The 72,089-nt window shown below is 36.1% G+C and overlaps 1 long non-coding RNA gene across 2 annotated transcripts; it reads right to left on the bottom strand.

Moving 5' to 3' along the window:
• Positions 1-34,628: 34,628 nt before the first annotated feature.
• Positions 34,629-61,075, bottom strand: LOC141556963 (uncharacterized). 2 transcript variants are annotated; one of them, XR_012486669.1, is made up of 5 exons: positions 60,842-61,075; positions 49,594-49,794; positions 46,603-48,878; positions 39,640-39,700; positions 34,629-35,181 (listed from the first exon to the last, which is right to left on the bottom strand). It is a non-coding gene; the product is annotated as an uncharacterized LOC141556963 (long non-coding RNA). The 2 variants fall into 2 exon arrangements; XR_012486668.1 differs by lacking the exon at positions 46,603-48,878.
• Between the last annotated feature and the right edge of the window lie 11,014 nt (positions 61,076-72,089).

The raw sequence follows: 72,089 nt of genomic DNA, 5'->3' as shown, positions 1-72,089 counted from the left end.
ACAATTTGCCTTGGAAATGATGTACTGAAGCCTCTGGCAGTGACATGCAGACACTGTTAGGGCCCATATGAAATGCTGACCTCAGAAATGCCCAAGTTACAACATTCTCCTGATTTACTATACCAGTGTAGAAACTTTATCAAAAAGAGAAATAAGATTAATCCATCATGCAATGTTTTTTATGCTATGTCTATGAATAATTTTCCTTTCTACAAAGCCACCACTTTCATTTTTGTTGCTTCTGTCCTTCAGTTTCTTCACATTCTGGCTATAAACATTATCACTTAATTATACATGTGAAATCATTCAAAACATTCTTATGTGAAATATTGCCCCCCAAAAAACAATATATATTAATTTGTTTTCAGTTCATCAGTTTTCTCTCAGGAGGTGGGTAGCATTTTTCACCATGAATCATTCGGAATTGTCTTAAATTGTTATATTGGTCAGAGTAACCAAGTTTTTCACAGTTGATCATCATTACAACATTACACAATGATCTCCCCATTCTTCTCATTTCATTTTATATCAGTTCATATAGGTCTTTCCATGGGCTTTTTTTTTTTAACCACCCAATTCCACCCATCATTTTTATAGCACAATGGTACTCCATCACAATCACATGCCACAACTTGTTTAACCATTCCCCAATCGATAAGCATCCCCTCCAATTCCAATTCTTTGCCACTACCAACACACACACACACACACACACACACACACACACACAGCCATAAAGATTTTTGTACATATCATCCACCTAACTTATTTTTTATCTCTTAGAAGTGGTATTTCTGGGTCAAAGGGTATGCACAGTTTTGTAGTCTTTTGGGCAATTGTTCTCCAGAATGGCTGAATTATTACCTCACCAACATCCTCTTATTTTTAAGCCAATTAGGAAAGATCAACATGATTACCACATTAATTCACCTGAAGCATAATAGATACTGCTTTCTTTTAACTGCTTCTTTCTATTTCAAGTCTGTCCTTTGTAAACAACATATTGTGGATTTCTAGTTTTGAATCCATTCTGCTATTAGCTTTCATTTTATGAGTTCATCACATTCACATTTATAGTTATGATTAAAGAATTGTGTATTTCTCTGTTATATTTTCTTCTATTTATCCTCATCTTTTTATCATCATCCTTCAAATGTGTTTTGTTTCTGACCACTGCCTCCTTCAGTCTACCCTCTCTTTTATCATCCCTCATCCTATATCTCTTATCCTCTTCTTTTCTTATTTCCCTATTAGGTAAGATAGATTTCTATGTACACTGTGTATGAATGAATGGATGGTGTATATATGTGTATACATACGTGTGTGTATTCTTCCCTCTGATGAGAGTGATTTTTAAGTATTGTCCACCACCCCCACCTTTTTTCACTGGATTATAAAAAGCTCTTCCAAGCCTATCTCTTATGTCATTTATATTTCTCCCTTCCCTCTTGTCCCAATACATTTCTCTTTCTCACTCTCCCTTTTTTTTGGAAATCATCCCATCATAATTGAGTCATATCCATGCCCTCTGCCTATGTAGACTTCTCTAACTGCCCTAAAAATGACAAAAGTTCTTAGGAGTTACATGTATCATCTTCCTATATATGAATGTAAACAGTTTAATCTGATTGCATATCTTATGATTACTCTTTCAAATTCACCATTTTATGTTTGAGACTTTTATTTGAATGTCAAATTTTCTATTCAGCTCTCATCTTTTCTACTAGATATGCTTTAAAGTATTCTGTTTCATTATGTATCTCTTCTTTCCTCTGAAAGATTATACTCAGCTTTGCTTGCTAGGTTATTTTTGATTGTAATATTAGTTTTTTGCCTTCTGGAATATATTTTAAGCCCTCCACTCCTTTAAGATGGAAAGCTGCTAAATAATGTATAAATCTGATTGTGGCTCCATGATATTTGAAATGTTTGTTTCTGATTTCTTGCCATATTTCCTCATTGACATGGGAGCTCTGAAATTTGGCTATAATATAACATTCCTGAAAGTTTTCATTTTGGGATCTCTTTCAGGAGGAAATTGGTGATCAATTTCTATTTTACTCTCTAAATCTAAAATATTGGGGCAGGTTTTCCTTTGTAATTTCTTGAAAATTTTCTAAGTTCTTCTTTTGATCCCAGCCTTCAGGTAGCCTAATAATTCTTAAATTATCCTTCTGTAATCTATTTTCCAGGTGAGTAATTTTTGAAATTATATATTTCACATTTTCTTCTATCTTTTTCATTTCTTTTGAGTTAGCCCATTTATTTTTTATGTCTATCCAATTCTAAATTTTTAAGTAATTATTTTCTTTAGTGAGCTTTTGAACTGTTCCATCAATTCTATCTTTTCAGGAGTTATTTTTTTTCAGTGAATTTTTGTACTTCATTTTTCCATTTGGCTAAGTCTGTCTTTTAAATTCATTTCTTCAATCAAAAACTTTGTGCCTCTTATCATTTGGCCGATTCTGGTTTTTAAGGTATAATTTTCCTCAGTATTATTTTGTGCCTCTTTCACCAAGTTGCTAATAGTTTTTATAATTTTCTTTAATTACCCTCATTTTTTCCTCTACTATTTTTATCCCTTTCTTTACAACTCTTCTTACTACTTCACCTTGGTAAATATATACTTCTAAAATCTTTCAAGTTTGGCTCATTAAATAATTCTCAACTGATAAAGGATATCAATAGGAGCTCAAAACAATGGCAATAAAGAATTATCCTCAAATCCTCAGATGTACTCTTAGAACTCTAAAGGAGAAATGTTTCCTTCCTCTGGAATCCAAGACTCATCAGTAAGAGGTGGAGTTGAGATAAGGATTCTCAAAGTTTGTAAAAGCTATGGAATATTTACAGAAGGACATAAACAAGAATGGCATGAGAAAACAGAAATGGATTTCTATTCCCACTTATGGAGAGAGTTCTTTCATTCATGAGATGATAGTTACACTGAATTTTATGTTATACTTCAATCTCACATTAGCCTTGCTCTTCACTAACCTTAAGCTATGAGTCTTTTTCAGATGAACTATTGATTAGTATACTCTCTCCCAAATGGATCTTATTCATTCTGTCTGTAAAGGACACTTCTCTTAGTTCATTACAAAGAACCTAGGCCAGGACTATATAAGCAAAAATTAATGAAGTAGCAAACAAAAGAACACTAAAAGCAAGAATACTAGAATGTGGAGGAAGAGATCATAAGCCTATATTGGTAGAACTTTCTAATGAGCCTGGCCTCTTTTATCTGAGAAATTTCTCATATGAAATGGAAGGATATACATAATATGCAGAGTGTGATTTTCTTCTTCAGAGTTCACTGTTTCTCTTCATTTAATGTTTACCTCATAAATTCATTGACTAAATATTAAGCCCCTATAAGCTACAAGAAACATGGCAAAAGAGGAAAATTGGATTCATATTTAGAAGAGTTAAATTCAAGTTATAAGTCATTGTGACCCAGCTATATCAATTGGGTAAATCATGTAACTTCTGTGTGCCTCAGCTCCCTAATCTATAAAACGATTACCTCACAGAATGGATGAAAGGAAAATGCATTGAAAATTATAAAGTACTACATAATTTTCTGCCATTGATCAATAATCAGCAAGCATTTATTAGGCACTTAGCATGTGCCAGATAATATGCCAAACATGATAATCCAAGGAAAGGTAAAAAGTATAAATCACTGCTCTCAAAGAGCTCACATTCTAATGGAGGAAATTATTGTTTCTATATGTGCAAAGCTCTGAAAGAAAAATAAAGCATTTTAAGATGAGTCACTGCCTTCACAAAGCTTATAAACTAGTAAAGGAAAAGTGAGACAAAAATATTCAATGTGATAAAATGATTAAAATAACTATGTAATATTTATACAATAACAACAGTATGCAGAATAGATTACATTTTATTTCACTACAATAGATCAGCAATAGACAAATTTCAGGCCAGATGAAAATTAGCCATTAAGGACAAATGTCCTGACAAGGATTCTATGACACAAGCAATTACACAAAGCAAAGATAGAAAATTGCTTCCCAAATGCAGTTGCTTTAATGTGACTATTCTCTAGTCAGGCCTTCTCTAAGCAAAAGAGCCTTTTTCAGATGTTTCATTGCTTTCTTCCCCTGCGTGTTCCCTTAAATTGGAAAAGTAACCAGTTGATTCAATAATTGGTATGTTTTTTTTTCAGATCCCTTTGCACATATACTATGAAAAAAGGAAAATAGAAGAAGAAATATATGTAATCATTCTGACCTGGTATTGGGTGAATTCATATTTGATGCTCTTTTGTCAGATTGATTTTTGCAAAACACCCTGGGGGTTGGTGTTGCAAATAGAAAAGTCCTTGTAACCAGGCTGTTTGTTAGCATATAGAGGGAAAGGAAATTGAAAAATATTTTACTTTTTCTACAAACTACTTTCTCTTCTCTTCCCTCCTTTCCTCAAAGCTTACAAGGAAGACATATTCTGAGTTTGGTAAGAGGGAGAGGAATCTAAAGATAGCTAAACAAGAGAAGCTGGTATGAAATGGTTCTGTACAAAGAAAGGACTGCTTGCTCTGGGCATGGCTGGCATCTATATGGTATAAGACAAATAATGACAACTCACTGTCAACATATTCTTTATTTTCAAGAAATTTTCAAGATATATTCCCAATATGTATATATGTAGGTCTATATATGTGTGTATATAGACAAATTAATATGCATTTATTTATATACGTGTATGTATATGTATTTAAATTGTAGCTTGCTTGGGAGAGGTGGAGGGATGAAAGGGGGGAAAAGAATAAAGTAAAAAGTGCTCAGCAAAGAATAAAAGTCTCACCTATAAGGAAGCAAAGAAAAGATACATTCATGAATACAATTTCTTCTATTATTATATGTTTTCTTGAAATGTAAATTGATTGTTACATATTTTGAATCCTTCCTGATGTTCTGCTAGGTATATGATAATGTTTTGTTTTGTTTTCCTGTTTTGTCTTTTTTCTATTTTTTTTCTTATTTTGTATTTAATTCAATATTTTTTAAGTATAAAAAAAGATACATTCCCAACCTGCATATGATAGTCATGACCTTGACAATTAATCCAACTCATGACAATCAAGGCTTCTATTCTGGGCCAGTCTTCCAACAGAAAGATTAAGCTTACACATCTCAAATTAAAGAATATGCAAGCAACTTCTTATTCCAGGAACTTCCCTACTTGCTTGCTATAGTACTAAAAAATTCATCATTATTGTCTACTTTGAAAATGCAAATATTATTTGAGAGGGAGTAACACATTAGGATGCTGTCAGACTGACAAATAGGATGTTAATGAATAACATGTTTCCTTCAGTCACCTATTTAATAGAAACAAAATAAAATCCAAATTCTTCATCATAACATCCAAGGCCTTCTATGATATAGTGCTAACCTACTTTTCTAGCTAAATGTGCTACTAAAAATGAAAATGGATATAAAGACATGTTTTAATTACAAATTATATATAAATTATAAATTAAGTAAATTTAATTATGTAAAATTAGTCTCCATATAAACCATCCACTAGAACCAAAACAGCATAACATAGTTGCCATTTCTTAAATAAGCGAATTAATTGCTGAAAGGGGGGAAAATGGACTTTTGAGGCAGAAAGCAAACTTCTATGCAAATATAAAGTAGTAAGTCAATTTCTGAAGGATGTAATATACTGCCTTTTCCTGGATAAACAGATTCATTGTGAAAATGGGCAGGAAAAAAATTTTATGTATGAAAAACTGGTAAAATTTCAGTTTAAAGAAAGGCTTTGGGGGTAATATAAGAGAGATGTAGACTGTAGAAGAATTTAGAACACCTGTTTGAAGACAAATAACTGAAGTTGTAAGGCATTATGGTCTTTAGCTCATTTTCATATTACTATTCTTAGAGTTGCAATGTTAAAACTCATGGTAAATCAAATAGCTGATTTGAGACCATAGGATGATTATATGTTGGTTTCATAACTACCAGAAAGGTAGATTTAATGGTTTTCTCTCTTAAGGAAAAGATGAGTCATTGAGCAACAAGAAGCTCTAATGTAAGCCGCTGGGAGTTTAAAAAGTCAGAAAGGAAAAGCCTAGAACAATCAACTGCAACAAGAGATCAGTTGAAAAATCAACAGGGTCGGTTAAGAATATAGTAAGAGAGCATTTGAAGGGTACACTTCAGATATATGGCTATACTGAGAAATGGTAATTGGCCAAAAAAGGCTAAAGCTCATTGAAAGATAATTGAGTTTAGTTTATTGCTCTCTAGTGCTATGTACAACTAGAGAAATGAAAGCTCTCTGAAACTCTGATTGCTCAGTGCTTCTTCCTCACATTCAGGAGGGGAAAGATAGGCTTTGCAACTGGTTTATTGAAGGTAGAATCAAAACTGATTATACTATACAGCATCCTGTTGAATGAAGCTAGGTTTGTTTGTAATGTCCAGAGAGCTGCAATTCTCAGGCTCAAAAGAATTGCCTTTCATCACAATAGAGAAAACTATTTCCATAGAACTCTAAAAATGAATAATCAGTTTTAAAAGTTTGTCATTATTTTATCAATGCCAGAGAAGAAAAGTAGATTTGCCCAGGAAACAAGTGAGGACCACCTGAAGGAGTGTAATTAACAAAAATTCATCATTGTGTTGGGCAAATTATTCCTGAAGAGATCAAGAATATCAAGATCTATGGCTGTGAACTGCTCTGAGAGCATAGCTATTTTTACTCATATATCACCCTGTAGGGTTTTTGTAGATATATTCCGTCTCTCCTTAAAGGATATTAAATATAGTAATGGGAGAGCGTGACTCAAAATTTTGTGTGGATTGAGACATATTATTTCAGTATTTGTGTTTTATTGAGTAACTGTGACAAATTGATTGTCTTTACTTTTGCCTTAATATTAAGTAAATGTTTTATGTTTAAAAGCTAAGAGTAACATTATTGTAAATTAATACTTACATATAGAAGGAAAGTAAACTAGGGGAACTCAGAAACCAAATAGATGAGAAATGGGAGTGCATTTTAAATATGCTTATCCCTACTACTCTGATTTTAAGATATAGCCATTTCCTCCTCTGATCCTTCTCTGAGAACTTTGACCTATTAGTGTGGTCCACTTCAATCACTTCACAATTGGCTACACAAATCTACTCCTTGCCTCTCAAAAATATTGTCCTGACTCTAACTTTTTAGTTATTCTATTCCCTTTTGCCTAGAGTATCTCTATAAGTAATCAACTACTATCGATTCTTCAAGGCTCAGTTCAAATTTTACCCCTTTCATGAAGCCTTCCCTGAATACCCTAAACCAAGATTATTTCTCTCTTCTGAGTTTCTATGGTATTTATTTATCCTTATCGTTCAACTGACATTTATTTTTCACTGCCATGTATTATTCCCTCAAGTATTTATTTAAAGGGAAAGTGATGGATAAAATGAAGCTGAATAGACATAAATAGAAAGTCTTATGTTTAGATTCACAAAATCACCTACACAAGTACAAGATGGGCAAAACTGAAAAAAAAAAATGGGAGTGAGGAGGGTTAGTGAACTGCACATCTTCTGACTTAACAGCCTACACTCTTTCCACCATGGAAGGCTGTTTCCCTATGTCTTACCCTGCTTATGCTCCCAGGATAATTATAGCAATATATAGAAAATACAGCCACAAGGTTAAATTTGATGTTAGGTAAGTCTGTCTCACAATGAAAGTTGATCAAAATGTGGTAATGGTTTCTCACTCTTTAGGAATTTATGGCTAACACTTCTTCATAACTATCTCAGAATTGATTCAATACTTATTGTCATAGAACAAGTTTTTGGTTTCTTACTAGGAAAGAGAAGGCATCTGTCCAGGAAGTCCAGAGCCCTACAAAAATGTCCCCTAGAGAAAAGAGATGAGAACATAAATAGGATGACAGAAAAGCCCCCGAAACATATTTCATGTGGTATTTTTTTCAATTTTACTGTAATTTCCTTATCTTGGCCAAACCATCAATATGTCTCATACTTCAATGTGGAGCCCATCTCTGGGAGATTCAAAATGCAGAATGTGCTGTGTTGGTGGCCTCATGCAAAGTAAGGAAATTCCAGTAACAGGAAATTTTCAAAAGAGGAATCAGAGGTTGATGAGTAGTTGACCCATAAAACCACAAAACCAAGAGGAAGGTTTGTAGCATGAAAACAAGTTTCCCTTCCTATTTTTTTCCTGCAATCTTCTGTGGAATGCTGACTCTTCTTACTAGGGGAAAGAAAAAAATGGATTTAAATATTAATGATATAAAGAACTCCCCGTTGTCTGAACCAGTGAGAGGAAACAGTGACAACAATATTCAAATACCCATATAATCCCCAAAACTCCATTAAAGGAAGAATTGAATTTTTACCTTCTTTTCAACAAAATCAGAACTATTAGTTGTATCTTCTTTGTCTGTCCCTCACCATATTTGTGTAGAGATAGAAATGAGCTAGACCTTAGTCCAAAAATAAGTAACAAAAGGAAATAGTAGCCTACATAGTCTACAAACTATCAAATTGTGAAACAGGCAATCAACCACAAAAATTCATAATGACTTCCAACTATTAGACATGAATTTTCAAATATTGATGCTAGAAACAAATTCTGAGACCACCATGTCCTATCTCCCCAACTAGTTTCTTTTCTCTTTGGTGATATTCTTTGTTATCTTAGATTTATATTCAGTGCCATCTAGTAAAATGAACCTTTGACTAGGATACAGAACACCTGGGTTCTAGCTATGTATCAGCATTTAAATAACTATAGCGCCTTAAGTAAATGACTTTATTTCTCCAAGTCCATTTCATCATCTGTAAAATGGTCATGTTTTACTAAATCATGTAGGCTTGACCTTGATGGGGCAAAGGATCTATGAACTTTTTAAAATATTTTAAAACATTTACTGTATTTCAACATAATTGGATCCTATGGGTTATGTTTTATGTATTGAGAACATTAGTTAAAAGGGAATTTATAAGTTTCACTAGTCTGCAAAAAGAATACAGGACACCAAATAAAAAAATAAAGAACCCTTGTAGTAGAATGATCTCTATGATATTCTAACTATGTTGTAAGTTTCATAAGACCAGAAATTGTATCTTTTCCAAATCCTATATCTCCTCCAACACTTCATGCTGAACTCTGCACGAGAGGAATTTAATAAATATTTGTTGAGCAGAGACTACAAAAAGGTAAGCAAAAATAACACTGAAAACAAAGGTGACTGCCAAAGATGTGCTGGATATGTCTAGGATTTATCCTAATGCCTTAAGTAATTAGGTATTTTGTGTCTTGTTTTTAAAGTTAGTGTTATTTTTAAATTTCGTCATTTATGTTTCTTTAATCAATTTGATGATTAAAAATGTTCTTTATTGTTAAGTATTAAATAAACATTTTTCCCTAAAAAATAAAATAAAATTCTCTTGGTGCACATTTCTAAGGAAATGTATTTTTTATGCCCACGATTAAAAGGCAGACCAACTCAGATAAATTATAATAACCAATCTCAACCCTGGATAATAGATAACAAAATATGCTTCCCTCCTCTTGGAATGATGTGGAGAGTTATAAATAAAATGGAGTGCTCTATATACTCTCAGAAGTGTTGATTTGCTTAACTTACTTTTTGTTACAGAGAAGGGTTCAATGGGAGTAAGGGGTATATTAGTAAGGAAACTAAAATGCAAAAACAAAAAGTACCTTAAAAAATCCTTTTTATGCTTATTTATTTTGAAATTTTAAATTCCACTGCTCTGCCTCCTTGATGTCAAGAAAAATGGATTGTACACAGTAGGTGGTCAAAAATATTTGTTGATTTTTCAGATAAATAATTACCATTATTCCAGTCCCGCAATAGTGTTATGCCACAGTTCTCCAAATTATCCTGACCCAGTCCTGACTCAGTTTCTCTGCTTCTCAGGCCTTCAAAACCTCCCCTCCCTCTTTATTAGAATATTTGATAAGTATAAAAGATCTTATATTTTAGAATATCAGAATGCCTCTCCCCATTCCAAGCTACCAGAATGTCAAATACAGTCTTATCAAGATGCCTCTCCCCATCTCTGGGGTTCCTCCCCCATGTCTCCCCTCACCTTGTCAGAACCAGATTGTCAAAGTCCAGCTCCGCTCTCAGCACCCTGACTCCACCCCCCACCTCAGTCAACCCCCTGAGTCATATATATCATTGAGAACTTTCATTGTTTGCTGGATTCTTGGAAACCATAGTCTCATTCAGCCTTGGGACCAAATCATGGATCCATTTGGTCCCAGTATCTCTCTCATTTAATAAATTATTAAATACTCTCTAATTTCTATCTTGCTCAGTTTCTCCCACATTACAATACTAACTGCTTGCCAGATATCTTTACCTGGATATCCCAACAGCATTACAAATTCAACACGTTTAAAAACAGAATACTCACTGTAAAAATCTGCCCCTCCTCTCGACTTCCTTATTTCTGTAAAGGACACAACTAATTCTCTAAGTGACCCAAATATGTGACCTCAAAATTAGCCCTGATTTTCCTTTCTCTTATCTCCTATACCCAAAAGGCTGCCAAGTTTTATCAACTTGACCCTCACAATATTTCATCTTCTCCCTTTTCTTCACTTACCTTATAATTGCCCCATAGTGTTTCTCTGATAAAACCTTCCTTCCAACAAAAGATTACTTTTAAAAAGACAGTTAGCCTAGGGATCTAATTGTCTGATATAATTGTTCTCATCTTCCCTGAGGCAATTCCCTTCCCTGGCCCTCTCCAAAATGAATTAAGGCCAGGTCAAAGCTGCCCAGGAGACTTAATTGACCCTGGCCTCCCAGACTCAATCTCTAGGTCACTTAAGGGCATTTTAATGTCCCAAATACTGGGATTGTAGATTCCTAGGACTTGATAGATTTCTGAAGCTCACTCTAGTCACCTCACTATATTCTTCTGACCAGATTCATTTCCTTATTGAAATGATCCTGTCCAGGGAAGCTGAGTACCACTACACCCTGGTTGCATATCCTTACTGTGTTAGGGCAAAGTAAGTCCCATTTTGTTAAATAGTCAATGACTTCTCAGTGCCTCACTTCAGCCCAACATTAAAAGTGAACTAATAGAGTATTGGCATTAGAGCTCTGTGTCCAGGTCGTGTTATCTTACTTTCACTATTTAAATTTACTTTGGGGAGAGGGGAGAGAGAGAAATTTAGATCAAGGTTTTGCAAAAGTAGATGTTTAAAACTAATTTTGCATATATTTGAAAAAATAAAGCACTATAAAAATAAATTTAATAACTCTCCTAATTGGTTTCTTTGCTTTTAGTCTGTTCCTTTTCTTATCATTCACCCAGCTCCCAAAATAAGACACAACTCTGACATGACACCTACCTGTTCAAAATTTTTCAATATTTCTCTGTTTTATGATAAAATACAAATCCTCATCTTTAAACTTTAGTTTACAGAATTGTATAATAATTTCCAGTTATCTGGAATTCCAGTCTCTGAATTCTCAATCTCTAATTTTGACCTTCTAATCTCTTATTTCCAATGTTTGTATTGGCTTCATCATCCCTTGAATACACTTCCATCTCAGCTTCTTCACCTTTTAGAATCTCTATCCTCCTTGAAGTCTCAGCTCAAGTACCAACTCTCATATAAATCTTTTCCTGATTCCCCTAGCTGCTTTTACTTAAACACAGCTCAAATTGTCATGTGTTTACCTCTCCATTTACCAATTGTTTCTCTCAGTAGAATGTAAGATCCTTTAGGGCAAGTATTATTTATGCTTTTATCTTCATGTGTCCAATACTTAAGATGGTTATCTTTCACAGAGCAGGTGGTGAATAAATATTTATTGAATAAAACTGTCAAGTTATACTTGTAGGATAATAAGAGCCACTGAGAGCATTTAACAAGCCAATAAAAATGTTCACAGGGCTGATGGTATTTTAAACCTATCAACAAGATACTCTCACACTGGATATTAGCTGTTCATCTTTGAAAAAATTTATTGTAAGACTGTCTCTCCCTACCCCCACTCCATGTAGTCGACAGCATTGTCAGCCCACTTGAAAATATATTCAAGCAGAAGAAAGTAAGTAACTTGAGTCCAGACTACTATCTGCCTGGGGAAGCTTATACATTTACCTGTCTTAAAGGTAGAAAGGTAGAAAGATAGATCAGATGATCTCTGTGGGTCCCTGTTGAATTCCATGGTTCTTGCATTCAATTTTAACATGGAATGGTAGTTGTATTAACTGCAGCTGGCACTGACTTTTCTCCCAGCTCCATCAATCTGTGTTACCTTCTGTTCTCAGCTCCCAGAAAGTCATTCCTCTCCTTCAGTTTCCCCCTGGTGGCAACAGAGGTGATAAATGATGCTCATCTGGTGAACATGAGGATGAGAAATGTAGAGCAAAATGTTGAGACATAAATATAAGTTGGGAGGTGAGAAAGGGTGAAGCCCCTCAACTGTGGTGTAATGTGTTCACAAAAGTCAAGGGCAGAGTGTGTCCAAGGGCTACTGCCATGTTAGGATATTGGGATTCTAGACCAGCACAGAGAAACGTGGAAATGATGGAGATGGTTTTTAAGTCAGTGTTACCAATTCTTTTAATTAAAATCACAGAACAGAGAAATCTTTTATAAGCTTAAGACTCTGGTGTCATGCTCCAAAGTGGGGGTTTTTTTTAATCTTTTAGTCCAACTCCCTAATTTTATAGATTAATAAAGATTTAATTATTATTATTATTATTAATCATTAATAAAATAATGAAGTGACTTGCCCAAGTTCATAACTACAATTTGGACCCCAGCCCTCTAATTACAAATCTAGTGCTCTTTCCACTGTGCAATGCTATCACTTATGAAGATGATACTATTCATCCACCATCAGTAAGATATGTTGTGGGTTAATTTTTCTAATTGTGGGGAAGAATTTGACCTGAGAAATCTATGCTCTCTTACCAGACACCTATGAAACAAATGGATTCCTTTGGATTGGTCTCAGAAACTGCAGCTATGAAAAAAAGAGGGAAAAAAATAGAATTCTTATGGGGACTGAATCTTTGACTTTGCCTTCATTGAAACAGTGCCAAAAAAAACAACTAAGGGAATAAACCTCAGATGTCCCTTTTTTACAAAAAAGGGGCCCTAAGATACTTCTCAGATAAAAGATCCCAAGTTCTCAGGTCCCCCAGTTTGTTCTTTTATCAAAACTTCCTTTATTTCTCAGAGAAAATAGAATTGGGAATCAGTTGTTATCTATTTTGATGAAGTATTATTGGAACTAAAAGTAAGAGAGAGAGAAAGAGACAAAAGAGGGAGGGAGGGAAAGAAAGAGAGGACCTCCTCACTTCTTATATGACCCTATGACATAGCTAAGTAATTTCATATGGGATGAAAAAGATCCAAATGGACTTAGGATCTTTCAGATTCCTTCTGTTCTAACACCCCATAAGATAGATAGGAAGGGATCAGGTTGTGAAGAGCTTTAAATGTCAAAAAGGAATTTATATTTTATCCTAGAGGTGATAAGAAGCTATGAGAGTTTATTGAAGTGGTAGAGAGCATGGCACAATCAGGAACTTCATTTTGGAAGCTAGAGGGGAAAGACACTGGAGAGAGGGAGACCAAAAGGAGGTATTATAGTAATCCGGTAGTCTCTCCCTGTTATAAGACTAGGGGAACTGTTGTGAGAATGGGGAAGAAGAGATATATGTAAGAGAAATCTCACAAGTAGAAATGACAATATTTGGCAATTGAGTAAATATTAGGGAGGATGAGTAAGAATGAATAGTCAAGGATATCATCAAGGTTAGGAATCTAGTTGACTGGAAATATGGTGTGCCCTCTCAAGAAATAAGGAGGGTTTGAAAATGAATTAGTTTCAAGAGAAAGATAAGTTCTGTTTTGGACATGTTGACTTTGAGAGGACCACCTGGCGTGTCATTTGAGATGTCCTACAGTCTAAAACTGTATATATATATAGATCTTGGAATCATATGCATAGTGATAACAATAGAATTAATATAAGCTGATGAATTCAATCACTGAGCAAGGGTGGAGAGAAAAAGAAAAATGTAAATTAAAGCTTTGAATACTCCTGCTGTTCCGGAGTGTGACATGGATGATAAATCCACAAAGGAGATTAAGAAGGCAAGGCCAGACAAGTAGGAAAAAACCAAGAGAGAACAGTGCTAAGAAATGCAGAGAAGAGATGTAGGTTGCAACCCCATAAAAGGTCTCATAACTGAATGTGGAGGCTGCAAAATTATGATTTATTTATCAGAAAATATCTGATTGGTATATCTATTTCATATATCTATATATCCAAGGTTATGTGAAAAATTTCTTGGGCAAAAAGGGATCTTGAGTAGAAAAAGTTAAGAAACTCTGCTGTAGGGGAGGATGATCAGTATTGTTAAATGCTACAGAGAAAACAAGTAGGATAAGGATTAAGAAAAGACCATTAGACTTTGATCAGAATATCCAGGGTTTGAGTTTCTTCTCTATTACTATGAAATTTATAAGATTTCTTTATTTCTTTATAAAGAAATTTTAATCAGTTCCATATCTATGAATCTTACAAATAAGACCTTTGTTAGAGAAACTTACTGCAGAGATATCTGCCTTTGTCTCTTTCTCCTTTCAATTATCTGCTTCTCTTCTAGTTTTAGCAGAATTGTTTTTGTTTGCACATCAACTTTTATATTTTATTTAATCAAAATTATTTCTTTGACTTCTGGTGAGTCTATTTCTCATTTGGTTATGAACTTTTCCCCTATCCATAGATCATGTTCTTCTAGTTTCTTTATGATGTCATTCTTAATGTTTAAATTATGTACCTTTTTAGAAATGGGCATATTTGAAAGGGCCTGTCTTTCTATATATTGTGACATTGGTCCATATTAGTTTCTGCTAGACTACTTTCCAATTTTCCCAATCTTTTTTTTTAATCAAATAGTGAGTTCTTACACCAATAGTTGAAACTGTTGGATTTATCAAACACTAGGCTACTATGCTCATTTGCTCTTGTATATTTTACATTTAATTTCTTCTCTACTACTTACTAACCATATGAGTCTTAGTTTCCTCATCTATAAAATGAGGGATCATCCTTATTATTAAATGCCAGCTTCACAAGGTTATTGTGAGATATAATCATTATATATATATATATATATATATATATATATATATAAATTCATTATTGATCAACATATTTTTATAGGTTTTGTGTGGGCTTTCCCATGCAAAAGAAGATTGAGTGTATAAAAATTAATGCTTGCAAGTTAATTCAAGACCTTTGGATGAAGAGGACTTTGCAGATGCAGATTATTTCTAACACTGTCTTTTCCTTGGTATCTAGAAAAAAATCTCTCACCTGATAGCCTGATGCTTTCATAAATCATACTAAGATTCAACCTTAAGTACATTATAAAGCATTCAGATGTTCAAGGTTCAGGTCTAAGCTAAGAAAAATACTACAGCAACAAACTGTTGAAAGAAGCATGTATGTTATCAAAAAGGCTTAACAGAAATAGAACCACTTCAGCTATATAAGCATGTATAAACCTCATACAGCTCTGCTCACTGAACTTGAGGAATCAGCAATAGACTGTGTCATCATATTATAGAATTCACTGTCCAAAAAATGGTAACTCAAAGATTTGTATACATGTTTTGGCATCAAGAGCCAACAAAATCATAGTCATACCTGGCTACCCAGGGAACCTTGAACATTGCAGGATGATTCAATCATAGGCAGGCATCATAGAATGATCCAATGAGGTATCTCAAAATAAAGCATGGTCTTGCAGTTATGTTACCAGCCAATCAGGGCACAAAGTTCAATTACCAATGAAAGAACCAAGTTTTGGCCAATCAACCTAAAGAATTATAATCAGTCACATGTATGATAAAATAAGCATCATAATAAGCACTACCTGTCTTGACGTGAGGGCCTTCCTCAGACTAAATACAGGATGCAAGCACCAAGAGAAAGGTTATCAAGCCCTAAGAGTTTCGGGGTATATATTTTGGGAGTTTTGGAGTTGAGGAGTAGGGTATAAAAAGGGAGAGAGTTAAATCAAAAAACAGAAGGAATGCAGAAACAATCCATACAAATCACAAAGGCCTATACCAGTCAAATCTGATGGCAGCAAAGCTATACTTACTCCCTTTCCTGGTCCCAGGATATATAAGTAACAGATTTCTGTAGTCATATTCAAAATCTACTCATTAATGAGCTGTACTTCCCATTATAGGCTACTAATTACCCTAGGATGGCAATAAAAATTAATAAGGAACTACATTTTAATTGTTCCATAATGGCAGGGAATTGCAAAGTACTCTCTTGTGTAATAAAATTAACATTTAAACTAGTTCAGTCAAAAAGTCTTCTCTTAAATATGACTGTTGACTGTTACTATTGGGGACTTTTGTTTTTATGATCTCACTAGTTTATTCTTAACTTCCTGAGGCTATTTGACTTTATTAGATAGTGACATATTCCAAGAGAAGCTGTTTAGCCTTAAGCAATTTTAAGGCTGAAAGATTTTCTTGTAATTCACTGGAATCAAACTTAAGTGCAGTTGACCAACTTAAGATATTTGTTTTCCCTAAATAGCTGAGGAAGAAGAAATGGGAATTTCTTGAAAGTGGGATTTGAGAGTCCCCTAATGGATCATTGGTGCAGAAGGGATCTCATTCTTATGGTGATGAGTTAGTGAGGAAAATCCTGATACTAGATTATGTTCAATGAAAGATAGTTCTAATCAATTAATTCCACGATGTTTTCACAACTTTCCACCATGCCTGCAACTCTCTTCTTTTTCATCTCCAGGAGCTTCCCTGACTTCCTTCAAGTTTCATCTAAAGTTCTAAACCTTCTGCAAGAAACTTTTACCAGGACAGTAATACCAAACTAAACTAGAACCTGAAGTTCAGTCACTCTGAATTGGCAGCACCTCCCAACTGACTGCTAGCTGAACCTATTAGCAATCTACTAAAACTTTCAAACAGAGACAAGTCAGCAGAGGTCTTGCCCAGACCTCCAATCTGGTTCTAGAACTTGCAGAATTCAGGACAGGAGGACAGTCTATACATTTTGCCCCAGTTCACATAACTTTGAAGCCTTTCCTGAAAGTTTTCAGGTCCCAAGCCTAAGTGCTCCTGGGATCCTGGGGGGGAAAATATTCACTACCTCAAAAAACAACATAAAGACACAAAAATATGCCCCCCCAGAAGTTCACAGATAAGAACCCTTTGGATAAGTCCAAATCCAAAAAATAGGATAGAAAAATGAGCAAACAAAGAATTCCATCATAAAGGACTATTATGGTGACAGAGAAGCTCAAGATACAAACTTAGAAGAAATTAATGATTCAAGTACATCTATATCCACAATCTCAAACAAAATTGTGGCTTAGACACAATCTAATAAGAATTCCTAGAAAGTGAAAAATTATTTTTAAAATGAAATGAAAGCAGGAGAGAAAAAATATTGGAAAAGAAATGAGACCAAGGGAAGAAAGACAATTTTTTTTAACTTACAGCTCAAAAATAAGTACAAAAATAACTCTCTCCAAATTTAAATTGACCAATAAGAAGCAAATGAAAACTCCCAGGAATATTAAAGATAAAATCCATAGTTTCTAAGTTAAAGAAAAGATTCTATAAGCAGACAGGAAAAAATAATAAAAAAATTTTTTTTTTAATAGTACAAAAGAGACATAGTCAGGATCATACAAAATTTAGCAGCTATTAATGTTTTTTAAAGCCACAAATAAAGATGATATTCTATGAGGCAAAATATCTAGATTTACAACCAAGAATAGCTTACCCAGAAAAAAACTAAATAAAATACTATGGTGTGGGAGAGGGGAGAGAGGTAGTGAGAGAAAAAGGACCTTTAATGAAATATAGAGGACTTTCAAGCATTCCTTATAAAGAGACCAGAGTTGATGAGAAAATGTGACATATAAATCATAGAAAATAAGGAAAAACCTTAAAATCATAAGCAAGTAATCATAAAGGATTAAACAAAGTTGTTTACCTTTTTATATGGGGAGATGACATATATAGTTCCTCAGAATTCTAAGAAGTCAATGTGGGAGTCTAATTAGATGGGGCCTCTGAATAATTCTGTTATGTTTTGATGATCTTAAAAGAGAATAGAAAGAGTGAGGAAAAAGAATACACAGAGGAAGGGAGAGGAAGAATGAGAGAAATTATATCACATAAATGAGTTGCTGAAGAAGTCTATACAACAAGGAGAGGGGGGCAGCAGTAAACAACACTAGAACCTCACTCTTATCTGAACTAATCAAAGGAGAGAAGAAAATAGAGAGAAGAATATATATATATATATATATATATATATATATATATATATATATATATATATATATAAACAGACACACACACACACACACACACACACACACACACTCAAAACTGACATAGAAATCTATTTTATCCAAAATGGAATCAGGAAGGAAAGAAATTCAGAGAAAGGAAGAAAATAAAAAGCAGATTAGGTTAAAGGAGCTATTAGTCAGAAGCAAAACAAACTTTTAAGGAGGGAAGGAGAAACAAAGAGAAAAAATATATAGGAAAATAGGATAGAGAAATTCACAATATTCCCTCATAATTGTGAATGTAAATGGAATCAATTCACCCATAAAAGAGATAACAGAATGTTCTAGAAACCTGAAGCCAACATTATGTTGCTTACAAGAAACATACCTGAAATATAAATTTTATTTCTATTTTTCATATTTAAAATTAAGAGTTAGAGCACAACCAAAGTTTTCAAAAAGCAGAAAGGCAATCATGATTTTGAGCAAATAACAAAAAACAGACCTAATTAAAAGAGATAATGCATTATGGGAAGATGGAAAGATTAGTAGGTCAGAAATTTCCAAGCTCTTCAGATTTCCTCCAAAAACAGAAAATCCCCGTAAAATGAACATAGAAAAGCAAAAATAAAAGAGTAATGCAGTTGTCTTCCTAGGACATCTTGAGAAAACCTCAGAAAAGACTCCAAGGACTGAAGTTTGGTCTGTATGAAGTGAAGGCTGACTTGGCTAAATCAACAAACAATAGGCCCTGAGGGAAGCAAACTAGAGAGAGGCAAATTTCCACTCAACTTTCACATCATTCATGGCCTCAAGAAATTTTACATCAGGAATTTTTTCCTCACAGACTCAGGAACTTTTGCCTCATAAAACTTTTACTTCACAAACTTTCATCTAAAGAATAGTATATGGCTGAGTGAGGAAGATTGAAGGACTCCTTGCTATTTCTGGAAGTCAGGCCGAGCAGTGCTAACTGGATATGATGCTCAGTTGTGGCTGTGAGGCAAGGAGGCTTGAATACAAGCCCAGCAAGTGCAGTACCTCAGGGAATGGAAACATTTTTGGCACATCATGGCTAAGGCTTTGTGGAGGAAGTAAGGAGTCCCTGAGTTTGGGATCCCAGAGAGAATTCAGAAAACAACAGTTAAAAGGACCTGAAGCCCACAATAATGATATCTACACTCGGGATTAAAATTCAATGACAATAATTTTAATTTTAAGCTGCCAAAAATAAAATAAGACAAATTAAAAAATAAAAATAAGTAAGCAAAAAAAGAACCCAACAATTTTTTGTTAATATAATAAAACTGATAGCAATTTCTATATTAATTTACATATTCAGTATCATACAAATCAAACTACAAAAAGATTATTTTATAAAATGAGAAAAAATTATAACAAAACTCTGGATTTACAATAGGTCGAGAATATAAAGGTAATTAATGGGATGGAAGAGTAGTATAAAGGAAATTGACCTAGCGATATCATATCTCAAACTGTAATCAATAAAATCATTTGATACTGAGAAAGAAATCAAGAGTTTGATCGCTAGAAGAAATTAAATGTAAAATATACAAAAGCAAATGAGCATAGTAGCCTAGTGTTTGATAAATCCAAGAGTTTCAACTATTGGAGTAAGAACTCACTATTTGATTAAAAAAAAAGATTGGGAAAACTGGAAAGTAGTCTAGCAGAAACTAATATGGACCAATATCATAATATATAGAAAGACAGACCCTTTCAAATATGCCCATACCAAAAAAAAAAAAAAAAAAAAAAAAAAAAAGGTATCATAAACAAACTAGAAGGACATGATCTATGGATAGGGGAAAAGTTCATAACCAAATGAGAAATAGAGACTCACCAATAATTTTGATTAATAAAATATAAAAGTTGATGTGCGAACAAAAGCAATTCTTCTAAAACTAGAAAAGAAGCAGGAAATTGAGAGGAGAGAGAAAGAGACAAAGGCAGATATCTCTGTAGTAAGTTTCTCTAACAAAGGTCTTATTTGTAAGATTCATAGATATGGAACTGATTAAAATTTATAAGATTAAGATTCATTACCTAATTGATAATGGGCTAAAAGAACTTTCAAAGGAAGAAATCAAAGTTATCATTAGCCATGTGAAAAAAAAAATTGTTTTAAACATTAGAAAAATGTTAACTATAACTATATGCTGTCGCCTCATACCCCAGATTGGCTAAAATAACAAAAAAGGAAAATGACAAATATTGGACAAACTTCGAGAAAGCAAGTGCAGTAATACCCTCTTTGACAGAACTGTGAACTGATCAAGTTATTCTGGAAAGCAATTTAGAATTATTGCATACTGTGTATGCTATTGATCTAGAAATATCATTACTAGGTGTATAACCCCAAAGAGATCAAAGAAAAAGAAAACAAAATTTGTCTTAGTTCTTATTATGGCAACAAAAATTTGAAACCAATTTCCCATCAGTTGGGGAGTGGCTAAAAAGAATACTAAAATGCTGTGAAAAGTAACAAAGTTGACAGCTTCAAAGAAACTTGGAAAGAGTAGGACAAACTGATACAATATGAAGTGAGCAGAACTAAGAAAACAATTTATACAATAACAATATTGTAAGGACTAATCATTTTGAAAAACTTAAGAACTCCAATCAGCACAATTACCAATCACAATTCCAAAGGATTTATAATGAAACACATTACCCATTTCTGGGTAGAGAGATGATGGTCTCAGATTAAAGGTTTCAATTCTTTGTTTGGGGGAGTTTAAAGGGAGAAGTTGTTTTGGTTTTGGTTTGGAGTCTGGGGACATGTCCATTGTGGGGATTTGTTTTGCTTGAAACATTTGTTTTCCTTGCTTTTCTCAAAAGTTAGGAATTGAAATTGGATTCTAAGTGTAGTGAAAGGATAAAGAAAATTCTATTATACCATCATTAAGACTCTATGGTATAAGACATTATGTTAAGTGCTATGGAAAATATAAAGATGAATAAATAAGATAAACTGGCCCAAAGAATCTTATAATGTGGCAGGGGAGAAAAAAAAATCTATGTAAATAATTCTAATGTAAAGTAGAATCTGAAAGCACCATAAAAGAAGTATAAAATGCTGTTAATTTCAAATAATGAAAAAACGTTCTAAAGATCAAGGAAGATTTCACAAGGAATACAGCGTTGAGTTAAGCTTTGAAGATAGGAAGAAATAAGGCATGTAAATTTAGACCTTCCTTTCTGCTTCCCCACATACAGTAGAAACTTAGATTTAGAAGTCTTATGGAGAGACTGTCTTGTCCTTTGACAACAAAGCCTTTGGGTAGGTAGATGCATGATACATTTATTAATTGGCTCCATTGCCCAGGATTCCTTCACTACAAAGATACATTGGACTCAAACTGGGAGTCATATCAGAAAAGGCACATCAATCCAAACTCATTCAAAGCAAGAATTCATATCTCCAAAACAGCTGACCTCTAGTCCTAAAAGGACCATAATGTCCAAATAAAAAATTACACAACCTGTGTCATGTCAATTAAATTCCTACTAAAACCACCTTCTTCTCAGTGATTCCCCTTCTCGGAAAGGACATCCATACCTGAATTGCAAAAGCCTGTCTACACTGGTTGGAAAAAGGTAAATAGAGTGTCTGCTCCCTCTGCCCTTTAAAGATAGGTGGTAATTCCCTAACAGATGCATTTAAGAGTGAAGTCTAATGTGTGATACTAGAAAGTAAATATTGCCACATAAAAAGGCTGAGACCCTGCTAGTTTCTGCCTGAAGTTTTTGAACTTGCTCATTCTGTAAACCACTTCTATACCCCAACAGAGTGATTTGGGAAGGAGAAGCAATTTCCAAAGTACACATGTTATTGTCTGAACTATATCCAGGACATATACCAATACTTACAATAGTTGTCAGTTCAGTCCTGCCAAGGATAGTCTGCTTCTGCAGCTCCTTCAATGGTATTACTTTGTAGACAGATATATTTAAGGATAGCTAGAAAAAGGATTATCATTGAAGTTAATATAATCCTTACATTTGGGCTCTCAAACATACCCTACAGTGATAGAGCAGAATCATAGAAGAAATAACAGAAATTCATATGTTAACTATTTCTAAAATGTCTTTTCATAAGTTATATTCAGCCTTTGCCAAAACATTGATCCCTTGATCAGAGAAGATAACATAAACACCAACACATTCTTTCCCCAACATCACCTAGGTGTTTCTTGGGAGGCTATCACACTAAAGAGCAATCATACACACAAACACACACACATACACACACACACACACACACACACACACACACACACACACACACACACACACCAGGAAAGATTTCAGGAAACACAATAGGAGTGCTTCCTATATTCTAGCAGTTCACCAGCATCTCTTATCTTGTGAACAATCCAGACATAAGAAACATAAATATGCCAACCTAATTAAATCTATTAGCCCTGGTAATGGCCCTTCTTTGTCTTTAAATTCCTTCCATAATTCTATCCTTTCACATCTACAATAAAATATATTACAGAAGTCTCTACCACCTCTGATGTTGAACCAGCAAGCTATTATAAAGACCAATAGGTGAGAAACTGGATTCTAGAAAGATTAAATGACTTTACCTAAATTCATATGACTAGTAAACAGAGGAACAAAAACCAAACATGCACAACTTCATAGTAACACATTATGGTAGGAGTTTTGGGAACATAAAAGGGCATAACAAGTGAGGCTGCAAAAGTAACCCAGAATCAAGAACCTTGACTACAAAGCAAATTAAATCAGCCCTTATTTGATTCCAGGCTGCAGAGTAAAATGAGAAAGCACACTAAATAGACAAAGGATCTGGGTTTGAATCCTGACTTTGCTATTTACAACCTATGTGATCTTGCTCAAGTGGCTTAATCTCTCTATGCCTGTTTCCTTGTCTATTGAATGAAGGGATAGGACTAGACTATCTCTGAAGTCATCTAGTTCTTGTCTTCTAGTTCTAAATCTAAGATCTTGATAAATAATGGGAAATCAGTTTTTGAACAAAAGAATAATCGGTTTACTTTTAGAAAAATAAACTCAGATTGGATAAATTAGGATAGGATAAATCAGATAAATTAGAGAAACAAGAAGCAGAAAGAAAAGTTGGGGGAAAATTCAATCCCTATGGAAACATGTAATAAAGGCCTGATCTAGGATGATGGTAATGGGAATGGTGAGGACATGAATAAGAAAGATAGGGGTGACAGGGTAGCAGGGTTTAAGTATAGAACATAGGAGTCATAAGTCCATTCTTTATTGAAAACAAATTCAAGCTTTTAGTTTTCAAAGCAAAAAAGCAATAGACTCCATAGGAAAATCTAGTATTGACATAAGTAACCAATCCAAAGATCCACTAAGTCCTAACTCCTTTCTGATCCTGGAAAGCCTTCTTTCCTGATTAAGGAACATTAAGCCAGATAGAAGAGAACCAGGATGGAGTAGTGTCACAGAAACCTAGAGAAAAGAGAATACCAAGAAAGGAGTTATTAACCACGTCAGCAACTATATAGAGATGAAGAGGAATAGGGATTAGGAAAAGATCATTAGATTTAGCTATTAAGAGATAAATGGTGGGGCAGCCAGTAGGGCAGGAGATAAGAGAACTAGCCCTGGAATCAGGAGAACCTAAGTTCAAATCCTGTCTCATGTTCTTAATACCTATGTGACACTGAATAAGTTATTTTACCCCATTTGCCTCCAAAAGAAAAATAGAGGTCTTTGGTAACTTTGAAGAGAACAATTATTAGGAACTTATATACAATATGAAGAAGAGAAATTAGACAAAAACTAAGTGGATGGATGGAACAAATAAGGGTTTTGTGAGAATGGCAGAGACTTGGGCATATTTGTAGGTACTTAGAAAGTACTCAGTAAATAGAGATTGAAGATAAATGACAGAGGAAGCAATCTGTTTGAATAGATTGTTTTGGAATGGGATCATTTATACAGATTGTGGGGTTTGCTTTAGTGAGGAAAAGGACTATCTCTTCATGTGAGAAATGGGTTAGAGAACAGAGTGATAGAAGAGATTACATCTAGGAGATGTGACATTAGTAAGAAGGGCACTAGTCATCCAGGTGGTCCCCACTGATGGTCGGGTCCACCAGGAATAAGTCATAGATCCTCATCTCTTCTTTCTAAACTATTTTAAATGATGAGCTCATCAATTCCTGTGGATTTAATTATTATTTCTATCCTGATGATTCTCAAATTTACTTATTCAGTCATAACTGCTATACTCACCTCTAGGCTCTTATTTAAAAGTGCTATTGCACATCTTAAACTGGGTGCTCCATTGATATCTTAAATTGAACACATCCAAAACTGAATTTATTATCTTTCTCTCCAACCTTTTCCCTCTTTGGAAATTCCTATTGCTTTTGAAGATTCATCCTCCCAGTTACCTGGACTCACAACCCAGGTGCAATCCTCAGTTAATGACTCTCTCTAACCTCCTCAACTTCTCATAGTCAATCTGTTGCTAAGTCTGTTGTTTTTACCTTTTTAACATCTCTTGTATACACTTCTTTTCTTTTCATAAAAGTACCAGCACAGTGGAATAAGCCCTCATCACCTCACACCCAGACAACCTGCTAGTTGTCTCAATTTTCCCTACCTCAGTTCTTTCTCCATTCAACTGTCAGATTGATTTTACAGAATTCCAAAGGCTACAATCATGCTACATCATCATGCTACAGCTTAGATGAAGCTTAGTTAGACTGATCCTCTAGAAAGATACAGTCCATCACTTATCCTTCCTGGCTTCCATTCTTGCTGTCAGATTTTGTGCTCTGCTGGTCCAATCTCTAAACAGTCTGGGCTTCTATGCTTTTGTTACATTATGTGGCATGTAGGCTTGGAGCTAGAGGCCTTAGGTTCAAATCCCTGTTCTGCTATTGTATTACCTTTGTGATTTTGGACAAGTTACCTATATTTTCAGGACCCTCAGAGTCTTCACTCACAAAATAATGCAGTTGAACTAAAATGACCCCTAAGGTGCCACCAAGCTCCTAACTATTGTCCCATGGTGATGAGGCATGATAATGAGGCAAATAGAACTTTGATGGAGACGCTATTTGTAATCGGTGCTTTATGAACATTTGTTGAATTAAGTTAAATCAAACCTACCTAAGAATTGGAAATCAAGTAGATGATAATCAAACTGGGAATTCTTAGCAGCAGCTATAAGCATCCCAAATCAATCAACAAGCATTTATTAAGTTCTTTCAATTAGGCTAGATTCTAGGGTTATGGTGAGAGAAGTGAAACAGTTCCTGCCTTAAGAGTTTCCCTTCTATTGAAATAATCAAAAGGCCTAGATCCAAAAATTTATCAGCACTGGAAACAGTCATTGTTTCTATGCCCTACCCTCCATACCTGCCCTACAAACCTCAAGTGTGTCAAATACATCATTGCCCCAACCCACCCCCTAAAATAAGCACTCTTTCACCTTCCTTAAATCTTCATCCTCCTGAAAAAGGAAGAGAAAACAAGGAGGGAATAGAGAAACAGCTCCAAGCCTGAGCACAAGCTTTGTTACTTCTCTAGTTTCATGTCCAAGGCTGATGGGCAGCAGTAGGCAAGGGCGGTGAAGCCCTCGCAGCTGCTTCCAATATTGACGTGATTAACAGTGATTACTTCAGAAATCAATGAAGGGAGATTACTGGCTTTATCTGAAGAGCATGCCCTGCATCTGCTGAAGCTGGGAGGACAATTCAGCTGACTTGCAGAGTTTTTGTTTGCTTGGTTCCCCTCCCATTCTCCCCCCTTGGGTACATCGTCCTTTTAGGTTCCATACAGCCCAAACCTCCTCTCAGACTTGATAATTTTTTTTTGGTATAATAACCTGAACAAAGGCACAGCTGATCACTTGTGATCATTTGCAGGCAGAGCAACTTATTTTTAGCCATCTTGTGACTGTGTTTGCTGCTTCTGTGTGGCAATAACTATCGGGAAATTAAATACTGTGAGGAAGTACCATAGCACAACAGGAAAGCCAACTGTTAGAGGGTGAGAAGTCATCTAAAAGGGTCTTTCAGAGCTATGGGAAATTCTGGGGAGGGTCAAATATGTCCAACGATCAGAAAACAAACATTTTCTGATTGCCTACATAGATTAAAAAAATACCAAATGCTGGAGGAAATACAAAAAAGTGAAATTCAATTAAATTCAACAATTATTCACTAAGTAACTAATATGTACAAAGATAAAAAAGCAAGAAAATATTTTTATATAATGAGTTTACACTGTACTAGAGAAATATCACATATACCATATATACAATGAGAAATATAAATATAGATGATATAGATAGATATAAATACACATATAAAAGTTATCTATATTTATATATAATTTATAATATATATATATATTATGTTTAAAATGTAAATCTGATATGATATATATATATATGTTATTGGACAGTTGTTTCCCATTCTGTGATTCTATTTATGGCTTTATTGGCAGAGACATTGGAGTAGTATATCATTTCTTTCTTCAGCTCATTTTTTGATGAAATACTGAGTCATACAGAATAAAGTGATTTGCCTAGGATCACATAGCTAATAAGTGTGTGAGAATAAATTTGAACTCAAGGCATCCTGACTCGAGGGTAAATGCTATTGCTACTATACTACCCACTATCTATAATATATATGTACATATGTAAATAAAATGTATAGAATTATGGATTTTGGCTGGAGGGGACCTTAAAGATTACCTTGTCCAACTCAAATTTTATGGAGAAAGAAAAAGAGCAATCATTTATCAAATACCTACTATTTGCCAGGAACTGGCCCCTGAAAAACATTAATTCATTTTACCATCTAGCTGGACCAGTAAGAAATTAAAATATCATGTTATATTGTGTTGAAATCTAATTTAAAGATACCTTAGTAGAAAAAAATAGATTAGGGCCCTTTATTTAAATTAATGCAAGCAGCAGTATGACATAGTGGATAGAATCCTCACTCTAAAGTCTTCTCCGAGTCCCAGTAAAATAACATAACTTGTCCAGAATCCTAGAGAGAGCTACTTACAGACATGGGATATGATGCCAGACCCTCTGACTGCAGATTCAGAACTCTTTTCAAGCTGCCCTCCCTAATTTGAAAGAAAGGAGATCAGTAATAACTTGAGAAGAAGAAGGAATGGAAACACAGAGAGAATGTGGTATTCCAGAGGCCATGGAGGATGATAAAGACTGTAAGAGGCAGGAGGAAAGTATTCTACAGTGGCATGTGACAGAGACAACACCTGTCAATGTAGGGCACCACTTTAGTTCCCTTTAGCCAAAAAGCAGAATGAGAGGACAGCACTGCAACATAGGGCTGGGAAAAGAGTTTGGAGCTGGAGGGATGCTCTTAATTACTTAAAGACTTAAAATACTTAAAAACTTAAAGACTAGGAAGTTGGTATTTGATTCAAGTGCAGAAGGGAACTAACTGATAGACATTCTTACTACTTTTAAGCAACTTAATTTAATAAAAAGAAAGCCAAACTCAGAGTCTGTAAGACGTCTTCACCTGTAATTCTAGATCTGATCAACCGGGGAGCATTTATTAAGTACTTTCTATGTACCAGGAATTGTATTAAGTGCTGTGGATAACAGACAACAACAGAATTAAAAACATGTACATTCATAAGGACAAACAAAATAAATGCAAGGTACATGAAGAGAAAAGGGGACCTAGCAGCTAGAAGAGATTCAGAAAGGCCTTAAATAGAAGCTAGTATTAAGCAAAGCTTTAAGGGATATCAAGGTATTTAAAATTGAATCATGGTCAGGAGGAAATGGACTTCAGGGACAGGGACCAACAAATATGAAGGCACAGAGGTGGGAAATAAATTTAGTTCTATGGGTGTGGGACAGCAAGAATTGTATAATAAGCCTGAAAAGAGAAAATGGATTCCAATCATGGAAGATTTTTAAGTTCATACTTGATATGGAGAGCTTATACTTGATCCTATAGCTGAGATTCTTAACCTGGGATGCACGGATCGATTTCAAAGGACCTGTGAATTTGAATGGGAGGAAAAAGTATATCTTATTTTCACTAACCAACAACTTAAATTCTTTTAAAATGTTGTTTTAAGAAGGGGTTTGTGGGCTTCAAGATGTCAAAAGTTTCCATGATACACAAAATAAAGGTAAGAATCCCTGTTCCAGAGGTAATAGAAAACCATGGAATTTATTGAGTAGGCAAGTAACATTGTCAGACCCAATCAATGCTTTAGAAAAATAACTTTTGTAGCTACATGGAAGAATGATTGGAGACTTGAAACAGAGAGGCTATTGCAATAATCCAGAGGAGAAGTAATGAGACTCTGAACTAAAATAATGGCTACGTGAATAGAAAAAAAGAGAATGATTATAAATATGTTAGGATAATGACCTTAGGCAAGGGAGACATTTTGACTTGACTGATGATAGTCAGGAGGTCTGGCTTGATGTCTTCAAACTTACTAATGGTGCCATCATTGACTTGTGCAATTTTAGGAAGATTACTTCACTTATTTGAGTTTAATTTTCCTTATCTGCAAAAACAAATTGGGATAGAATACACTAGATATCTCTAAGACATCTTGCACTAGATATCTCTAAGATATCTATGAATCTAAAATTATTTTCCCAGTGCATGAGAGGCACAAGCCCTACCCAGAAGAAAAGCATCTGCCTAAAGCATCAGTCTTCTTCCCAGAAGTGCTCAAGCTCCTAAGAGTTATCAAATTGTAAATATTATCACACTTAATGAGCATCTAGTTTCACTTCATGTCACCATTCTCAGAAGTTACACTAGCCTGATTCCTTTCATTTGAATGACTAGGCAGTCCTTACTCTGTCAAGGGCCTAGCCAGGTCTGGAAAAGTGACAGGTGGGATTTTGTCTCTATGCAACCATTCTCAAAATGCAAGGAGATCAGGAAGGATATCAGAATTGGAAACCACAGATTATTACTCCAAAGGTTATGAATTCTATCACTTGTCAACTTTGCTAGTTGCTTGATCTAAGGGATATAAATCAGACCAAATGGACAGCCTCAGAGTATTAAGTAGGGAAGGAACCAGGAGAAATGATTCTTTACTCAAATTCTCTTTTCTTTCATAAAGCTTCCCAAACACTTCAGCCCTAAGTTCTTCTTATTCTGAGCACTTATGGTCAGTAAGTTTCATTTGGCCTTTATCATATATTGTCTTCAACTGATGGTTATCTTTTCATATGTATATTACATCTAAACTAGAATCCATATGTTAGAGCTAAAAAGTAACTTTGAGATCATATAGTCCAACCATGTCATTTTACAGATGATTAAAAAAATGAGATTTGGAGAGAGAAAAATAACTTCTAGACATGATTAAATCAACCAAGTCAGTGGTAGTTCTATTAGTAGAACTCAGGGAATGTCAGGCTTAACTCTGCTCTTAAAGGACATTAGGCTCATAGATTTAGAGTTGAAAGAAACCTCAAATTTCATCTAATCATCTTACAGATGAGGAAATAGAAGCATAGAAAGATTCAAAACTTTGTTCATGTTTACACAAGGAGTCGGTAGCAGTTGGATTCAGGGCTTCTAATTCCAAATATGATTCTCTTTTTATTTATACCTCAGCAAACTAGTTCCATAATTTTTCTACTTTCCCACAAGGATTCCTTTGTGAAATGCCGGTCACTCAAGACTCCCAGAACAAAACATTGGTGGAAAAGCAAGGTCACAGTAGTTGAGTAGGCATTGCATCAGGAATTTCAGGGAAAGAGGAGTCTAATTTGGTGATTCTAAAGCATTCCCAGACTGACTTGCTTCTCCAAGAACATACCCAAATCTCTCAAGTCTCACACAAATGGGTTGTCTAGTAATTACCTGTACGTGCTGGTTGATTTGAGGGAAAGAAAGATAAGTCACTTTACTTTAAAATATCTCTGCCATTTGTATCACTGACATTAGAAATTTTTTTTTTTTAATTACAGCTTAGGTCCTTGGAAAACCCCTGACAAAATGAGAGATTGTACTAGAAAATTACCTGAACTTAAGCTGAGATCCATAATAAATATCTTAGCAGAGATTATCTAATCAGGTTTCATTCCAAAAGAATAGCTAGCCAAAAAAGAATGAGAATCAGGGAAAGAATGAGGGAAAGGGGCATGGAGTATATAAGAAGATGAAAGCAGCATGTAGGCACACAGAACAGAGGAGGAATCCTAAAATAGAATACAGAAATCTGCCAAAGTCCAACATGGCTCACTTTTCAGTATTTTGCCTTCTTTATCTAGTACTGCTAATAATTGCTAGAACCTGGACGTGGGATGGGTCATCATTTAGAATTCAAGAATCCTAGAATGTCAGACATGGAAGGATTCATTCCCTCTCCCTCATTTGAGAGAGAAAAAAGTACCCAAGGTTACCCAGAAGGGAAGGGGCAGAACTCTGTTGAACCTAAGTGTGAGAATCCCAGCATAAGGCTGCTTCCACCTCCGCCCTCATGGATAGATACCCCATCTTCTGTCTGCTCTCCAGTTCCTCCCCTGGAACTAGTTTTATTTTGTTTATTGTTAGAAAAGTAAAATCGTTATAAGAAGGCATTGTGGATATGAATCAAGATTCTAGAAAAAAAGTTTATGCTTTGAGGACTCGACACACTCTGCCTGCTCCAACCCTGTCAGGACGTGATGGTGTCTGCTCAGCCTTAATTACCTCTGCTTTTCATTTGTATTCTTGCCTTAAGGAAAGGGCTTAGCCAGTTCGCTGTTATGCTCCTGCCCTCTGGTGGCATAAGTCCATCTGTACAAGCAGTTTCATCTGCAAATAGTGGATGGAGCAAAAAGCCAGAAGCTTATCAAGGTCAATTAAGCCTCCCAAGGAGAGAGAAGCCATTCTGCTTAGGAACCAGAAGTAAGAAACCCGCTTTCCCCAAATACAGCAAGCCCTGCTGTGGCAAGCAATCTTAAAGGACTGGGCTGATGGCTCCAGCTCAGACCCCCATGAGAGCAAATGAGGGACCCCCAGGAATTCCTAGGTGAGGGGCCAATCTTCTGTACAGGGAAATTGGCAGGAGCAGAACTAAGGAAAGGACATAAACCCAGGGGATCCAAAGAAATCTGGATGCAGTCAAGCAAATCCAGCTCCAATCTGAGTCATCAAAAGGTCAGGTGAACAAAGGACAACTCCATTGGGAAAAGGCGTGGATGTCTGGGGGTCTAAGAGGGAAAGGGAGAAAGAAGCAAGTTCTTAGAAATTTTTTCCCCAAGGACCTGAAATCTTGGAGATATAACTCAGAGGTTTTGGGGAGATCTAACTCTAATAAACACAACTTATTTCTTTCTCTAAAATCCACACTATTGTCCTTGAGGGGACAATGCTTCAAAATTCCTGCCTCCTTAAGATTTCTGTCTCCTCAAAATCTATCTCCTGAGTCAGAAAAAGCACTTGGGAAGAGGCTTTTAGCCTTCTGAACCTCCTCATTTGAATATCACACTGGTTCTGATATTTCAAAGATTTACAGCTAGAAGGAACCTCAGAGGTCATCTAGCCCAGTCTCTTCATTTTACAAAAAAAAAAAAAAAACTTAGAGAAAAAAGTAAAGTTACATGCCCAAGTACATGCAGGTGGCAAATATCAGAACCAAATCAGAATCAAGTCTTCTGATTCCAAATCCAATATACTTTCTACTATTTTCTGCTCCATCTAATATTGAATCAGTATTTTGCCTTTGCTAAGCAGTGTCGGGTCAATAGTCCAGTCTCTGTGTCACTGACTTCCTTAGGATAAAATAGAAAGTATAATCTTAACTGTAAGAAGAATCATTTTAATTTCATTTAATATAATTGTCACCCCAAATGTTTAATCTTACAAAACTTGGTCTGTCAGGATAGCATGCCTTTATTACTTTTCTTTTACTTTTGATTATAGCATTTGTTGATTTTCATTATTAATAGGCTTTAGCTTTTATTTCTTCTAGGCTGTCTGGATCCTGTAACCTCTGAGTACAAGGGATCCATGAACTTTCAAACAAAGTGAGAGGAAAAATAGAGAAGAGCTAAGGAAGTGCCATCAAAGGACAAGTTGCAGTTGACCCCATGACAGTTTTATTCAGCTAAACTCTTTGTACTTCCTGTGTCCAATGTCTTAAGCAGCTCACAGTCAGATATATCACCTAAGATTCTTCCCAAGGTCACCTCCAGACAAGGCAACAGAGACACACAAGAAAAGTGACCCAGAAATGAATTAGAAGCACAGTAAAATCTCACCTGGCTAACTCTTTCTCTTTCCTGTCCTGCAAATTCTATACTAAGTCTGGCCTTGACACCAACCAAGAAACTTTAGCTCTCCTGCTTTTAACTACTACCTACATATAGCCTCAGAGTAGAAGAGAGACTAATGCTCTCATTAAAACTGTTGGAAGCATTTTCTGCCTTCCTCCTCCTCCAGCCCTATCTAGATTGTGCTAACTTAGAAAAAGTCATCCTCTGTGCTGAGAGCAAGAGCAAACTGAGAGACAGCCCAGAATAGAGGAGAAAGCATCCTACTGAAAGTCAGGAGATTTGAGGTAGTGGCTCTGCTACTAACTCTCTGTGTGACTTAGGGAATCCTTGGCCTCAGCTGCCCCATCTGTAAAATGAGATCAAACAGAATCAAAATGATCTCTAAGGTCCCTTTCAGTTCTGTTACTTTGTGGTCTAAATAACTCTAATCTTGGATTGAGAGTATCACTGAGGAATTCACCTCTAACTACCTTTCTTTTGACTTGGGGAGAGAGAGGAGAGCAATCCAGGACCCCTTGGGGTAGCTAATTGAGAGGAAAAGAACTTGAGTGCTTGCAAAGAACTGAGATGCTTAATGGAGATGCAGGATCACAGAGTGTTGGAGCTGGAGGAAGGGAGACAGTCAGCATCCCCAGAGTACCAGCAGTGAACCTAACCCTACCAAACTCCAGGGCAGAAAATTCATGACATTTTGATAATGCTACTCAAATGGAACATTTCTATTTCTCAAAAAAAGATGGACACTGTCGGCAAAATTCATAAAGATCTTATTAAACTTTCCTTTTTACTGCTTCTTTATCTCTCCAAGTGAAATACAGCAGCCTGCAGGTTGCCATGGTGACAGCTGAATTTTAAATAACAGTCCTCTAGTAGCTCAGGCTGCAGGCTGTACCAGCCTCAGGCGGGAAGTAGGGGCAGAGGCTGGAGAAGAAAAAAAAGAAGCTCTAGATTTATCCCAAATTGTTGTAACTTTCCCAACTCAGTTTCATGTCAAAAGGACTATGTTCTGTTTTGAGGATGAGACTTTTAGATCCCTGGCTAAAGTTCCCTGCTGACAAAGGTAGTCAGGTCCTATGGAAAGAGTTTGGACTAAGGGATTCTAGTCCAAGCTCTGCCACTAACTGTGCCCTTAGGCAAATAACTTACTCCAGCCTCTCTGACTTTCACAGTCTTCATCTATATAATGGAGGAATTTTATATCAAATTGCTTACCATCTCATGGAAGAGAGAAATGGAAAGGGAAAGAAAGAAAAGAACTTAAAACTTAACAAATTTTAAAGCAAATGTTAAAAATTGTTTTTACATGTTAACTGCAGGAAAATATTAATAAAAAATAGAGGGGTTGGATTATATGGCCTCTAAGATTCTTACTGGTTTAATGTATTATAAATCTAGAAAGCAATATAGTAGAGTAAAAAAATCATTCAATTTGGAGTTAGGAGACCAGTTTTCTAATTCTAAATGTATCACTCGCTATTTGGGTGACCACTCAACTTCTTAAGTAGTCAATTTTTCTTTCTGTTAAATGAGTTTAAACTAAATAGTCACAAGAATGGAAATACAAATAATAGCTGCCATTTATATAGTGTTTTAAGCTTGGCAAAGCACTTTACAAATACATAATCTCATTTTATCTTACCAATAACCCTGGTAGGCAGGTTCTACTATTATCTCCATTTTACAGAAAAAGCAGATGGAGGTTAGGAGATTTGCCTAGATAAATATGTTAGAAAATGTCTTAAAAACAAATGACCTCTCAGTTGCTTTCCACCTCTAACCTATGATCTTATGGCTCAAAGTGGGTTGCTCCTGCCTAAGCCCCTATCCCAATTAAACTTTAAAGCCAAAACCAATGACTCTTCTAGGATGGGAGAGAATAAAGGCACACAGGAGAGAAAAGAACCCCTCCTTAATCCTCGGGGCTTCCAAAGTAGAGAAGCAAAAAATAAACACAGAAATGACATTCTACAGTAGGGGGAACAAAGAAATTTATTTGGACAAAGAAAATCTTTGTGCAATCTGGGAAATAGGTGACCACAATTGCCTTTGCTCAGTGTATATTCAGAATATCAGACTCCTTGAGCTGCAAAAATCCTGAAGAGGTTTCTCGGCCCAGCCTTTGGGCCATGCAGTGATTGTCAGTTCCACAGCTCCCTTTATTTAAAAAGGAGGGGAGCATTCGCCCCTGCCAGTCAAATATTGAAGAATTGTTTCTCTCAACTGCGGATGGGGTATGATAACTGAACCTGAAACAGACTTGACATTTCTCTAAAAGTCAGAAGACCATTGATTGGCCCCAAGGGAGAGCAGAAGGAGAAGAGGGACCTCCATTTCTGTGGGCAAGAACTGCATTATCCACCCATATGCTCCTCTTCCTTTCTGGTCAGGGCACTGGAGGCCCAGAAACTAACTAATCCAGCAGTCGTTTGGTCTAGGATTTCCTCATCAGTATTCACCAAGCAGCACTGGGCACAGCAGGGAGGAGATATTGCAGAGGCTTAAGGAAGAGATAAAAGCAGAGCCCTGGAAGAGAGAGGCAGAACAGTGGTTAACACTAGCCCCCTTGCCTCCTGTATGCTTTCCCAGTGTACAAGACAAGAATTCAAAGATCTCAGGCCTTATAGGAAAAAAATTGGAAGGCAGGGGTAGAAGGGCTCAGAGTCTTGCCTAACCCTGAATCCACCCCACAAACACAGGCCCCTAACAGAACAATGAGGTTAGGGGATAAGGATTAGATCTTTCTCCTTCCAGTGAACCCCAGCACACATCCATTTTCTCTCTCTCTCTCTCTCTCTCTCTCTCTCTCTCTCTCTCTCTCTCTCTCTCTCTCTCTCTCTCTCTCTCTCTCTCTCTCTCCATTTGTCCCTGATACAGAGAAAGGATAAGAGAGTAGGAGTCAGGAGATATAAATCCTAGCATTTTACTGTTATGAATGAAACTAAGCAAAAAAAAAAAATCCCTTTCCCTCTCTGAGCTTCATTTTCTTTATCTGTAAAGATAGAAGCTCTGATTATTGTTATTCAGTCACATCCAGTCTCTTCATGCCCAAATTTGGACTTGTTTTTGGCAGAGAGCAGTTTGCCATTTTCTTTTGCAAATCATTTTATAGATGAGGAAACTGAGGCAAACAGGATTAACTGATTTACCTAGAGTCACACAGCTAGTAAATGACTGAAGTCCAATTTTGACTCAGGCCTTCCTGAGTCTATGTCCACTGCTCTATATACCATGGCACCACCTAGCTACTTCTCTGTTGTAATATTCAGAAGCAAATGGCAGGATTCCAAAAAGGCCCAAATGGAAAAAAAAAAACCATTAAGAAAAGCTCATATTCATCCAAAGAGCTGACAAATTTTACACATTGTCCCAAAAGATAAATAGAGGAGGTTGGGAGTTATAGAGAAATTGTTGGGGTTGGAATCAGGTAGACTTGGGTCTCAATCTCATCTCTGACATTTTCCTGATTTAGGAAAGTCAGTTTCCTTTTCTGTAAAATGGGGACAATGATCACACTACATTACAACATTGCTGACAAGACAAAATGAGCACTTAACATAAACATTAATTGCTTTTAAAATCTTAAAGTACAATGCAAATGCTAGTTATTATTGTTAAATCAGAAAAGCACTATGTGCATCAGACAACTAATGGATTTCTTACAGATCATTAGCATTCTTCAAGCAACAACTAGGATAGGGATTCCCCTTTAAAACAAGTTCCATGCTAAACATTGTTTATTTGTAACATCTCTCTATTTTTTTTTTCACTTTGAGGTCCTTAATGCTCATTGTCAAATGGTTTACATTATGCTTTCAGAAAAAGCTCCCAAAACCTATGTTTAGTAATTTCCCACTTTTTCCTTTTAATCCCAAATCCAAAGGGAATTAATTTTTACAACCCCAAGAATCATTTGGGTGTTCTTCCCTTCATCCTAAATTAATAGCCCAATGCTGTTTTGTGTTCCTATATTTTATGAGCATTTCCAAAAGTACAAGGCTTCTGAAAGAGGCAGCCATGGAAGGAAAGATTAACTAAACTACATCTGAAATAATCTTAATTTTAAAATGGGTGGGACATGAAAAGTAAGGAGAAAAGAGAGTACAATATAATCTGTCTTGAGTTATGTACCCTGGCTCTCTATGTTCCCAAATTCTAGAAACCGGAGCATATAGAGAGTAATACAAAAATAGACTTTGACATCAGCAAAGAATTAGATGGGCAGTAGGTTATTAATTAAGCCTGGATATTCTTCTTCCAAACTCGAGTCTTGCCTATATGGCAGCTTATATTATATCAATCTTGTTATTTAATAGTTTCTTTCAGATCTTGTTGAGCTCAAGAGCCTTTCTTCAGTCTTCATCTTTCCCTCTATCAGTGACTGAGGCTAAGTGTTGGCAAAATTGTAAAATAGGCTGACTTTGACACTCCATTGCTTTTTTTATCCAATCATCAATTCCCCTAGTGTTTTCATGTTGCCCTTTCCTAAAGGACTCATCCCTAAACCCCCTAACCCCAGGGGACCCCATACTTTTCTAACCCCTTGATCTCCCACCAAAATGTAATGAGGCACATCCCACATTCGCACAAACTATTTCCTTAATGCCTAAAATATACTCATCCTTCTTCTCTATTTTTGGAAATCTTTTTCAAGCCTGTAAGTTTCTTTCTCATCGTAAAATTTCTTTAATCTCTCCCAATTAATGTTCTTCAATTACATTATATTTATTTATCTGAATAACATTCTCCACCTCTAGTAGAATAAAAGCTCCTTGGAGCCAATAACTGTTTAATTATTGTCTCTGTCTCTAGTATAGCACAGTGCCTTTCACATAGTAAAATCTTAATAAAACTTAAAATGTATTGTATTGCCTTGCATTGAATTTAATGATGATAATCAATAAATATGTACCTACTATGTTCCAGGAACTGTGCTAAGTGCTAGATAACAGAGATTGGTTCTATGTTGTTGTTCAGGAAGTAATAGGCTACATTTTCTAACCTAGAAAATAATGTATCACTGATGAAATAAAGATATTGAAAGATATCATTTCAATCATTTCCAATATTATTTCCTGACTCCTTTGGGGATTTTCTTGGCAAACATACTTGAGTGATTTGCCTTTTCCTTCTTCAGCTCATTTTACAGCAGAGGAAACTAAGGCAAACAGGATTAAGTGATTTGGCTAGGGTCACATAGCTAATCTGAGGTTAGATTTGAACTCAAGATGAATCTTTCTGTTTCCAGGCCTACCTCTGTATCCACTGCACCACCTAGCTGCCCTTTTATTTCTATGATTCCTTAGCTAATTTTAAAATGAATTTTAATTAAGATCTAAATAGATGGCAATGACTAAAAGATTCTGTCTCATAGAGAATTTTTAACAGAGGCCCTTAGCATCTTCCTGCAAAGGAGTATAGAAATGTTAAATAGCAAGGCAGACCAGTAGGCGAGATATTTAAAGATAAATGAGTATGAAATCACATAAGATTGCATTCAGATTTTTGAAATGGGTGCCTTAAGCCACAGAATCATAGAACTGGAATGGATTTCTTAAGAAAGTTTAGTATCTCACTCATCTAAGATAAAAAAGTGAATATCTGTCCTACTTTTTAAAGCTCTCCAGGTATACTTTCTGAAGTTTAGTTGCTTTGATTTTCAGTGTCTAACTTCTTGGGTCCAATTAAATTGAATTCTTTCACCACAATTTAAGCCTATGCTGAACAAATATTTGAGGTATTCAGTAAAGATTTTTTTAAATCAAATTTGAAATGTATATGTCCAACAATTGGAGAATGACTAGATAATTATGGTACATACTGGAATAATAGGGTAGCAATGAAAATCAATGAAGTGGGTATTTCTTTATGGCAGCTTAAGGAGCCAGAGAAATTGGAATGAGGGGAAAAAAGCTATGAAACACCAAGATGTGATGAACTATTCATGCAGGTCCAGACACTTCAATGTTACTTATTTCCTTTTCCTTTGCCCCTGAGAAGGACTTCTGAGTGCCACTAAGGGAACACAGAAGGAAGAAAATCACTTCAAAAAAAATGGAGAATCTCTGATCATCAGCAGATTTTAGAAGTCAGACTCCTGGGTGGTCATGGGAAAGACATTGGGCAGTGAGCTTCTGTGGTTCAAGTAAGGCTTTACCAGTTCTGCCAGATGGCAGAACCTTCACTTCCATCTTCAGTTCCTGGGACCAGAACCAGTAGAGTCACTGAGGCCAGTGCTATGGACTTAAATCTAAGCACAAAAGCAGCTGTTGTAACAAGAGGAGGTCCAAAGTGCTATAGACTATAAGCTTCTACAAAGCCAAGCATGTAGATGAGCCAAGCAGGTAGGGAAATCAACAACCTTTGTACACATTTCCAGATTTCCTTGTTTACATCCTAAGTCCAGAGCTTGGGGCCCTTTATTCTTTATTTTCTCTCTTCCTGATCTATGGGTAAGTGCTATGTGAAAATCACCAGCTGCAAATGAGAATGGAAGGAATTTGGGAAAGTTTGGAGAGAGAATAGTGCAGAGGGTTCCATATGGGAGAGCTTAACAAGATTTTTTTTGGGGGGTGTTGTTTTTTTTATTTTAGCTATAATATGTCTGTTGACTGTGATCTATGAAGGAGAGAGGGAGTGAAGGCATTCTACAGAAAGAGGAGAAATTTTTAATTCTAGGTAATGAATGGAACCATAGATTTTTGTATTTTTTTTTAAATTCTGTATAATTTTTCATATTATCCCATAATCTAAATTCAAAACTCAGTCAGCATGGGTTTTAACTTGTAACCACACAGCAAAGGAAGTTCACATGATACATTTCAATGAAACTATAAGAAGATTACTTGACCAGTGATTTTAGCATAGAGCCTCTTAGTGGACAACTTATTTAATATAGGGATGGTAGTTTTTTTGTTTTTTTTTTTAATTTTAATAATATCTTATTTTTTCCAAATCGATGCAAAGACAGTTTTCAACATTCACCTTTACAAAACTTTGTGTTCCAAATATTTCTTCTTTCTTCCTCTCCTCCCAAGACAGCAATCTGAGATAGATTAAACATGTATAATTTGATTAAACATGTATAATTCTTCTATAAATATATTTCCTATCATGCTATGCAAGAAAAATCAGATTAAAAGGGGAAAAACGAGAAAGAAATAAAAAAGCAGGCAAACAACAACAAAAAAAAAGGTGAAAATACTATGCTTTGATCTACATTCAGTCTCCATAGATGCAGTCTCTGGATGCAGATAGCATGTTCCATCCCAAGTCTATTAGACTAGAATCACCTCATTGTTGAAAAGAGCCAAGTTCATCAAAATTAATCAAGTGATGGTATTTCTTTCTAAAGTCTTAAGAAAGCAGTACACAAGCAGAATTAAATTAATACCACTAGTGCTACAGACCTCCAATTATCACATGAAGTACCTATTAAATATATGAGTTACCATGATAAACTATGAAGCACAACAATAACTCACATATACAATATGTTAATGTATGTAAAATATTTTACAAAAATATTATTTACGCGTTATCACTTTTAATTGTCACAATAACCATGTAAATTAGGTTAAGATGAAAGGGAAGTCAAATGACTTTTCAGAGAGGTTCTATGTGCCTGAGATAAGGTTTGAATTAAGGTCTTTGGGACTTTAGGACCAGTTCTCCAACTTTTGCCTCCAATAGGAGAGAAACAAATTAGGGTGGGGGGAATTTATACAAAATGATAGAGTGAAATCACCAGAATTGCATACACAATGATAACTTTTTTTTTTTTTTTTAAGAAAGGAAGGAAAGGGGGAAGGGGAGGGAAGAGGAAAGGGGAAGAGAGGGCAGAGCCACTAAACCAGAATCTTTGTGGTTTTCAGCTTTTGATGCTGCCTTAGTAAAGACTAAACTCAAAGTAAAATGTGCTTTGTTTTGTAGGTGCCTTTGCTTGTTTTTTGAAAATGATTATTAAGCATACAACTTAATTTTTTAATTTAAAAAATTCAACTTCTATTGAGCCAGTATATTTCACTATTTTTAGATGATATTTCTAGCTATCCATCTGAGCCATACATACGTTTCTTTGTCAGTTTAAGCTAACGTGAATTAATTCTTCAGCCCTCTAGCTGACATTTTAATGACTAAGATTCTTTCAGAGACATAGCCTATTTAGATTATTCTGTATTCCCTCACTGTACCAAGAATCATGTACTTTTGGACATGGCCATAAAATATAGGAGCACAACACAGCTTTGGGCTATAAACTTTAAATGAGGAACACAGTATCCAAATTAATTCTTAAATTTTAAGCTATTGAGTCACTTTAGGTCTGGGAAAGGGAAGTAGGAGAACAATAACTAAAAAGTGAGGATAGTAGCTCTTCCTGAAAACATTAGATAGCCTATTTTGTGAGCTCTTATTCAATGTTATTTAATAAGCCCAGCTGCCATAGAGAGAGCTATGCTTATTTTAGGAATAAAAGTCCACCATGGGATAATATAATAACTATATTTGATTATACTTTTTAGAAAGACACTATCACAAGCATTAATGTTCAATGAAACAAAATAATTCATTTTTTACAAACACTTTTATCCTCAAAAAGACAAAATATTTTCACATAAAATTACAATTCAATTCAACATACATTTATTTAGTATCATCTATGGGCAAGAAATAGAGGAGAAATGGCATGGAATCTTGAACTTGGAGTCAGGAAGACCTAGTAAAATTAAGTCTCAGATAGCATATGATGCTATGAAAATCATTTGTACTCTCCAAATCTTAATCTACTCATTTGCAAAATAGGGATAAAAAGATAATCTATTTCAGAGGGTTGTTGTGAAGATCAAATGAACAAGTAAAACAAAGTATCTTATAATTTTATGTGTCACCTATTATTAATATCACTATTAAGGCACTTGCTTGGTTCTGGGAAGATAAAGACAAGAAAATCCCTGACTTCAAAGAGCTTGCTTTCTCCTGAGTGAATGCAAGATTTATACAGGTAAGCAAATAAAACTAATTTCAGGAAGAAGAGAGCCCAAACATTGGGGAAATCAAAAAGCAAGCTTCATATAGGAGGTGGCCCATGAACTGAGCTATGAAAGACACTTGAGATTTCAGAGTATTTCATGGGCCATTGGAGGAAAAAAAAAGTAACACACTAAGTTGAAAGAAAAAACTAGAAGATCAGTTTGTCTGCCATCCTGGAATTCATTTTAAAATGGAAGAAGAAAGGGAGGGAGAGAAGGAGGAAGGGAAAAAGAGGAGAAAAACATATGTAATCTATATATATACAGAGAGAGAGAGAGAGAGAGAGAGAGAGAGAGAGAGAGAGAGAGAGAGAGAGAGAAACAGAGACAGAAATAGAAACAAAAATGTGGTCATTGTTAACTCCATTTTATGAATAGAACCAAGCAAATAGAAAGGTTGAAAAATTTTACCCAAAGAGTACAATCAGAAGACTGCTAGACTTGGAACCAGGATCTGGTTTCTACTCCAGCTCTAGTTCTCTCTATGAAGAACCTTTGGGTAACTCCCTTCCTCTGGATCTCAATTTCCTCATCTCTAAAATGAGGCAATTGAATTAGATCAGTGGTGTCAAACTCAAATAGAAACAGATCCTTGTGAATCACTCATTAACTTAGAAACCCACAAGTTAATATTATCTGTGTTGTATTGTTTTTATTTTTATTATTTATGGTTTTTATTTTTGTTATTCATGCTTCCTTAAACATTCCCAAATACATTTTAATCTGGTTCTTGGCCTAGCATTAAAGAGTTTAGAAGGCTTTGATACTTCTGGACTAGAGGATGTCTATGGTTCCTATCAGTTCTGCAGCTTAAACTACCATCCAACAGAACACACCATAAACATTTGTTAATGTTATTGCTAAATTGGTCTGTGAATCTCAAAAAGAATGAAACAGACCTAATCTGAGCCCTGCCTTTCTTTACCCTAGCCTGTGGCCTCCTATTTGTTAGGGGGAAAATGCCTTTACAATATGCATAAAATGTTTTGTTCACCTAAACTGCATCCAGTGCTTCCCCAGAGGGACTCTTCAGCTCTGTTTCCCCAGTTTCAGTTTGTGAGAGGTTAAGGAATCTTGGGAAAGAGCCATGCTATGTGGTTCCTTGGGCCAGATTTCATAAAACCCAAGAGAAGTTTTAGTTTCCCATTTAGAGTTCTGAGTCAGGATACCTTCAGGCTGGTTTTGAGGCCTATCTACAGGCCCCTCACGTCTTTAAATCTGAGGGACCATGTGGGTAAACTTACCACTCTATAGATAAGGAGAGTCATGCTGTAATTTCATAGCTGAAAAATCAGGGCCATAACTAGGACTTTTGTGTCCAGGGCATGTCAGGGCAAGGGGGTCTAACATTAGCCCCCAGGTGAAGTATGTATGGAGAGGGATATAGCACTGTGCTGAGACACCCCATCCCACCTAGATAACTTCCTATGTTGTATTAACTCTTACTACAAACTAGGTGTTAAATGCTACCATCATTAAATCTGCTAAAAGACTCCAAGAGGTCTCAATGGCCTCTTTAGTCCATTGCCCAATGGCAAGGCTCCAGTCATTCTGCCCTGCTAGCTAATACTCTGCCAGATACTGTGGCCCTGCTGATTACTACTAGGGTAGTCAGTTGGGAAAGTAATGTCTCTTCTCTGAGCCTTAGTTTTCTTATCTATGAAATAAGGTTGAAGTAGATCAGAGCTTCTTAACCTTTTTTGTGTCATTGATCCCTCTGTCAGTCTGGTGAAACCTATAGATCTTCTCAGAAGAATGTTTTAAAATAAATTGAAGGAAGTAATAAATTTCAGTTTGAAATTAGTGAAAATAAAAATGTAATTTTTTTCCTTCCAAGTTCACAGACCTTGTTTAATCTATCCATACAACCCAGGTTAATAACTGCTGAACTAGGTGATAGATAAAAATATTGTTCCATTCTCCTATTAGAAGGAGAAAAATAGAGGGAGGAAGGGGGAAAAGAATGAGATGCTTCTGTTGTCCCATATAAATTGGACATAGGACATAGAAACATAATATCTGAAATTCCTACTGTCCATTCCAAATATATCCTACCCTCACACCTCAGCTCTCCCTAAATCTACTTCCCTAAAATGTATTTACCTTCAATTTGCCTGCAGTTCAAATATCATGCTATTTGTTCTTATCTTCAATGTTTCCCTTTTCTGTTTTCTATATAGCTTATTTTTATTCATTCTAAACAGTGTATGTCTTAGAATGCAAATCCCTACACAGAAGAGATGGAATCTTTTTTTTATGCAGTTGTTATGTATTTCTAAAAGGTTGTATATAAAATGAAAATTCCAGAAACCAAATCTTATTTTTCCACTTCTGTATGTTCATTCATCTCAGAGATGCTGTATCCTCATTTCTGATTACTCCCCAATGGCAATGTCTGCTAGCATTTTTGTTTGAAGTTTTTCTGTTCCTACTCCTCCCTCACTCTTTTTGTCGAGTAGTAAATAATCTGCAAACAAATATTTAAATGTACTAGAGAAGCCAGCTATGTAGAAGCATCCCTCTGAATCCCTTTGTAAATGGGTTGTTTCTTTTGCTCCTGTGAATAAACACCCTCTTAATTTATGTTTTGTAAGCCTCAGTTTTAATTGATGGGCTTTCTTAGAACAAATTCCCTTAAATTTTTCAGATTTTCTACTTCTCAACATACGTGCAATTAGGCCCTTAATAGAGTATTTTCTGAGAGAGAAAAGATGAGAATCTTAGTTCAATCCAATAAGAACACATGTCCTTTCTCATCTCCTGTCAGAGCCACAGGATACAAACCCACAGAGCTGCAGATTTGTCATTGAGTTTATAAATGCCAAAACGATAGCTCTCCTGCAAGAGAATTGACTTGGTGGACACATTGAAGATAAATAATGTATGAAATCACTTCTATTTTAACTGTACTTTGCAGTGACACTAATATTGATGAAAAATGTTAGCATGTGTTAGATGGGTTATATATTCAGCAAGAGATAGTGCCTGGCAGACTCCAGAGTTTGGTAAAGGAAAAGAAAGCCATTTGCTTTTAGGTCAATGATTTGAAAACAAGCCAAGATTTGTAAGAAATAGCTGTTCCAGTTAACAGTTATTCAGTGCTCTCTGTGAAATGGGCTGGTAGTTTCACATCATGCTCTTGTGGAAATATTGACAGCACAGAACCATCAATGATTATCTTCTCAATCAGTCCCAGGCTAGGATGGAAGCTCCTTGAGGGCAAGGGCAATGTTGCTTTTTTAATGTCGATATTCCCTAGGACTTAGCAGAGTACTTTGCACATACTATGCTTAATAAAAGTTTGTTAAATGGACAGAGAGGAGATAGGTATTTAAAAAAGAAATAAGATAGCAATTTGGTTTCATCTTCATCAGTGGACTGAGTACTAATGATGGCCCTTTAGGGGAGAGAGGGACAGTAGGTGGTTCAGGGAGAGAATGGTTCCAATTCTTTTAGAATACTCCCAACAAGCAAACTCCCCTACAAATGTAGATCAAGACCTGTTTTGTAGCTTGAAGTCTTGAGTTGCTAGGACAGAGGTATCAGACATGCTGCACAGACTACCTAATCAAATACTCCAGAAGGATCATGTATGGTTTAGTGGCTCCCATTTCTATCTGAGTTTGACAGTAGGACATTGAAATGTCCCAAGGTCACAAATCCAATATGCTTCAGAGATAGGAGTTGAAATCAAGTCTTCTTGATTCACTTTGTCTTTCTACTTCTCTCAGTTGGCCATATTAGCTAAGAAAGCTTTTAGGACATCTATGGTTTTGTGACTATCAAAGAAATAATCTGTGAGAAAACTTTATAATTTTCTTATAGTCCTTGAGTCACCATAATACCTAATCTAGGTCTGACACAGGAAGACCATAAATAATCTATTATATAATTTGGTGAAACTTTCATCAATGCAATAACTAATCACAAATCCAGAAAATTGATAATTAAGTATGTTTCCAACCTCTTATCAAGGAAATAATGCATTTAGAGGTACAGAAGAAGACATATTTTCAGACATAGCCATCATATGAACTAGTTTTATTTGATTCTACTTACTTGTTACAAGAAAAGGATTTTATTGGGGGAAAGGAAAAGATATGAAGAGTAGCAGCAAGTAATTATTGTGATAACAAAAGGAAAAAAAAAAGAAAGAATATTAATGAAACATTTAAAATGCAGAGAAGAGAACAGAAGGAAGTTCATAAGAGGACATTGAGAAGCAGGGCAATATTAGAACTATATTTTTAATATAACATTAAATTTTATATATGTATATTATATATATTTATATATAAACATATATATAAACTTTTTAAACATTGTATATAACAGAGGTTCAGTGTGTCATTCAATCTTTTTTGGTTCTGATAAGGATATGTTCATGTTCATATTTTTCAAATAACAAAAAAGAAAAAATATTACATAGCTTGACCATCATCTTACTTTCTACCATAAAAATGGTTGCTGATGAATCATGACCTTTTCTAATTGATAAGAATTAGGATTCAACTTGAGATTGCATAGCTACAGGGAACTTCCACCCTGTAGTTGTAAGTGCCCTCTACCAAAGTACACTGACACTTGCCCTGAAACTTAGGATCTTAGAGAACTGTCTTGAGAAATGACAGCTTCAACGATCCTTGCCCAGGGTCATACAGCCAGTATGATTTAGAGGCAAGACTTAATTCTAAATTCCTCCTATCTCTGAGGCCTGCTGTCTATCTATATACTATCTTCCTCTTTCATATGGATTCTAAATAGCTATTTTTACACTTCCACAAATGATCTAAAGTATCTTATGATGGCAAAGTCAAAACATCTGAACTATAAAGGATCTCTGAATCACCTAGTTCAATTCTTATATATGCAGGAAGCATTTCCCATCTACAACATTTTAAATAATGAGTCAACCAACCTCTTCTCTTTAGAACAATGTTCCAAGGGGGAAAGAATCCATTTCCATGGTACCATTTATGGTATTTGTAGCCATGTATTAGAAAGGGAATAAATGGATCAGAAAGAACAATGAAAAAAAAAAGAAGAAAAGAGATGAAAATTTTTAAATGTATAAAGCTAAAACTTAAGAAAATATTATTAACTGGTGATACATTATTTAAATAGCTTGAAGGTTTGGAGACTTGATAATTCTCTTTCAGAGCCGATTTATGTAAAGGCAATGTGCCAACTGCAGTAAAAACAGGTCAGCACCTTCTTCATCAAAGACTTAAAATTAATTGCTCTGACCATGTTTCTTCTCAGCACAGTGCTGGTTTCCCTAGTTGTATAACTATACTTTTGGTACAATCAATTCTTCATTAAAGATGAATTGAAGTTTACTGTTTAAAGGAATCTCTTTGTAAATTCTTTTATAAAGTGAATAATTTTCAATGCCTTCTCATCCATATCTCAATTAATTTTTTGGAATTTCAGCTATTAGGTTACATGTAAGCAGCTATTCTAAATAAATCTAGATCTAAGATTATATGTGTATAAAGTATTAAAAAAAAAGTTGAGAAAATGTGCCTTTTCCCCCAATTCATGAGAAGGATTGTGTACACTGACAGTTAAGATAAATATTGATCAGTTCTACTGAACCACTCTTTCTTGTAAAACTTCCATTTGTAAATCTTGGTCAGAATCCATGCTCTTCTCCCTAGCCCTTGAACAAAGTATTTGACTTAGGAGTCTCTACTCATCTTACCACTGCATAGGCAGATCACAGTTGATTTTTTCAAGTCAAAGGTAAGGTTCTGAATGATACTGGGATTAACTGCAAAAACAGCTTCAGTGAAAGAAGGGAAGAAGTGGGTAAAATATGAGAGAGACTTGAGGAAATCTTATACCAAACACCTTAATATAGATTATAATAACAACAAAACTATAGGCCTCTTCTCCCTGCCAACATCACTTAATTGTTATTAGTCCCTATCCACATTGCATCATAACATTAGAGTCAGTATAATAAAATGGATAGAGTGATGAACTAGAAGTCAAGAAAGCCTAATTTCAAATTTCACTTCAACTGTAAAATGGAGATGATAATAGCATCTACTTCTCAGAGTTGTTGTGGTGGATCAAATGAGATATTAAGTGTAAAGCACTTAGTGTATATAACAGCACTTAGTGCACATAATAGATTCTACATAAATGTTAGTTATTATTATTAGTTCTGTAAAATAGACTCTAATTTGGTCAGCCCATCTATGATCTTGTGACTTAAGATAAAATATTACATTGCATTTATATAATACTTTATTCATTTCAAATAATTTTTACCTGCATTATCTTGTTTGTTCTTCATAATACTCTGATAAAACACTTTATATTTCAGGAGATCTATGATTTCATCATTGAGGACACTCCCTACTCCACTGACACTCCCCTCTCCACTACTACTAATACTCCAGAGGGATCATGTATGGTTTAATGACCCCCATTTCTATCTGAGTTTGACAGTAGGACATTGAAATGTCCCAAGGTCACAAATCCAATATGCTTCAGAGATAGGAGTTGAAATCAAGTCTTCTTGATTCACTTTGTCTTTCTCTCAGTTGGCCATTGCTATCTTTCCCCTATACTTTAATAGAGAGAATGAGTCATTCTGAGCAAAAAAAAAAAAGTCATTACTCAGCTGTCAACATTCAGTCAACCCATACAGTCTGTCATTGAATTCAAGCTCAATCCTTTCTAAGACATATAATTTTCCAAAACTTGTTCTCCACTAGTATTGCTTTTGAGAACTCAAAATTACCTCCACATTCCAATAAGGCATTAGAGGAAGACATAAGTGGAGTTCTAATTCATTTCACAGATAAGGGATTTAAAATACAAAAATTATAAATGTCATGCTCCAGATCATATCACCAGTTCATGATATAGCCAGATACAGGACTAGGACTCCTGACTCCTAGTTCACTGCTCTTTCCAATGGAAAATGTCCTCCATTTCTTGTTCATGTAGTATCTATCTCCTTGTTTTTTATCTGCCAAGATCCCCACAGGTCCATGTTCCAGGCTTCCTATTTCACCCTTTGTCTGTGATGGCAGAGATATCCCAGCTGAAGAACTGAGTTTCATAGGTGTGATACAAAAACAACCCATGGAATTCAGTTCTCAAAGCTGAAGATACAGGTTCTCTAAATTCTGCCTCCCATCTTCTCACTTCAAAGTCTGGTGCTTTTCCCATGTGTTTCTGTAAGATACAATAAAAAAATTTCAAGTATACCCAGACTAGCTGCGTTCAGACGCTAGACTTCTCAGAAGTGTGATTCTTCCATGAAAGGCCAGAAACATTCATGGAGGCTCGAAGGTTTGGGAAGTGGCTTTAGGAGTGAGACTCTAGAGTTATGGCACTTTAGCTTTGTAAGAAGCATTAGAGATCATTTTATCTAACCCTCTCATTTTTCAATTAAAAATCTGGCTCTCTACAACCTTAAGGTTTATTTCACATCACATTCTCTCCTTCCCAGTTTCTACATTCCAATTAAACTTGCCTATTTGTTCTATCCCATCCATGACAATTCATCTATTATATGCTTTTGCACAGTGACCTCCATGCCTGGTATGCTCACCCTCCTTATCTCCCATCCAGAAAATCCTTGCTTCTTTCAAAGCCCAATTTAAACTCATCCCCCTCTAGGTAGCCTCTCATGATCCCCCTATTTGCTTATGCCCTCCCCTTACTACCTTATATCATCATGCACGTATTTTATATTTAATTTTCTGTGTACATGTTGTTTCCCCACAACAGAAGTGGAGTGTGCTATTCTTTCCACTGTACTTCACTGCTTTAATTCTCTGGTCCTTCCAGAACTCTTCAGAAGCAAGACCTTGCTAAAGGAGAGAACCTTTAAATCACATGGCTTAAACCAACATTTTCCACTGTCATTCCACCAGTGGCTACTTACCTTTCAGTTCTAGATATGGGCAACAGGTGCTGCCTTCCCCATACCCACAGCTGAAGATGAGATTTTATTGAATGTCTTAATAAATGCTTATTGATTGATTTTAGCACATCCTCTTCCAAAGATCTTAGAACATGTTGTAAACATTGTGATACTCAAGTGGTGAGCCATTATGCCTCATGTTTCATACCATCAGGAAGTCCACTGCAAAAAAAAAAGTCATTTTTTTTTAAAGTATAATCTTCTTTTCTTATACTCTCTCCCTTATATCCATTCAATCTATCCTCAGGAAGGAGGAGTGAATCTGGGATGCCTGGCATCCAGTCACAGCTGCATCTTGATTTTTAAAGTCAGTATTAATTAAGAATCCATTTGCCCCCTCCCAGAATTGAAATCAACATTGAACTAATAAGTTTAAATTTATCATATTATTCTCATGGGTAGCTTAAACACATACCAGAGATGCTAAAAGAAAAGTCCCTGATTAGTTGGGGCTAGTCTCCATTTTCATGGTGACCAATTAAATAGAAATCCAAAAGTTGAGGACTAGAGCTCAAGAACAAGGTCCATACAAAAACATAAACTTGGGAATCATCTGCTTAGAAGTGATAAAGAGTGAATAAAAATGCCAATGGAGAAAGTGTCAAGAGAGAAAAGAAGTGAACTAAGGACAGAATCTTAAGGGGAGGGACCATTGAAGAACAATTATACAGGGAAGATAGCAAGGAATAAGCCAAAGAAATAAAGAATAGTTAGTGAAACAAAGAAGTAGATAAGCATGATATCTCAGAATTCAAGGGACAAATAAGTAACCAGAAAGAGATAATCGATAATTATAATATCTAATATTTCTATAGTGACCTAAGGTTTACAAAAATTCTGCATGCATCTCACAACAAACCTCTAATATAAGTAATATAGATAGATGAAGAAATAGAATCAAAATAGTTAAATGACTTGCCCAAGATCACATGCCTAGAAATATATGAGATCAGATTTAAACCTAGATTTATCCTAATCCCACATCTATCTCACTCTCCACCATGCCACACTGTTTCTGTGGATGCCTCTGATCAATAATACCAAATTCTTGCCAAGAAATGTAGAAGGATAAGTCTGAGAAGGGAAGGGGGGATCAATTAGATCTGTCAGGTAATTAGTGACCTGGGAAAATAGTTTTAGTAGAGTAGTAAGGAGGGAGAAGGCAATATCAAACCACTCCAGTATCTTTGCCAAGAAAATCCCATGTACAGTAGGGTCTATAGGGTCAAGAAGAGTAGGATATTACTAAATAATTGAATGACTATACAAGAAGAAGGATGGAAATCAATTGCAAGGGATTAAGGAGAAAATGACTGAGGAAAAAGTTGAAGCAAAGTATGGATAATTAAGGAAATTAGGCAATATGATATAGTGGATAGATTTGTACTTGGAGTCTATGTGCTCTTAAGCAAGTTACTTACCTCTTTTAGCGTCCTAAGCAATTATCTAATAATATCAGAACTGTTACAATCTGCATTGGAAAAGGGGGTTCCTCCCTGGAGTTCCTGAACCAATAGAATTATAGATCTGGTTTTTAAAAATAGAGGTGAAGAAGAAATATGAGATAGTAATAGTAGGGCTGTTGTTCAGTTGTCATTCTTCGTGACTCTGGGGTTTTCTTAACAAAAATATCAGAGTAATTTGCTATTTCCTTCTTTAGCTCAATTTATATATGAGAAAACTGAAGCAAACAGGGTTAAGTGACTTGTTCAGGGTCACACAGCTGGTGTGCATATGACACTGAATTTCAACTCAAATTCAGCACTCCACATTCAACACTGGTATTATGAGCTGCTCCATAAACATGTTGAGGTAAGGCTTTTTTTTTAAGGACTGGAGATATATAAGCACATTTGTAGGGAGATGATAAGTACTTGATAAAGGAAAATAAAGCATTGAAGCTGCATGAGAGAAAATGAATGGTAGCTAGAAATGAATGGACAATCTGAGAGAGAGTTCCCAAAATTTCCTCCTGTTCTTTTATTCCTTCTTTTCCCAAGCCATCTATCTCTATACTTTTTGACCTCTTACTAGAATATTCTGGATCAGAAAACCATTCAAAAATAACTACATACAAACCTTCAAAGTTTACAAAGATATATATATATATATATAATTTTGATCTTCACAGCTCTGTGAAGTTGTACACTTGCCACTTTCATCTTAAAGATGAAGAAACTGAGGCTGAGACAGAATGAATGATATCAAAAGTCCCACAGCTAGTAGACAGCTTATTTATCTGACTCCAGATTCAGCAGCCTATCTACTATACCACCTAGCTGCCCTGATCTCCTGTAATTTTTGATAGGATACTTCCCAGAAAGGTAATATTTCAAAGTAGAGGCCATAGACACAGAGTCAATATTGCTTTTCCAATGTGAGTGGATTTTCTACATATATGAAAGCCAGGGCCTGTTGAGAAATTCTAAGGAGGTGGTCCTTTGAAGATATGGATGATGTTCAGATCCAGAAGACTTTGTCAGAGAATCAAAAGGTAGGAAAATGACTTGAAAACAGAAAGTACAAGTTTTTAGATGACCAATTATTTCAATTATCAGTTTTCTCATAAAATGGGGATAATAATACTTGCTTTGTAGGGTTGTTGTGGGGATCAAATGAGATCCTCATTTGTAAAGCACTTAGTTACATAGGGAATGCTATATAAATATTATTATTATTATCTCCCCCAATCTAAAAAAAATTACCAAGTCCTATATTAATGTTAGTAATGATGATGGTGGCGGCAATGGTGATGATGACAATGTTGGAGTTCAATGATTAGCAAATTGTACATTTCACTGTCCAGCAGCTGCCCTTCATCTTCTGCTTACTTCTGCAATGGTGTCCTAACTGAGGTCGTGGTTTTCTTGGGCTTTTGAACCAGCTGCACAAAACTGAAATTAAACTAGAGGGCTAGAACAATTTCCCTGCCTCAGAAAGGAAGCTGGAATGTCGATCCCCAGAAAGTAATAGCCTTGTATTTACCAATAATAACTATATGTTATGAATTCTTTTGCTGGCTCCAGGAGATTTGTGGTCCGAAAAACCAGAAACAAGTGGACAAAATGAAAGGCTTTAATTTCTTTTTAAGCACCAAACATTTACATTTGTCATCACTAGAGCTATATCCATTACTGAACTTTCCCCAGTGTATTGTCCAAGAAAACTGTATTTCTACTAAATCAATAAGAAGCTAATTTTTCTGACACAAATCCTTACTACAGTTCTCTATTGTGCAAATGTATGATTTGTCTTTGAAAAATGAACTTCTCAAACTGTTCCCTAATGATATAAGTGGGATTTTTTGATTTGGTCACTAGTGTGTTATAACAAAAGGCTGGAAAAAAGATAATTAACTTTTGTTTTCAAAAGACTTTCCCTTTCTATTGATGTATTTGGACCAAAATGTAAGGACACACAAAAATTGTTACCACGGACATCATCTGACAAGAGAGACATGTAATTTGCTATTGGATAAGTAAATAAACTCCTAATGAGGACAACCTGGCCTTTACTGGCATAAAACTTTTAAGAACAAGTTATAGATATGGCACAACTTTATATTTCAAATTAAGTGACTTTCCAAACCCCAGACAGTATAATATAAGCACCTCTTAATCATTCTTTGCATCCCATCTCACCTTCAAAAATAAAGCCAAACCATTTGTATAAATTTTGGATATTTATCTTCATATACTTCTTTATCTTCACTCTCCTGCCTACTGGAAAGAACAAACCTTTATTTTTGTCTTTATGTCCCCAGTTCCTTGCATAATTACTGAAAGGAACATAATAGGCACTTAATCATTGCTTGTTGAGCTGAATTTTTAATCACACTTTGTACTTGTTTAAAGTGTTTCCACAGATGAGGAGTCAACAACTATGGGGAATTCTAGCTTTGTATAAACATCATTTACTATAGTATAAACACTACCATATATCTTCATTCAGATATCTAGATATACAGCACCCATTATTTTTGAAATATAAAACTGATGCTCTTATAAATCACATTTCTAAAAACCACATATTTTGAAAATGGCCTTAAATTTGTCCTGTTAATTGCCTACCCTCATATATTACATATACTGCCTCTTGTTTATCTCTAAGATACACTTTTGACCTCTACCATTGCCTAGCTATTTGTCCTGAATCCTCATTCCAACTTTGGAATTCCTATATTGAAAGTACCAGAGTTCTTCTGCTTCTGAGCCATTCTGATTAGATGAGGAACCTAAGTCAGTCATATCTCATTCCTCATCAGGCTACAGTTATGCACCATGCCCTAACAGATACCTTTGTTATACATCACACACACACACACACACACACACACACACACTCACTCACTCACTCACTCACTCATATTTGTTTTATATATTTTTACTCCTTAGAATGTAAGCTCCTTGTGTACAAGTGCCATCTTTCTTTTTACTCGTATTTGTAGTCCCAGTGATTAATACAGAAAGTGAATAGTAATTGCTTATTAACTATTCCTCCAATACTTCATAGATCTATCATTTCATCAAGTAAATATTCCCTTTCCTGACAGAGATTACAACCCCTCCCAAACCCAAGAGATCATCGTCAAAAATTGCTATAACCAAAAGCCCATTACCTTGTATCTAAAATGGTTCTGAAATTGAGATATCAAGAAATTAAGTGACTTGTCTAAGATCACTCAAGTAGTCAGTGGTAGAACCAAAACAGGAACCATCCCATCCCACTGTCAATCTCTGGATCTTAAAAACCTAAATTGGCATCTTCTAGCAGGCAGCCTAGTCTATCAGATTGTTTCGTCTTCAGCCACTGATATATTTAGCTGTTCTCTGTTGGAGTCAAAGGCATACCCACTCATCATCTTGCCTGGTACTCTTCCAAGAATCATTGGTTAGATGTGTTATCAAACCCTTGTCAAAAGTAGATGTAAGGATGGGGTTGACCTTCAGTTAGGAAAAAGATTTTCATTAATTTCCTGGGGCTTATTTTCCCCAAAAATTCCTCTACTACATATAAATATGCAAGAGCTCATTTCTCTCTCCTCACTTCCATCTCATTCTGCCTATGCCCATCCACTGAAGCCAAAAAAAGAAAAAAATCAGCACATGAAGCACATGAAGGGCACATACAGCTATCCCTTCCACATTGAGGGAATTAGGGATACAGTTAGGGATGATTTGGAAAATTCACATAAAATTTTTTGTCCATACCAGAGAATAAGTTCTCTTTTTTTTTTCTTTTTCTTATATGGAGTATTCATAACACCTTATTATAAAATTTGGGTTAAGTATCTGGTCATAGGCATGTTTTATGCATTTCTGAGTTTCTAAACTTTTTCTGTTTCATTTGCTAGTCTTCATGTGTCTCCTATGACTTTCACAAAATTCCCCCCAAAATTCCAATTTACAAAAATGTATTATGCTGACTCAATATATATCAAAACCTCAGGGGGGAAAATTGAAATGTGGAAGGGATTAGTAAGATGAGAAAAGTCAAGATGTAGCAAGAAAGGGCAAGGAACCTGAGAACCCAAAGAGCCTAATTTTTTGTTAGGTTGATTAACTGAGTAAGCAGAAATGAGGCATCTTCTTTTATCTCCTACTTTCCCATGCTTCCTCTGGTCCAAAGTTAATTGCTGAAGAACCTACAGACAAAAACTACCCCCAAAAAATTAAATATATATATTAATATATATATATAAATATATATATATATATATATATATATATACACATACATGATACTAACCAAAAGGCAGGACAAATCCTCTCTAACAATTTACATGATCTCCTCGGATATGATGTAACCAAGGCAGACCAAAAGAGTAAACAGACTCCCACAGCCATCCAATTATGCCCATTTCAACAGTAGTAGATGACATATTCTTGTTTCTCTGACTGCCTCTTGAAATAAATGAATCATAGATTTAGAATTAGAAGGAACTTTAGGGGTCACTTTGTCCAACTCCCTTATTTTATAGTTATGATAGTCCCAAGAAGTTAAGGTCCTTGCCCAAGTTCACATAAATAGTAAGGATCAAATGGGATCAAATGGGATTTGAACCAAGGAACTCTGATTCCAGGGCCAGGACACTTTATACTGTACCTTTCCCCCGATACTACCTACTACTGAGTAGTTTTCCGGACTCAATAAGTGAATATATTCACCATTACCAAAAATAAATGTGTAAAAATAATCTTTCCATCCTCAAATGCAGGATTCTTAATTGACATTTGCCCTAGAGGAAATATGCCCCTTCCCAAAGGACTGATAGGGCCTCTAGCTCCATTTTAATTGATTCTTTGTCTGCCATTGGAAGTCATTTAATGACACATCTTAGATTTTCCTACACACAAGAAATAAGTATTCCTGTAAAATCAGGCACTTAATAGCCAATCAGGGTAACAGGTATAATCATTGGAATAAGTTGCTATCACAAAAGGAAAATCCTTTTATACAGCAACTAAGCAAAATTAAATACCAGCAGACGTTTCCATCCATCTCCCTCTGAATTGCAAGATGATGTTGTGTTTTAATGGTAAATGAACCCAGTGTTCCCGGAGCCATCGAGTTAATGAGTCATGTAAATTCTCGGCTTTCTCCCAATCACCCCAGATTTCTATCTGCTTGGTTTCTTTGTGTTGCTGTCATTACTCCCTTCCTTAGGAAATCATTTCTGAGTCTTTCTATGGTGCCACAGAGCTGGATTGTCATTTAAGTGCCTGTTAACTAACTGGAATTGCTCTTCTGTAACTGCAAATAAAATCCACAAGCCACCCAAATGTGTTTATCATGGGAGCTGATTAATTAGTAGCAATGGGGCCCTGGAAATAAAATATAAGGTTCCATCCCACTAACAATGGGATATAGCTTATGCATGTATGTGTTGTTATGATTTAAATACATTTTTCCCCCACAGGGGGGAAAGAATAGAGGAGAGGAAGGAGGGAGATTGGGATAGATTCCCAGTCTGTGGTAGAATGGCAGAAGTGGAATCAAACATAGAGACTAAAAATAACTCATGTATTACATGTAGCCTGAAAAAAAATGAGTTCAGGAAAGAATCAATGTGATATTAGGAGACAGGCCAATCTCAGGGTTTAGAACTCTAAGTAAATTGTTTGACATCTCCTGGTCTGAGTTGTCTTGTTTGAAATATGGGGATAATCATACTCTAATTTAGCATATAGCATAGGTACTGCTGTCTGGCATAGTAGATAGAGGGCTAGCCAGAATGAGAAATACCTGGGTTCAAAGCCTTCCTCTAGCATGTACTAGCTAGATGACCATGGCCAAGTCCCTTACTCAATCAGCCTTCCTGCACAACTCTAAAACTATAAGTTATGAAAGAGTGACTGATCTACATTGGTGGAAGACATTTCCTAAACACAAGTTAAAACATAGATCCAAACTTTTTTTTTTAATGATATGCATTAATCTAATGGAGATGATTTCTTGAGATTTCTTCCAGAACTAAGAATCATGAATCTATGCGTGACTCTTGCATAAAGGTTTTTATTAATTTATAAAGCTGGATTTCTCTATCCATTCCAGATTGCAAGTGCAGCAGTAGCTCAAAAGCCTGGTAGCCTGGTCACTCAGCTGATCAGAAGAGAAATTTTAATCAGCCCTTTTTTCTAGGTCAGTTCACTGGCCAAATTGGTGTTCTCTACTACACATAAGAAGCCTTACTTAGTACATTGGTGAAAGAAGCTTCCCAAACACAGATGAAACCTGCATGGATGTCCACAGTAACAGGTGTACAACCACCCCAAGATTTTATAGAGTTAGCTAAAGAAATCTTCAGGGGGGCAACTAGTTGGTGCAATGGGCTAGAAGACTGACTCTGGAGTCAGGAGGACCTGAGTTCAAACCCAGCATCAGATACTTAACACTTCCTGACTGTGTGCCATAGGTAATTCACAACCCCAATTGCCTTAGCAAAAAATAAATAAGCAGATAGATAGATAAATAAGTAAATGTATTAATTAATTCCATTACTTTTTATATTTAAAAAAAAAGAAATCTTCAGGGCCATGACAATAATTAAAAATTAAAGTAAAGTTGTCAGATTTGGGGGTGGGGGTAAAAAGAGGCTGTGTGGTGCAGTGGATAGAGTACCAGACCAGAAGTCAGAATGACCTAACTTCAAATACTTATTAGCTATGTAATCTTGGCAAGTCACTTAATCAACTCTGTTTACCTCAGTTTTCCCGTGTGTAAAATGTGCTCTAGAATAAAATGGCAAGCCACTCTAGTAATTTTGCCAAGAAAATCCCAAATAGTGACACAAAGAGTCAGACATCACTGGAACAACAGCAACAGTGGAAAAGAGGTCATGGATTCATACTTTGAGGAGATAGAAAAGTTTTTACCCCTTTCTTTCCAAAGAAAATTCTAGAGATGGTGAGATTAAAGGAAAAGGTTGTACCCAACAGAATAGCTTACAAGGTAACTCGATTTCTCTATCTGATAATGGATTAGACAAGTTTGTTATAAAAGGAAGAAGTTTCATTTATACACATTTGAATTTCTAAATGGCATTGGGACTTTGGGATACTTTTATTCTCTCCAACCCTTACTCAATCACACACACACACACACACACACACACACACACACACACACAAAAACACTCACACACACACACACACGCACACACATTATGTCTCTGACAAAGTTTAGGTGATATATACTTGGGGAAAAAAGTGTTGGGCAATTTGAATAGTTCTTTGCAATTAAAAGAGCTAGGACATCAAGCAACTGTTATTTCCTCCATACCAGTGATAAAGTCAAGATAGCATTTTCTTATTGCTTGGGAACAATGTTTTAAAGTAGTTTATGTTTCCATCTTAATTCCATCACTCAAATTCAGGAATTTGACTCTTTTGTGATCTACTGCACTGGAACGTGGACAGACTTCAAAAGATAGTGAAGGACAGAAAGGTGTGATGTGCTCTGGTCCATCAGCATCACAAAGAGCTGGACGTGACTGAACAATTGAGCAGCAAATAAAAGCTCTTTTTGGCTGAATCTATAATATTAACAAGCCCAAGAAAATACAGGTCTGAGCAGAACCTCAAAATTTCATTTATAAGGAGACTTGATCCTAAATAGTTATGTCCTAAATAAACAAACTTCATGGACCAGAGAAGAAAGTATCTTAAGATAAGAAAAAAGAAGAGAGGGCAAGTAAAGAGTGATAGAACAAAATCAATCTATTTGATTATTCACTAGTCATTTATCCTATGAGGCCCAGTATCTTCATCTGTAAAATTAGAATAATATAAAATAAAAAGACTTTGCAGGTTGACAGTAAAGATCAAAAGGATCATGTAAATTAGACTGTTTCAACCAAAGTGGTGATACCGTACAAAGAGCTTTGGATTTGGAAGCAAGACAACTGAGTTTGAATTCTGTCTCTGTCAGTTACTACTTGTGGGATCTGGAACAAACAATTTAATCTCTCTATCCTTCAGTGCCATAAAAAGAAAGTGATGGATTCATTAAAGGAACTCTAGGGTCATTTCCAATTCTCAATGACCCTATAATAAAAAATAAAAAAATTTTTAAAAAGCATATTATTGTTGTGGTTGTCATTGTTATTCAAATGCAATCTTTTTAAAGATAAAAATATTTCCATTCTGTTCCCTCAGCACCTAGCACAGTGACTGACACATGGTAGACATTTAATAATACTATAATGTTTTAAGATTTGCAAAGCACTGTTAAAAATCTTATTTCATTTTATCCTCGCAACAACTCTGGGAAGTAGATGCTATAATTATTCCCATTTTACAGTTGAGGAAACTAAACTATATAGAGAAGGCAGAGATATATATCATTGACCAGATTACATAGGATAAACTTAGAAAGGGAACAATACTATTTGCTAAGTTCAAACCACTCCAAAACAAACTTTTAGGTATTTCATTCCAAGAACATCTATCTACACCCCAGATCATCAAAGAGATAGCATATTGACAGAGATTCTGTCTCAAAGGTCTCCATTAGGCATTTGGAGCAAGAAACATTGATATAAAAAAATGTGCTAGAATAATACTGAGTGCCAAAAAAAATAAATAAATAAAAGAAACATTTCTCTCATGATGGGGGTGAGGAGGGAAAGGAGGAAAAACCTAAACAAACAAATTGTCATTATTTTCACAGTTACATTCCCAACTGTGTGCTAGATAGACTATTATACTTCTCTTTTTTTAAAATGTTATTATTTTTGCATTTTAAATTTGGAGTCTTTACAAGGCTATCATATTGAAACAAAAAGTAATATTTGAGAAAATGAGCATTTCACTAAAAATTGCTAAATGATGAAAAGTTGATCTCATCCCTAAATTCATGCTTATCTATTTACACATGGCCTCAGCACAGTACTACCAAGACATACACCAATACAGGAAAAGATTCATTCTTAAACAACTACCTTCTGTGATAAGAATCTACACTTAGAGATCTCTATGGCAAAGGAGAATTAAATGAAATGGTCAGCAAGCAAAAATATCTTTAGAAGTGAGAAATTAAGTAAGCCCATTTAACAGCTATAGAAGAAAAGGCTCTGATGAGTACAGGATGACACATAAAAAAGATTCAGAATAGAAGCAGAATTCTTCTTCGTGAAAAAAAATAAAAATAAACGTGCTCTCCACGTCAAAAAGACATAAGCTCAAACACAAGAACAAGAGAAGAGGAGCAATAAGCCAAAAATGAGACTTTTTCCATAAATGAATCCCCAGTTGAAAGCTCAATATAACAATATTTTGATTGCCCAATGTGTACAAATATGCTTTTAGCCCATTTCTACTGGAAATAAGTATATGACTGACTAAATGAACAGAGACTATAATTCTGGAGTCCAAAGTAAATTATTTTATCACCATATCTGTTTCTCAAGATGCATTTTCCCCTATAGAAATAAAAGGTTAAAAACATTTTCATTACAGATAAGAAGCCACATCTTAACTAAAGCATTGAAAAAATTTCCAACACACTGACATTTTTATATTTATAGATCATGACAAAAGTCTCACCTGCTTTAACTATAATGTCATTCAATAAGCTTAAACATCTTGAATGTATCTTTAATGTGCCATTTTCTCTACAAAAGTCTACTACATAAATGCATACAGCCTTTCAGACAGAAGATAAGTACATAATAAATCAGGCTAGAATCATTTTTTTCCCCAGCTCTTACCCACGGTAGCATCCTAAAAATTCATTTTACTTTATCTTTTCCAATTCCATGGGTTTTTTTTTCTTCCTCCTCATGTTTCCTTCCTCCTCTTCAGTCAACCCTTTTGCATGGTTTTATTTTCCACATGTCACTCCTTCAATCTAGGCCCTGCTGTCAGAGAGGAGATGGCATTCAGTGTCAGGGGGAACATCCATCGCCTGCCTTCAGGAGGAACACTCAAGCTCTCCAGCAACGTCTATGATTAGAAAGGAAGAGACTAAAAACCCCATTTGCATATGCTTTTATTCCCTTTCCACACCCTGCACGCTAATGTTCTCTGGAAAGTCCCTTCTCAATTCCCTACTCAGGTCAGAGCTGGGGAAGAGGTTGAACCCCAATAAGAGATTATGTTTCAATGTGAACCCTTTCATGTGAGACCAAATTTAGTCACTTGAGTTTCACAAAGGAAATGGGGGTCCAAGCTGGCCCTCTTCTTGCCAACTATAAGAGATATGACATTCTTTGGGCCTATGTACTCCAAAGACTTTTTATGGTCTTTTTCTAGAGTTTTGTTTTGTTTTGTTTTTTCCACACAGGAGGAAGCTTTGGTCAGGCGCTCGATACTCTGGCTTCCTGTCTGTACTCTCCGTGGTCTAATCTGGGGAAATCCTGAGAGCACTATCATCTGCCCGATAAGCCTCTTAGCTTTTCAAGCATACCCAGTTTAGTTTCGGTCAAAACCTCAATTTAACGTTACCCAAAAACTACGTGTGTAGGCACATTTTTTTTAATTAGACTTTTTGATGGGGGAGAAGGAAGGAAAGGAATCATATAAGAAGCCCTTGTCCATTGTTAATAGCATGTAAAATCTGAACCTGCTTTAATGAAACAATATTCTAAAATACAGGATTATGGATCTAAAAAGTAACCTTAGAGATCATCTAGTCTAACACCCTCATTATATGATGAGGAAACCAAGGCCCAGAGAAATTAAAGGACTTGCAAGGTCACACAGACAGCAAATGACAAAGTCTAAATTTTAACTTGAGACTTTAACTTCCTTCCAATGTATTGCTCTTTTTAGTGTACCATGGTTAGACTCTATGAAATCAACACTAGTGATGCAGCAATAGAAATGCAGAAAAGGAAAAAAATTTAAAAGATTATCAATAAAACATTTTAAAATATATAAATAAAAACAAAAAATGTTAGAAAGGAACATTCCTAAAAATTTGTTACAATCTTGGAAAATTTTATGTGTACTTTTAAATATACATAATTCACAATTTTATTTATGATCTCTTTTTTGTTGTTCTTTGCATGTTGAAACATTTGTGTTTGTTGATGATTGTTAAGTTCATAATCTTTTTTTTAAAAAAGGGGGGGAAAGCCCGTTAGAGGCAGAAAAGCTAGATTCTGCTACACTACTTTTTGTAACCCTGGGGCAAATCACAATAACTCTTTGACCCTGAAATCTTTGAATTCTAAAATGAGGAGGTTAGATTAGAATTCTGTGATGCCATGATCTAGTCAAAACAATGAATATCATTCAATTGAAACTGATCTAAAGAAAATAAAGAAATCCTTCCCCTAAGCAAAATTAGTTCCAAATATCTTCTACCTTTCAGACTTCAAAGCAAAGTTCTCAAAGTTTTAGGTCTGATAAGCCCTTTCAAACAAACTTGATTTTTTTTCCCCCTCTCTGGTTGGCTCAAGTGGTAGTAAAAAGTATGTGTGGGGAGAAGTAGAGCCAAAATGGTGGAGTAAAAGCAGGAATTTGCCCAACCTTTCCCCCAAACTGCTCCAAATTCCTTTAAGTGGTGACTCTAAATAAATTTTAAAGGATCAGAATACCCCAAAAAGACATAACAGAACATTTTCCAGCCTAAGCAACTTAGAAGGTCAGGTCTATGGAACTAGGGTGGGAGTCCAGTATGTGGTCCCATGCAGGAAGCTCCAGTGCTACTTTAGCCCTGGCAGTAAAGGAGGAACTAACTAACTGCTCAAGGAACCTATGAATCAATGTTAGTACTGGCAGTTTCTAGACCTCTTAGCCCAAAGACATCAAAAAGGACTTGGAAGGTCAGCAGAAAAGGTCTGTGTAACCAGGGTGGGAGCCCAGCACATCCCCAACCCAGCACCAGCTAAGCAGAACTCTGTTGATCTAGTCATCTTATAGCTACAGTGGGAGAGGGACACTCCTAACAATTCCAGGGCAGGCTTGTGTTCAGGTTGCTAGAAGAAGCTTTGAAAACAACCCTGGGACAATGCACCTTCCATCCTGGAAACAGAGCCCTACTTTAACAAAGAGTTAAAATCTGAGTAATAGAGTAGGAAAATGAGCAGAAAACAAAAGGTTTCTGACCACAGAAAGTTACTATGGTGACAAGGAAAACACACATTCAAAAGATGATAACAAAGTCAAATCTCCTATATCCAAAGCCTCCAAGAAAAATAAGAATTGATGTCAGGCTATGGAAGAGCTCAAAATGGATTTTGAAAATCAAGTAAAATAGATAGAGGAAAAACTGGGGAAAGGTTTGAGAGAGGTGCAAAAGGAAATAAAAAAAACTAAGGAGGAGAAGAATATCTTAAAAAGCAAAATTGGCCAAATGGGAAAGGAAGTATAAAAGCTCACTGAGGAAAATAATTCCTTAAAAATTAGAATTGAGCAAATGGCACTAATGATCTTATGACAAATCAAAATACAATAAAACAAAACCAAAAAAAAAAAAAGAAAAAAATGTGAAATATTTCATTGGAAAAAAAAACTGACCTAGAAAATAGCTCCGGGACAGATAATTTAAACATTATAGGCCCACCAGCAAGTCAACAATCAAAATAAAGAGCCTGGACATCATCTTACAAGAAATTATCAAAGAAAACTGTCTTGATATTTTAGAAATAGAGGATGAAATAGAAATTGAAAGAAATCACCAATCACCTTATGTAAGAGATCCCAAAATTAAAACTTCCAGGAATATTATAGCCAAATTTCATAACTCCCAAATCAAGGAGAAAATATTGCCAACATCCAGAAAGAAACAATTCAAGTATAGGAAAGCTGCAATCAGGATAATACAAGATTTAGCAGTTTTTATATTAAAGGACTAGAGGGCTTAGAATATGTTATGGTATTCTGGAAAGCAATGAAGCTAAGATTTCAACCAAGAATCACCTACCCTCCAAAACTTAATATAATTCTTCAGAGCAAAAGGTGGTCATTAACTGAAAGAGAGGATTATTAAGCATTCATGATAAAAAGACCAGAAGTGAATGGAAAATTTGATTTTCAAATACAGAACTCTGTAGAAGCATAAGGAAGTAATCAGGAAAGTGATATAATGGACTTAATGAGATTTATCAGTTTTTATTCCTAGATGGGAGGATGGTCCTTGTAACTTATTAAAACTGTCTCATTATTAGGGCAGTTAGAAGGAGTATATATATAGACAGAGGGCACAGGTGTGAGTTGAATATGAAGGGATAATATCTAAAAAATGATGAAATTAAGGGGTGAGAAAGGAATATACTGAGAGAAAGGAAAAGGGAGAAGTGGAATAATGTAAAGTGAAGAGGGAAGATAGGAAAGATAGAGGGAGGGTATGAAACTTACTTTCATAAGAACTGGCTCAAAGATGAAATAATATCCACACTCAATACATAGAAATCTATCTTATCCTGCATGGAATCAGGAGGGGAATGGGATACAGTAGCAAAACACTTTTGAGGAAAGTCAAGGTTGGGAGAAATACAATTAGCAATAGTAATTATAAAAAGAATTTTGAAGCAAGTTTCTCTGATAAGATCTCATTTCTCAAACCTATAGAGGACTAAGTCAAACATTAAAAATATGAGCTATGTCCCAATTGATAAATGATCAAAAGAACTGTAATTATGAGAAAAAGACTATAAAATCATGCATACTCTTTGACCTAACAATACCACTGTTAGGCATGAATCCCAAAAGAGATATTTTTAAAAAGAAAAGACCTATGTATACGAAAATATTTATAGAGGCTCTCTTCTCAGGGCAAAAAAATTTGGAAACTGAGGAGATAACCAACAATTGGGAATGGCCAAATAAATTGTGGTATGTGATTAGGATGGACTATTATTGTTCTGTGGGAAATAATGAGCAGGATGCTCTCAGAAAAATCTGGAATGTTTTCCATGAATTCAAAGTGAAATTTTCTGTTTACAAAGTAATAGCAATGTTCTGGGATGACCAGATATAAATGACTGCTATTCTTAGCAGTCCAATGATTCATGACTGTTCTGAGGAATTTATGATGAAAAATCCTATCCATATTCAGAGAAGGAACTGATTGTGTTTGAATAAAAATTGAAGAATTCTCTCTCTCTCTCTCTCTCTCTCTCTCTCTCTCTCTCTCTCTCTCTCTCTCTCTCTGTCTCTCTCTCTCTCTCTCTGTCTCTCTCTGTTTCTCTCTGTTTCTCTCTCTCTCTCTGTCTCTCTCTCTCTCTCTCTCTCTCTCTCTGTCTCTCTCTGTCTCTCTCTGTTTCTCTCTGTTTCTCTCTCTCTCTCTCTCTCTCTCTCTCTCTCTCTCTCTCACACACACACACACACACACACACACACACACACACACACACACACACACACAAAAAAAAAAAAAACTTTATTTTTCTTAAGGGTTTTTTTTCCCATTAGAATGAGAGATCTATGTTTTCTTTCACAACATGACTTTTATGGAAATGTTTTATACAACTTCACATGTGGTTTCTTAATCAGGGTGGGGATAAAGGAGAAAACTTGAAACTCAAAAGTTTTAAAAACAAATCTAAAAAATTTTGTTTTAAATGTAACTGAGGAAAATCATCTTTTAAAAACTGGAAAAAATTAACTTGGAAAATATGTGCCAGAGGGATAGCATAACTCTTTATTACTGGAAGTGTATTTCTACCCTTTGTACAGTACTCAAAAAGTTACTCTTAAGCATGCTACTGTTCCTTTGTTGAATTCCTAAGGGGGCTATGACATCATAGCAGCATATAATTATAAAACTCCAACAGGAACAAAATACTGGAATTATGGATCTAGAACTGGAAGAGACCTCACTGATGATCTATTTTTCTTTTTTTACATTTTACATTTTACAGATGTCAAAAATGATGCCTATAAAGTTTAAGCAACTTGGTTAAAATCACACAAGTGGTAAGAAACAGATGGTATTTGAAACCAAGTCCTCTGACTCCATGGCCAGTGTTTGTTCCCAGCACTACCATATTGCTTCCTACTAATAGGAACTCAAATAAAACCAGAAACTAACATTGTGACACAATGGCTTAAATCAATGATAAACTTTCCCGCAAATATCCTTCCTACTAAATAACTCAATGATCACCTCTCTATAATAATTCCCAAATCTACATCCCTTGATCATTGAGCTTCAGTCCTGTATTTCTAGCTGCCTTCAGAAATCCCCTCTCAAAGTCAATGTCCTAGTCAATAAACATTTGTTAAGTCCCTAGTATTTGCCAGGCCTTGAGCTATGAACTATGCAAAATAAATTCATTATCTCTCCCCATAAACCTAATGAGGGAAAGGAAAGAGGGAACCCCATTTCTCAGTGCATAGATAATCCCATGAGGCACAGTGTCCCCTGTAAAATGAATTTACAGGCCTGAAAACCTATATTGATAAATAAAAGGTTTATTGTAGGAATTTGGAAGTAAAGCTCAGTTACAAAGATGCCAGGGCCAGAGGTGGCCGCTGGGTGGGCAGGAACCCCTACATGGCTGAAAGAATATCATGTGTTGGCTGGGAGGGCTCTTGCAAAGAGGGCATTCCAACTCATCTCTTTTATACCCAAAAGATGGTGGGCGGTACCCCTAAGTTCTTGGCAGCTTTTCAGTTAGCTCAGGTCAGATGAGGGCTGGGGGAAGTTAAGTTGATAGTGGGACTGGGCCCGGATATTCAAAGGGTGCATTTGACCAGGATTTGTGAATCAAAGTCAGCCATGGGTCAGGCAATTAAAAAGGAATCTCAACCCCCCTTAAACAGTTGAGACTAAAATTCATTTAAGAAAAAAAAAAAAAAGAAAGAAAATATGGGACAGTGTCCTTCATTTAAGGAAAGGTTGAAGATTTTCTCCAAAGATCTTCAGAGTAGCAAGATCCCCTCGTCTTGTTCCCCCCTCAAACCATCTCCTCCAGATGCATGTGGGAAAAGGGGCATCGATCTCCTCTTTAACTGCTTCGAGCTGACAAGGGTCATAGAGATTTGGGGTTCCATGCCAGGAGGTGAGGCATGAGGTGTGGGGAATGGCAAGGCATCGAGGAAGTGTCCTGGTCAGTTGTCCCAGGTCAGTTGTCCCCAGTCAATGTTCTCCAGGCTGAAAGCCCAGCTGAGAATCCAAAGTGTGAAGCCTAGAGAAAACAGATCTCAGGAACAGATTAAAAGTGGAGTGTCATCCAGGGTGGAGATGGTGACATTCAGGAGAACGGGGCCTTAGCAAGAAATGTATCAGGTCCCTTCTGTGGGCTGCTTGTCTGATAGCCCATCTAATTATCAAAGATAAATAAGAGAAAATGCTGAGAGAAAAGATTATTTGTAGCCTAGCTCTTTCACCCTTAATTTCCAGGAAAGCTAATTTCTCCTGGGGTTGGGATTAACAGGTGTGGACTCTTATGAGTCTTCAGGGGAGGCAAGAGGCCTTGATACCTAGTACATTTGATGAACCACTGTTCTTTTGTAAGGCAGGGTCTAGGGATGGGTATATCCCCAGTTGTCAGAGCTGTAGATCAAGATAAGAATGCGGTTTAAGCTCTTGGAAATGTTGGAAAAACTCCTGTTTTTCTTGAAGAGAGTTAGTTATTCAATAAGCAAAGATCCTGAATCTTTTCCTTCCTAGTTTCCCCACTCTTTATGGGGGAGGAGTGAAAAGCATCAGCATAGCCTATCCAGCTTACCGGCCCCTGAGGTGTTCAGGCTGTCCTGGGATAAAGGGAAACAGGGCCAGACCTCAAATTCCTACCAGGGAGCAGGACACTGGGGGCCAGTTCAACCCTTGTGGTGTTCTGTGATGGTGAGAAGTCAGTTCCTCCTGCTTGAATTCAGGGCAGAGACTGGGGTCTTCTAAGGATTAAGTCTAGAAGAGATTTGCATTAAAAGAGCATCTCTGCTTCTTTCTGAGTGTCTGGAGGCAGGAGTTACCCTGAGAAGAGAACTGAGAGTCTCAGGTTAACAAGATAAAGTGAAACCAACAGGTGTTAGAAATCAGTTTTGGTCTTACAGATCTCTATTAGTTGTCCATTGTCCAGTAGCAGACAGATGACCAGGCTAAATGCTTATTTGCCCAAGCATTTAGGATACAATGATTACATCTAATCAGGCTAGAAACAGCAAGGTATGACATAATTGAATTGCATTAACAATTTCTATTGACTATTGCTCTCATCTTAAAACCAGTTACATGAGGGAAAAAATGCAAGAACATAAATTCTAACCAAATATTTATCATAACCTTATATTGATAACAATAAGGAATTTGTCCCAATGAGTTCATATCCAAGTAGATATAAATCAGTTTGCTTTAAAATACCCAATGCAAATAAAATCATATACAGAATGTCTAATTCCACATAAGAGAATTCAGGAAGTTAGCAGTTAAACTTTTAGAAATAAATCCTACCTAAGTATGGATGACATTCACAGAAAGCCAGGCTAAGTTTGAATATTGCTCTTTTCCCAACCTTTTCGATTCAAAGGGGCTAACAGCAGGGAAGCCCTGTTAAGGTGGGTGGAGAGAGATTAGTTCAGTGGAGTTTATTGAGAGGCAGTAACCAGGCCAACTCTATAGCTTTCATTCCCTTTAGGCGTCCCTAAAAGCGAGAGAAATACGACAAAAAAACTTTTATTTCGCCAGAGCTGTGCCATAACGTCTCAATGAGCAATGCTTGGCTTGAGCGTACAGCTCAATCAAGTCCCAGGAAATTGAGCTGTCCCACCTCGCTGATAGTGTGGGGGCTTTGTATTACCTAATAGAGGTGAGTGCAATATTGGAGTAGGTTTCTAGAGAGATGACATAATCAGGGGAGACAGCATCTTGATAAGGCATTCCCATAGCTTGGGATGGGAGAGGCATTCTGCTATTCTGAAATATAAGATCTTATCGAGTATTCTGATAAAGAGGCAGGGGGAGGTTTTGTAGAACTAAGAGGCAGGGAAACTAAGACTGAACTGAGTCAGGATAATTAGGGAAACTGAGTCAGGACAATAAAACAAACCAGACTAAAACTAGAAAGTGCAAGGACTTGTGGCAAGAACTAGTTTCTCCTCAATAACCCCAGAATTATTAGCATAGAACAGCACTCCTTATTCAGAGTGACACACGCCTCCCTGTTTGAATCTCTGCAGTTGGGGGGCATCTCAGCCAGAGATGGACAGTCTTTAGGTCTGTGATCATTTGTGCATTTAACTCAGCATCTGCTGTGTAGCAGTGCTCAAGGCAGTCCTGCTGCCCTGAGAAGGCACCCCAAGTCAGGGGCTCCGAGAGAGAGACAAAAAATGGAGTTTGAGAGCTTCATTCTCTCTCTCTCTCTCTCTCTCTCTCTCTCTCTCTCTCTCTCTCTCTCTCTCTCTCTCTCTCTCTGGAGGACAGATTTCTGAATAAATTATGCAATTAGACCAAGAGATAGGCAACCCCAAACCATTAGAGTTCTGATGTCAAAATGCTGAAATAATAATTAAGAAAATGGGGTAACAGGGGTGGAGAAACAGATCAGAGAGACTGCCAGTCCTAGGACAAGTGTCTGATTTTGGTTGTTTTTAAAGAATAATCCCAAAGACTGAATAAGGGATTTCAAAGTTAAAACATAAGCCAGCCAATCATAGTCTAGTAAATTTAAGAGTAAAATAGTTTCCAATTCGGCCTGAACTGAAATAAGACATCAGTTTTTCCCAATTTCCTGACCAGCTGAAATCTCAGTTTCCTTCCCCCCCTCCCCCATTTACAGAAATTATCAGATTATACATAACAGACTAGTAAATTTCCTGAAACAGCAATAGTCAAAGAGTTTTATGCAGCAATAGTTAAACAGCTTTAAACAGCAATAGTTAAAAGTTTTTCTCATACAGAACAATAGTCAAACAGTTTTATGCAAGTCCCCCAGTTTTAACAAGTCTTTAAAAAAAACAGATCAATTAATTTGAAAGCCGGCCTATCTCACTCAGAACCTTCTCTGCATAAGAGAAATCCCACATGACCCCTCCCTACCCTGTTAGAAGAGGCAGAAGGAGGGGAAGGCAGCTAGAGTTTACCTCGGGCTGAGTTACTTAATGCAGAGAATAGTGGTTGAGTGGAAGACAAAAGACCCTAATTGGAGATAAGCGACTCCTGAAGCAAGTTGGGGGTTGGTAGAGGAGAGATTGGAACTCTACATTGAATTCAGGCAGCTTGAGGGACAGTCTATTCTGATTCTAAATCCCTGGCTTCCCGGACTGAAGCCAGAGAAGTTCAGTCAAGAAAGAGACAGTTTAAGGAAACTGAGGCAGTAAAAGAAGAAACTGTTGCACACCAGAACAGAGAAAGATTCTACCGAGGTGCCAAATTGAAAGTAGTTAAGGAGTGTTTAAATAGTTTCAATTTCTTTTTAATTCTCTTCTTGCTGCAGTCGGGATGAGGAAAAGATAAAAGAAACTATTCTCACTCTCTTAACAACTAATTTGTCTGGATTCAGAATTTTGTTCCCCAACCCAAATTACAAAGATGTTCTTTCTGAATTCTAGCTTGGCCATGATCAGAACTTAGAAAGGGCATCTTTTAATTGTCAGTACATGAAGGGGCATCCAATTGATAGAAATAAGAGAGTGCGCTAGAAGCTAAAAGTCCTGGACCAAGAGAAAGTCAGGAGTTCTCACCTGCAAGGTTACTGAGACAGAGAAAGGCTTGAACAGTGATCAGGTAAGTATGCCCTGAGGCTTAGACTGTCTAGAGAGCATGGTCTAATGCAGGAAACCAAGTCCCATTTTAAAAGGTATGGGACAAGCTAGTTCTCTGAGAGCGCTGGAAGCCTTGGCTCCTTTAAGAGCCAGGTAAAAGCTATGGGAGGATGTTTCTAGAGATCTTGAAAAGAGTCCTCAAATCTCCCCACTGTACCCCAAGAAGGGGACAGGATGGGAGCATTTAAATGGCAGTTTAAGCCACACGGGAGAGGTTGGAAAAGAGAGAGGATGGGGGAAGAGAGAGATGTTATCTTATCCAGTGCTTGGCGAAGGTGAAGGCTCACGCAGTTGGGTAGAGACATCTCCAAATTCGCCTGATCCATTGACCGTCTCCTCGTGGCTACAGCCTGACCACTACGGTGGAGTGCAAGAGGGGCTCAAACACAGATATCTCCCCCAGAAGAGATCTAGGAGACTGCCAGCCTGAGACCCAAGAGGGTTGGCCACATGGTGGGGGGAGGAATGAAGAAGAGACACTCTCCCTAGTGTCTCTGGCCTGTGGGCAGGCTTTTCTGGCGAGATAAAGGGATTAGAAATGCCTTGGGAAAAGGTCTTTTGTCTCTAGAAGAAGAGGCCTGTAGAGACAGAGTGAGACAAAAAGAGAACTTTTTTTTCTTGAAAAGTAGTCTCCACAGAGACTTTGCTCGCACCCCAAACCTGGTTTGGGTGCCCTAGATTTTAGAGATAGAGTAAGACGAGGGTAGGAACACAGATATTCTTCCTGGAAGCTGCTCAAAACTGCTAAGGATGAAAATTGGTTCCAAGAGACCTGAAAAGATTAAGATTAGTTTTCGGGGTAACAATTTTCAGGGTCCCCGGGGGCCACCAACTAATGAGGGAAAGGAAAGGGGGAACCCCATTTCTCGGCGCATAGATAATCCCATGAGGCACAGTGTCCCCTGTAAAATGAATTTACAGGCCTGAAAACCTAGATTGATAAATAAAAGGTTTATTGTAGGAATTTGGAAGTAAAGTTCAGTTACAAAGATGCCAGGGCCAGAGGTGGCCGCTGGGTGGGCAGGAACCCTTACATGGCTGGAGGGATACCATGTGTTGGCTGGAAGGGCTCCTGCAATGAGGGCGTTCCGGCTCACCTCTTTTATACCCAAAAGATAATGGGCGGTACCCCTAAGTTCTTGGCAGCTTTTCAGTTAGCTCAGGTCAGGTGAGGGCTGGGGGAAGCTGAGCTGAGGGTGGGGGCTGGGCCCGGATATTCAAAGGGTGCCTTTGACCAGGATTTGTGAATCAAGGTCAGCCATGGGTTGGGCAGTTAGAAAGGAATCTCAACCCCCATCAAACCCA

This window comes from Sminthopsis crassicaudata, chromosome 2 (assembly GCF_048593235.1).
Source record: "Sminthopsis crassicaudata isolate SCR6 chromosome 2, ASM4859323v1, whole genome shotgun sequence".
NCBI lineage: Eukaryota > Metazoa > Chordata > Mammalia > Dasyuromorphia > Dasyuridae > Sminthopsis > Sminthopsis crassicaudata.
This window is presented reverse-complemented; position numbering and strand designations above follow the sequence as displayed.